Source organism: Peromyscus leucopus, chromosome 22 (assembly GCF_004664715.2).
Source record: "Peromyscus leucopus breed LL Stock chromosome 22, UCI_PerLeu_2.1, whole genome shotgun sequence".
Classification (NCBI taxonomy): Eukaryota; Metazoa; Chordata; class Mammalia; order Rodentia; family Cricetidae; genus Peromyscus; species Peromyscus leucopus.
The window spans coordinates 8,163,511-8,225,688 of record NC_051081.1 but is presented as its reverse complement, the minus strand read 5'-3'; the positions used below and the strand labels follow the sequence as shown (position 1 = coordinate 8,225,688).

Genomic DNA, 62,178 nt, shown 5'->3' with positions numbered 1-62,178 from the left:
TTATGTTAATAAATAAAGTTGCCCTGGGGTCAGAGCTATTAGAGCCATAGCAAGAGCGTGGTGGTTAGAAGAGCTAGGTAGATTTCTGTGTGTTCAGGGATACAGCCAGTATTGGAGACATATGCCTTTAAGACCTGGAGGGCAGTACTTACAGGCAGTGACGAGGCAGTCATGTGGTTGGACTTACAACCAATGAGAAGGCAGAACAGACTATTTAAAGACAGACAAACAGGAAGAAGCTCTCTCTCTCTCTCTCTCTCTCTCTCTCTCTCTCTCTCTCTCTCTCTCTCTCTCTCTCTCTCTCGGAAGCTAGGAGCACTGCAGGAGGTAAGATTTTATCTCTGAGCTCTGACCTCTCTGCTTTCTCTTTTACATTGGCTCTGTGTTTCTTATTTTAATAAGACGATTGGTTACATCTACAGTCATGTGCCACCATGCCTGGCAAGACAATTTTCCTTTGATGAACTGTCACTTTTGAAAAAGTTTTTAACCATTAGCAAGCATTATTTACGAAAAGTAGCAATGACCTAGCTTGCTTTATGTGGCTGTGATAAACACTGGGGCCCAAGGGAGGAGGAAGAAACTTGGAGGAGGAACAGGTTTACACTTCAAGGTCACATTTCATCAGTGTGGGAATCGTAGGCACCTAGAGAGGCAAGAACTGAAGCCCAGGCCATGGAGGAATGCTGCTTACTGGCTTGTTCCTCATAGCTCCTTCAGCCATCTTTATTTTACAACCCTAGACCACCTTCCCAGAGGCAGCACTACCCACCATGGGCTGGGCTCCCACATAATGATAAAAATGTCACACAGTCATCCTTACAAGACAATCTGATACAGGAATCTCCTCAGTTGAGTTCTCTTTTCTCAGATGAGTCTAGTTGGTGTCAAATTGATAAAATCAGAACCCGTACAAATGGGTTTGTTGTCGTGACATGTATATGTATATCTGAGTTTACTCTGACACATTCCCTTTTCTGTGCCTGCCTGCTGTCTGTCTGTCTATCTATCTATCTATCTATCAATCGATCGATATGGGGTCCCTCTGTATAGCGCTGGATTTCCTGGACTAACTATGTAGACCAGGTTGGCCTCAAACTCACAGTGATCTTCCTGCTTCTAACTACTCTGTACTGAGATGAAAAGCCTGGCTTTCATTACCTCATTCTTAAAAGTATATTTTGGAAGCTGTGTCAGCAGATAAGAGCCCTGGCTCCTCCCCTAGTGGACCCAGGTTCAATAGCCAGCATCTGCATGGTGGCTCACAATCACCAGTAGCTCCAGTTCCAGGCAATCCAATACCCTCTTCTGCTCTCCAAGAGCACCAGACATAATGTAAGCTAAACACCACAAATCAAAATAACATTCAAAAGGTTTTAAAAGCAAAACTCTGGACCCCATACTACTAATTCCTCTAGAAAATAAGCATTAAGCTGAAAATTAAGCGAGGTACAGCTATCAGCCTTCTCCAATTCCCTTCTCATCCCACTGCAAATGTCTCCTAAGGTCCAAAGTCTCCTTATCCCTGGAGATAGAGACCAGTGACACATCTGAATAAACAACTACAAGAGTACGAAGAAAGTGCACTAATTTAATTCTGTAAGATTTGTTAAAGCAATATTCATTTTGCATTTCTGTATGTGTGTGCATGCCTGAGTGTACATATGTGTACCACACGAATGCAGGAGCCTTAGGAGGTGAGAAGAGGTGCCAGGTCCCCTGGAACTGGAATTACAGGTGGTTGTTAGCCACTGAGCCATCTCTCCAGCCCCTTGTTTTGGTTTTAAATTAGAGCAAATGTTGAGAAAAAGTGAGAAAGAACTCCTGACAGCGGAAGTTGATCCAAGGGAGAAACACCAGTGGTGTTACATGTAAACGGTCATGTCTTTTTTATGCCAAATCAGGTAGTAATTTCTCCGTTTATTTTAAGTCTGAGTCATTGATGTTTATAATATGCCCATCTACCAAATGATGTGTTCAAGTTGGGAGGGCAAAAAAGTGGCTTTTTGTCAATATTGGATTTTCCTACTAGTCTCAGTAGTAGGTTTCACCATTGTATAAATAAACTGATTCTTTTTTGTGAACAACAACAACAAAAAAAAACTTTTGGATCCTGTGTGTGTGTGTGTGTGTGTGTGTGTGTGTGTGTGCATCTGTGTATGTGGATGACCTTGCATTGGCAGAGGTCAGAATAAGACATCTGGCAGTCTGCTCTCACCCCTTTTCTCCCTTGACACAGGGTCTCTCACTGAACCTGCACTTAGGTTCGCGCAGGTGCAGCTATCGGCCTTCTCCATTGCACTTCCCATCCCACTGCAAACCACTGGGGTAACAACAGGCTCACGAGTCGTTGCCTCCCGCAGCTTTGTGTGTGGGTGCTGGAGATTTGAACTCATGGCCTCATGCATATGTGACAAGCACTCTTACTCACTGAGCCTTCTCTCGATCACTAAAACCATTTACGTGTTGATATTAAATTATCCATTGTGTGTATGTTAGTTTTTCTTGTAACATTATTTTTCTGTATATTCTCTTAGAATTTGACTTCTCTTCAGACTACTTGTACATGAGTATATGTTAGCTTTTCCATTGCTCTCAGGACGGTTATGAGTACCATATTCTAACAGTAGATCTGACCATATTTACAGATGTCCTTAGTTTTCTTTTCTGTGTCACAGCCATTATTACATGCTTCACTTTTTTGTTGTTGTTGTTGTTTGTTTGTTTCAAGCTAGGGAGTGATTTTTTTTTTACGTTTTATTTATGTGTGTGTGTGCATGTGCATGGGAACAGAGTCAGCTTATGCCAAATTAATAACAACAGCTGAATCCCACTTGATAGGCTGAGAACTTGGTAGCTGCTTGGTCCTATAGGCTGGGTCTCAGCAGTCAGAGCAGACCACCAGAGCCACAGTAACTGACTCTCACAGGGCTTGATGCCTCGGTAGTACCGGTGTGGTATCAAGAACCCAGAATGTTCCTAAAGAGCCGCTCATCTTTGGTCCACAGTGGAAGCTTGGAAACACTGGTTCTGATATAGTAAAGAATCAAGAAGAATAATCATGTAAACCAGTTCTTCAGTAAGAGGGGAATGCTGAGAGAGCCAAACGTGAGTAATCTTCCTTCTGCCATACCCTTTTTTTAAACTCACTGCCACCAGAAGGTGCCATCCACAGTTGAAGAGGGTCTTCCCACATAAACTAAGCAATCAGGAGCATTCTTTAGTTGAGGCTCCCTACTCAGGTGATTCTAATTGTGGCAAGTAGACATGTATCATGGTTAGTGTTCCTCTAATTTGTTTCAACTTCTACTGTTTAATTGGCTCACAATGTAGTAGTTTTCTATATGGCTTTTCCAGATTTTCTTGTTTTGTGTAACACTTCACCCCCTCCAACCTTCCTACCATGTTCTATGCCTCCCTTCCTTAAGGAATTCCCAATTTAGCATGGCATTCAAGGTCAGCGTGATCTACAGAGAGAGTTCCAGAACATCCAAGGCTACATAGAGAAACCCTGTCTTGAAAACAAAAACAAACCAAAAGGCATTTCCTGTACTAAGAAGTGCACACCCTCATTGGTTGGTTGGTTAGGGTTTTTGTTTTGAGACAGGGTCTCTATGTATAAGCTTTTCATATTCATATTGCTACATATTTTACTTTGTAATTTCTACTTCATTCATTATATCAAGAGACAGGCAGGCATTAGTCTCCTGCTAACGTCCATGAGCACTGTATGTGTAACACACTGCAGCACTATATCTGTTCATACATAGTGAGTGATTCTTTCCCATCAGGAAGAGCATTCTTCATAGTTTCTGACAGGGTTAATGTTACTTTAGAGAGATTTATATAGGTTGATATGTACACTTAGGTGTGTCCCCATGTTAGGTGAATTGAAATCTTTTTATTATTTATTTGTTTGTTTGCTTGCTTGCTTGATTGAGACAGAGTTTCTCTGTGTAGCCCTGGCTTCCTGAAACTCACTTTGTAGATCAGGTTGGTCTTGAACTCACACTGATCCATATGCTCCTCCCTCCTGAGTGCTAGGACTAAAGGCATGTACCATTACACCCAGTTTATTGCCTGTATTAAAAAAATGAACTGTTTCATGGCATGTGATAGATGGGATAGGACTCAACATATGGGACTTGAAAGAACAGACCACACCAGCTTGTCTTGGGGGACTTCATTTCACCCCACAGCACTGCAGTTTTATTACCCCTCAGGATGCAAGGCTGCTCCCAAGGGCAGAGTTATTTGGACTATGATGCCTGTACTTGACCTGGGAGTGGGGCTCCAACAGCACCTCCACCCATGAGCACAGCCCTATACGGACAGTTTGGTCACTCAGTGCATCCAACACACACACACACACACACACACACACACACACACACACACATACACACATACACACACATACATACACACACACACACACACACACACACACACACACACACACACACAAATAAAAGTAATGATAAAAATGTATACCAAAGCCTGTGAAGTTAAATGATTAACAATGGGCAAAAAATCTTTTAAACAGTCAATTATTAAAGTATTGTGTACCTGGAGATGCAAATATAAAATAGTACCTGCAGGGGTTCTGTGGTGAAAACCACAGCACACGGATGAAAGAAGGCCAAGATCTTAACAAATGAATCAACATACTAGGTTCACCAAAGTGAACTCTTGGTTCTTCTTCAAGAGGGCATTCCACCCACTAAACAATATAAAGTCTTGACATATACATCATGGATGAATCTCAAATACAATACACTGAGGAAAAGACCTAGGCTCTAAGGTTGTGTCCTATAGAAACCATCTTATATAATTAGGCAAAAGTGTAATTTAGGAGCCAAAGAGATTGCCGAACAGTTAAGGGTATACTGTTCTTACCAGTCTTACAGAGGACTGGACTTCAGTTCCCAACAACCTGTGTTGGGAAATTCATAACTGCATGTAACTCCAGCTCCAGGGTATCCAGCACTTCTGGCCTCTACAGGTACCTTCAGACACATACCCACAAACAGACACATAATTTTAAAATATAATAAAAATCTATCTAAAGTGTCCTCCTATATAGTCCTTGATAACCATGAACTCACTATGTACCAAGGGTGGGACTTGAACTTGAAATCGTCCTGCCTCTTCCATCAGAGTGCCAAGATTATAGCCATAATCTACCATTCCCAGCTACATTTGAAAATTGAAATGTACCAAGTGTTGTGGGTTATTCACCAGAGAAGACTGCTTGGACATGGGTTTAAGACAATAGAAAGTCTTATTAGTTGACCAGTGACTACACTGGGTGCTCAACCTTCCTCAGGGTGAGCACAGAAACCATATTCTGGGTTGACATCGGTTAACAAGAACAGTTAGCCAGACGCAGCACTATTGGAGCTAAATAGCAAGGCCTTTGTTTTTATTTTGTCAGGCAGTGCTGTCTACATGCTGGGTTACAGCCTGAATGACACGTCCATCATTGCAGGCAGAGTTTTTTGTTGGGACAGCAATCAGCTCTGTTCCACCAGCCACTTCCCAAATAACCACTCAGAGACTTATTATTAATTATAAATGTTTAACTGATAGCTCCAACTTATTACTAACTTGCTCTTATAACTTAAATTAACCCATTTCTTTTCATCTACGTGCTGCCCAGAGGCTTGTGGCTTTTTACCTCTCCTGCATGTCCTGCTTCCTTTTCATCTGGCTGGCAACTCCCCTTGCCCTTCTTCCTAGAATTCTTTCTGCCCTGAAAATCCTGCCTAGCTATTGGCCAATCAGCTTTTTTGTTTGTTTGTTTATTTGTTTTTTGTAACAGGGTTTAACTGTATAGTTTTGGCGCCTGTCCTGGATCTCACTCTGTAGACCAGGCTGGATTAGAACTCACAGAGATCTGCCTGGCTCTGCCTCCCGAGTGTTGGCATTAAAGGTGTGCGCCACTACCACCCAGTTCAATCAGCTTTTTATTAACAATGAGAGCAACATATTTTCACAGTGTACAGGATTATTCCACAGGACATCATGGAGTCAATTATGCTAAAGTCTGGGGCCCTGTTACACCAAGAAGCTATCTCCAATTGAGAGTCATTTGCTAGGGAAAAATTAGTTTTTCCCAATGGAGTTGCATTGAGTATGAAAACCACACTTAAGAGTAGGCCCTAGGCCTAGTGGTAGATGGTCAACACAGAATGAACCCAATGGTATTTTTTGAGATTTGCTGTCTCATATTGCTTTGGACATTTTTCATCTTTTCTGGTCTTTTGTTTCTATTTTATGTTTTCCTATTTTACATTTTTATGGGTATTGTTTAAGTCTGTGGGAGTCTGTATGTGTATATGTGGTGATATTTTATTTGTGTACTCCAATAAATCTTATCTGAGGATCAGAGGAAAAAGCCAGCCACTATATTAAACATAGAAGTCAAGCAATGGTAGCACATGCCTTTAATCCTAGCATTCAGGAGGCAGAAATTCATCTGGATCTCTGTGAGTTCAAGGCCACACTAGGAACAGAGCCAGGTGCACAAGCCTTTAAATTCCAACACTAGTCAACCATAAAGGTCTGTGAAAGACCCTAACCCTTCAGGCTTACAGCCCACCCCCAAGCCCCAGGAGAATAAGGAACTAAAAAAGAAAACTAGTTCCAAGGGCAACCTGACTCAGTCTTTACTCAATCACCCCTGCAACAATGTAACAATGTAAAAAGATTTCTGTTAGGAGATGTGCTCAACTGTGACTGGGATAGTTGCAAGTGTTCCAGGAAGGACCACTGTGACCTTTGTGTAAACTCCACTCCTGCCCTGATACCCCCCTTGAGGTTTCGGGAAGAATGTACATGCGGACGTGACTATACCCACTCTGTGACCAGACCATGATCTTGTAAAATGAAATTGTATGGGAATTGTAATCTTATGGCTTCTGTGGGTTTTTCCTTTAAAAGTGCCCATGTGATTGCAATAGGCGTGACTCTTGCTCTCTGGAGCTGAGTTTGCCTGACTGTACAGCCGCATTAATAAACACCTCTTGCTGTTCCATCAACTGGATCAGAGTCTGGGTTCTTGGGGCGCCCCCTCGAGAAGGTAGTACCCTGGGTCTGGGGTCTATCATTTGGAGGTTCCACCGAGATTTTTGGGGTGCCCCCGGACCCCCACTCTGCCAGTTGGAGGTAAAAACAAGCTCGATCTATGTTTTATGTTATTGTGTCCTTGTCCTTTGTCTGGTTGATTTGGCATCTGTATTCTGTGCCTGCGCAGGAGGTGCACACAGGACCTGTATCTGGGACCTGTGAGGGGAGCAGATGTGCTCAGACATCCCCGGGTCCTCCCTCTGGAGGTTTCCTCTGGGGTGGTCTGGAGGAAGGAGGCAGATGTAGTGTCTCTCCTTCCTGGAATGAGGCTGCAGGCTGTTCGTGGCCACTCCCATCTGAATCTGTACTTTCAGTTTTGTGGCTGGATCAACCACCGCGCAGACTGTGTCTGTCCATTTTATGTTCTATCTGTCTTTGTCTGTCTCTACCTCTTAATTCCCTCTCTATGGGGCAACAACTAACTACCCCCCTAAGTCTGACTTTATATGACTGGAGGGATGTCCTCACCCAGGCTCACAATGCCTCTCTGGAAATCAAGAAAAAAAAAAATGGATCACCTTCTGTTCCTCGGAATGGCTGACCTGTGGGGTCGGCTGGCCGGGGGAGGGACTTTTAATGCTGACATCATTTCACAGGTGAAGGCTCTAATCTTTGACCAAGGACCACATGGGCACCCAGATCAAGTGCCTTACATTTCAGTCTGGGAGAGTTTAGCCAGAGACCCACCTGCCTGGATAAAGCTTTGCCTGCCCCAGCAACGCTGGGACCCAGACCCCCACCTCTTCCTTCTCAAACTCCCCTTACTCCCCTTGTCCCTTCAGCCCCGGCTGCCCTCCAACCGTTTCCTGCTTCCTCCCTTTACCCTCTTAAGGAAATCCAGCGTGAAGAATCTAAAAAAAGGAGAAACCCCTGGTCCTTCCAGAGGACCAGGGAGACTAATGATGAAATCACCCCCCCCCCCCCTTATGCCGATCCACCCGCTGGCACAGGGAAAAATATCCCAGCCGAGACCACTCTCCCTGCCTCTCCCTGCCGGGATCCCTCCCTTCCCCCAAGCAGCCGCCTGGGATGCTTGATAGGGCAGGGGAGGGAAGAGACACTGGGGTGTCACAGGTTTTTCCCCTCCACTCGGGGGCCGCCACTCACCGAACTCCCCCATTGCTTCCTTGCTCTCTCTCTCTGACCAGAGCGCAGGCAGCAGGCAACAAAAAGCTCTGCAATGGGTCCTGCAGGCATCAGCTGCACAGCTGCTGTTTTGGGGACCCAGGGCACCACTGAGAAGGCTAGACAGCCTGTGAGCAATGGGGCAGAGCTGGCAGGAGCCAGCTGGAGCTCAGAGTGTGGGGGCTGGTGGAGAACTAACTGCCCTTCCAGGGTCACAGCTGAGGAGTGGCCTACAGGTCTGTGGGCCCAGCCAGGGCATGGAGTCACTTTCAGTTTGCTGCTCTCTCGTGTACTTAAAAGTCTGAGATTAACAGCAATCTTTTGTCCCCATGGTGCATGCCTTCCAGTCCTTTCATCTCCCATGCTGTTGAGTGAGGCTCCCAAGACCTTCCCTGGGGCTAAAACCTGATCAGGGTCATATAGGGAATGTCACTCCCTATATGAGGCTAACCAACAGTTTCTTGTCTATGGTACAGTGCTGATGCAAATTTAGATTTATTCTTGTTATGATATATGCATGTATTTCTGTTCTTGTTTAAAATATTGTAACTTTTACAATATATTCTAGATTATTGAGGGGAATCACAAAAAAGACTTTGATATGAAAGGTTGTAAAAGTCCAGTAAACTGTTTGTTATGGTTTCTTGTACCTGCAAATAATGAATTTAAAAGTTAATTCTGGTTGGTTTTCATCTTAAAAATGGCTAATGATTCTGCAAACTGCTTATGTGTATATATGGACAGGTATGTGACTTGGAAATGTAAGCAAGCTTAACTGTATGTATGTATGTAGGTAACGTGGATCCAACTGTGTGTATGTGTACAAGTAATTACTGTTTTTTAAAAAATATATATGTAACACCTAAGTACTTATGTCTATACCAAGTATTCAACAGCAAGTTTCTAGAAAATTTAAATAGATAACAACATATGTTTAATAAATAAGATATTTGATAAATATTAAAGCTACACATCAATGCTTTTATACACAGGAATATACCTTGCTCTGGCAGCTAAACTTTGCAATTTAAGATTTACCCATATAAAATGATAATGATTTTAAAGACATAAAAGGATCATAGAAAACAGCTAAGGTTTGCAAATATATGGCAGGACTAGAGTTCCAAAGAGTCTGGTTGCAGTGGTGGACCTTAACAGTTTTAAAAATTGCCAGTGTCAGGTGATGATCACCGGAAACACCAGCCACAATAAAATAGAACAGACAGGCTATGTATGTGCTGCCAAAGGTAGCGTCAAAGAAATCATCCAAGCCTCTAAGTAAAAGAACCAGAAAGATTATAAATAAATCCCAGGTATTAAACTTTGGGATTGTTTGTACTCTGGAGCTTGGTTTTACTTTATACAGATTATGATGATGCCATGTTTTCTCCCCCTTAAAGTAAAAAAAAAAAGGGGAGGGACTTTATTGTTATTAGAGAAGACATTTAAGAGATCTTAATCCTTTAAGAATAGTTTTTATAGTTAAAAACCAATGACTTAAAAAATGTTTCTCCTCACCCGAGGTATTCAGGCTTAAGAATGTTGTCTAGCCTCCTTGTATTTGCTAAGTTTGTTAAACTTAAGTTATTTGGATAAGCTGATACATATATATGTCTTATATTGATATTTTGATTTGGTTTCTTTACTGAACCTGTATTTGATGCTAGAAGAGCTTCAACTTAAAAGCATTGTTTTTAATAGTCAGTCATTAGTGATCAAGTTTCTTTTTAATTATAGTCAGGGTGAATAAATACTGATGTAATATTACAGAGATAAGTTTACTCATTTACTCAGTCCCTTGCATATGTTTTCAGGGTTGAGCTTGAAACAAGTAATTAGAAACAAAAATTTTCTATTCAGACACCTGGACGGCCCTCATACTTCAGAGATCTTCAGAATATGGCATTTAAATGTTGATCTAAAAGTTTATTATATCAGACAGGCTTCCAGATCCTAGCAGTGACCCAAGGTCTCCAAAGAAGATTATGTACGAGGCACCACAATGTCTCTGCCTGGATTATGACAATGCTGACCACAGGGCAAGATGCCCCAATGCAACGCCTGCTGCCAGGACCCAGCCCAGACTGTGGACAAGCAGTAGGACACTGGAATTGATTGCACCCTTTTGCCTCGTCAAGGTCAGTCTTCTGTGTCCCTATTCTACAAGAAAAATACTCTGCCTTATGGGCCTGATGGCGGAAGAAGATTTATGCTGTTCTGACTGGTGCCTCCAACGCTATGGAGACCTGGGTAGGGATTGGTCCCTGTAATTTATGGGATTGGAAGCTTCTTGGTCTACACTCAGATATAGTTTATCCTTCTCAGATCTCTGACAGTACTGATGGCTAGGCTAGCTCTAACTTTGTCAGCATGGCAGCATCACACAACCAGATCCTTCTGCAATGTCATAGCTAGCTTGATAGCTCACTTTAAAAAATTGTTCTAAGATATAAAAGTTTAAATAAATCATAAAGGTTCAGATATGAGTCTAAAATGAGATATGTTTCAGATTACTCTCCTGTTCTATGGTTCAGAGCTTAACATTTAGGAGTCCTGATGAGCTGGTAGAGCAATGACTACTTACTATTCAGTCACAAGTTCAACATTTTGGATTTGTTTTAGATGTCAACTAAATATGTCTAAATGTAAACCTAAAAGTGCTTCTCACCAGGCCAAAAATCTCTGTCCAATTTATACCTGGCTTTCTGGGCAGAAGAAAAATGCCCAAATCTGTAGTTCTTGTTGGGACTCAAAGGTATGAGTCCACTTCTGCTGTTTTACAGATACCCATTATCTGCTTTGTCTACAATATAAATTTCAGTACAGATTGGTAATACTAATGTATCTAAAACTTTTATGTCATTTGTAAATAGGCCTCAAAGGATCAAAAGAGTCATAAAAACCTAGACCCACTTCACAGAGGTCAAAATGATCCCAGATGAGTATTCCTAAAGATGGTAATTTTCCTCTCTCCTGGTCTTGGGACTACTGATTTTCCCATTACTAAGGGTATGGTCCTAAGGGTTGCAAATAAGTTCATAAATTTTAACTTCTGTTCCTAGTTTAAATTTGTCTCAACAGATTTCTACTTGGCTGGCAGACACCTCCAAGTTTCAGTTGCTGAGTCCCCTGCTCCAGACGACTGTGGGCTCCGGACTTGCTAAAGGCTAACGTGAACCAGCCCAGCTAACGTGATTCTTCTCTGTCCCTATGGGGTCAGGCAGCTACATGCTACTGACAAATGCCCCCTTGCCCAATCCTTGACTAGCTTTTCAGCCTTTGGGGGGTGGGCGTGACAATTGCGCCCCAATTCCAGCTCGGAAGCAGTTCCAGAAGTGAATACATCATCCCATATTCCCTGTTCAGAAAAGGCTGAAATGCTGGGTCAAAAGAAAACTCCCTGACATAGAGACAAGACGGCTAACTGTGCATGGTCATTACAGGCCATGAGTTACTAAAACAGGCCATGAGTTACTAAATTCCAGAAAATGTAATACCATAATTTTAAGATTAAAATTTGCCAAAAGAAAATGGGGGAATGAAAGACCCTAACCCTTCAGGCTTACACCCCCCAAGCCCCAGGAGAATAAGGAGCTAAAAAAGAAAACTAGTTCCAAGAGCCACCTGACTCAGCCACTACTCAATCACCCCTGCAACAATGTAACAATGTAAAAAGATTTCTGTTAGGAGATGTGCTCAACTGTGACTGGGATAGTTGCAAGTGTTCCAGGAAGGACCACTGTGACCTTTGTGTAAACTCCACTCCTGCCCTGATACCCCCCTTGAGGTTTCAGGAAGAATGTACATGCGGACATAACTGTACCCACTCTGTGATCAGACCATGATCTTGTGAAATGAAATTGTATGGGAATTGTAATCTTATGGCTTTTGTGGGTTTTTCCTTTAAAAGTACCCATGTGATTGCAATAGGCGTGACTCTTGCTCTCTGGAGCTGCATTTGCCTGACTGTACAGCCACATTAATAAACACCTCTTGCTGTTGCATCAACTGGATCAGAGTCTGGGTTCTTGAGACGCCCCCTCAAGAAGGTAGTGCCCTGGGTCTGGGGTCTATCAGTCTGGAGGTCTGTATAGGCAGACAGGAAGTGACAGAGCTTTTCAGAAAGAGGAAGTGATGTAGTTGGGTGGAGAGAGGAAGTGAGATATCAGGCACAGAAAGCATTTAGGTGTGGGTATAAAGGAATTGGTCTCCCTCTGGGGGTTAAGGTGTCGGTGAGGTGAGGTTGGCTGTGGTTTGTCCTATTCCTCTGATCTCTCAGTTTTAACCTCAATATCCAACTCCAGTTTTTTTTTTTTTAATAAGACCGTTTAGCAATTTGTCATATGTGGCAAGCCACAAGAATATGTTATAAGGAGTCCAGCTGTATATTAAAGCTATACCTTGACCAGGCCAAGGGTCAGTCAAGTGGGAAGCCATCTAGCATGGACTATTTGGTGTTACATGTGAAGGGGCCCAACACAGCTTGACCACACAGCAGCCATGACAGGCTTAGGGGCCTAGACACAGTGTCTGTGACAGGCTTACTGGCAGGCAACACCCAGATACAGGAAAAGCCTTAAGCTGATACCACCCAGGGATCTGCCCAGGTGTGAGGAAGTACCTGACATCCCAAACATTCTAACCATTAGATAAGGTGGTCAGATGTCCTTGAGTCTAGCACACACCTATTTTTTTTTTGTTTTACAGATTGTTAGTTATTTAGCCACGTTGTGTTCTTACCCTGCAAGGAAGTGTCACGAAACACGACAGAATCTGCTTATAAGAGTTTTATTAGAGAAAAAGGGATAGAGAGTGTGCAGGCCTGTGGGAGAGACATGTGCGTGGAGAAGAAGAAGAGAGAACCGGGAACATGGTGCTCTGCTTTAAAACCGGCTGGGGGCATGGCCAGGTCAAGTCACTACTCCACACGTGTGCGTAGATCACATGGTCATGTTGCGCGCTTATGTGGCCATGAAACATCACGGATCCTGGTTACGCAAGACGCCTTGACCCAGAAATGGCTATCTTGACCTGGAACTGGCTAGGCAGAGGTGTCCAGGTCCGCCAGGTATCCTGGTTACGAGAGACGCCCTGACCCAAAAATACCTATCCTGACCTGGAATTGGCTAGGCGGAAGTGTCCGCCTGGTATATGCGACCGTGGGGGCATGTTGTGAACCCTTCACAGATACCCTTAGAGAATTGTCAGTCAATCAGGGTCCTGGACCCTGAAAATCCCCTCACCCCAACCTTTGCTATGATTAAAAACTCTGCCCCACATGAGCTCAGGGCTCTCTGCTCTCACCAATGCACCTGCATTGGACAGAGGGATCGAGCCCCGAGCCCCGGAGCTTGAATAAAGCTTTTACATATGGGATTCGGTCTCTGTGATGGTCTTTTGGGGGTCTCCATGCGTGACTCAGCTGTGCCTTCTTATGAATTTCTTGTGCTCACAATTTCCATAGAATGTGTATGTGAACTTCCTGTTCAGGCCAGTACTTGGATAAGGTCACATAGGCAAAGCCAAGCTGACAGTAGATGCATAGCTTTCTTGTACAAATGAAGCTCAAAACATCCTAGTTGCTCTCCAGAGCAATTGACTGAGAACAAAAGAGGTTTTTTTTTTTTTAAGTGCATCCCAACTCTTTTTTTTTTAATTTATTTATTATGTATACAGAAGAGAGCACCAGATCTCATTACAGATGGTTGTGAGCCACCATGTGGTTGCTGGGAATTGAACTCAGGACCTTTGGAAGAACAGTTGGTGCTCTTAACCTCTGAGCCATCTCTCCAGTCCCAAAAGAGGTTTTTACATATCAAGGTGGAAAGTAAGGTGGTGCAACATTCCTGAGGAGGCAGAGAACCACATGGCAGGGGGAAGAAGAAACAGGCATTTTCTGTAGAGGCAGACAGAATGGCATGACCAGGCAGAAGGGAAGAACTCAGAGGCTTTGTAGATGGTAAGGCAGAACTCTTTAGAATTCATCAGAGCCAGGAGTAGAGAGCAAGTAGAGATGGAAGGGCAAAGAAACAGAGGATGAAGATGAGGCTAAAAGTATAAGAGCTTAGTTGTTAGCAGGACAATGAGAGGCAGTAAAAGAGGACAAAGAGGAACTGAGTGTCAGGACAAAACTAAGCTATGTAGACAGGATTTCATCCCAGGGAAGTAAAGTAGACAGACAAAGAGCTTGATGTATCTAGATTTATTCCTACCCTGAATGCCTGATGGAACTATAGCTATAAAGATAGAATTTTTGTCTTAGAGGAATAAAGTTAACAGACATGAGAGCGTAGTGTACGTAGATTTTTTTTTTTTTTTTTTGCCTCAGATATCCCATGCTGGATGTAGCATCTTCCCTGGATTCTGGGCAATCCCTAGTGTTACATGTATGCATTTCTCATACCAGTTCATTTGTTTGTTTATTTTATTCTCATTTATCTGGCTGTTTGTTTTCTAGAGAGAGAGGAGGAGTGGTGTTGGATAGCAGAGGGAAACCTAGGAGGAGATGAGAGAAGGGCAATCATGACAATATACATTGTGTGAAAAATTTTTCAATAAAAAAACAAAATCAGTAAAAAATAAGAAAATTTAAATTTAAAATTAGGGTGGAACAAAAGGTTACTAAATTCACATATTTTATTAAGTAGATTAGACAAGGATATAGTGGAAAAGTGTTTACTAAAATGGAGGAATGTGCAAGTGAAGAAAAACGACTTTTTCTGTGTGATATTTTTAATGAGGACATATATATCTCCTGTCAAAATACTACTTAAACATGTTATGATAGAAGACTGGAGGTTTGTAGTGAGCTTGAGGCCAGCCTAGGCTAGTAGTGGCTTCCTAGCTACAGCCTGATTCAAAGAAGCAGATAGAGGAGTTGGACAGATGGCTCAATGGTTAAGAACACACAGACTCAGTGGGTGAGATTGTCAGATTAAAATAAATATCTCTTGTCAAATATCTCTTGTGATGAAACTTGTTTCTTAAACCTAACTTTTCTTCTTTTGGCTTTTCAAGAAAGGGTTTCTCTATGTAGCCCTAGCTATCCTGGAACTAGCTCTATAGACCAGGCTAGCCTGAACTCACTGCCTGCCTCTGCCCCTCAAGTGCTGGGATTAAAGATATGCACCACCACCACCACCACCACCCCACCTGGCCCCTTGATATTTCTTAATTTTTGAATTGAACCAAGCAATGTCCCTACATGTTTTCTAACACCAGGAGTTCTCTTATACATTCTTTGTTTATTTTATTTTGAGTCAATGTAGATGAATGGTCTTGTTAAATAAGAAACACAGTGCCAATACAGAGATGAAAGCCCAAGATGTCAGAGCTAAAAATCTTACCCTTCACTGCTGCTGTTGTCCTCTTCAGCAAGAGACCTGCTTCCTGTGTGTTTGTGTTTGTAAACCCAACCACATGACCTCCTTGTCACTGCCCATCTACACAGACCTCCAGGTGTTCTATGGTTGGTATTGAGATTAAAGGTGTGTGTCTCCATGCTAGCTATATCCTTGAACACACAGAGATCTGCCTAGCTCTGCCTTCCAAGTCCTGGGTTTAAAGGCATGCACCACCACTGCCCAGCTTCTGCTATAGCTTGCTATTAGCTTTGACCCCCCAGGCAACTTTATTTATTAACATACAAATAAAATCACATTTCAGTACAAATAAAATATCACCATAAGTCAAGGTTTCTTTTTGTAGTCTTGGTTGTCCTGAAACTAGTAGAACAGGCTGGCCTCAAGCTGTCAGAGATCTCCCTCCTCTCCCTTCCAAGTGCTGTCATTAAAGGTGTGGGCCACCCACCACCCACCCTCAATACATTCTTATAAGTGTTAACAAAGTGATGATGGAGACTTTACAAATTCTATGTTTCAGGCCACTCTATAGTGAGATTTCTACTCTACAGTGAGTGTCTATAAATGAACCTGGGATGACTGAAAGCTTTGTAAGATTCCCTATGTCTTAGTCACTGTTCTATTACTGTGAAGATACACCATGACCACAGCAACTCTTATAAAGGAAAGCATTTAATTGGAGCTTGCTTAGCGTTCACAAGTTTAGTCCATTGTTACCATTAAAGGGAGCATGGCAGCATGCAGGTAGACATTGTGCTCGAGAAGGAGCTGATTGTTCTACATCCAGATCAGTAGGCAACAGGGAGAAGAGAGACACATTGGTTCTGTCTTGAGCATTTGAAACTCCAAGGCCCACCCCACAGTGACACATTTACTCCAACAAGGCCACATCTCCTAATCCCTGTCAAGTAACACCACTCCCTAAACCAAACATTCAAATATATGAGCCTATGGGGGCACATTCCTATTTGAACCATCACAATCTACTCCCTATCCACCAATAGGCTTGTAGCCATATCAGAATGCAAAAATGCATTCAGTCCAACTTCAAAAGTCTCCATAGTCTGTAACAGTCTCAACACTGTTTCAAAGTCCAAAGTTCAAAGTCTCTTCTGAGATTCAAGGGAATCTCTTAACTGTAATTCCCTGTAAAATAAAATAAAAAAGCAGACCACATACTTCCAATATACAATGGCACGGAATATACATTACCATTCCAAAATGGAAGAAAGGGAGCATAGTAGGTTAATACCAGACCAAAGCAAGGTTGGAAACCAGCAGGGCAAAGTTCAAACTGTTCAAATTCTACATCTCCTTATCTGATGTCAAAAGTGCTCCTCAGATACCCACTCCTTTCAGCTTTGTGGACCAAAACACACTCCCTTCTCTTGGACTGGTTCCACACTCTTTTGGCAACTCTCCTTTGTAGGTTTCCCACAACTCTGGCATCTCCAACATCTTGGGGGTCTCCAAGGCAGTCCAGGCTTTATCTTCACAGCTTCACACAAAGGCTTTCCTGGGCCTCCAGGCAGGGACACATGCTTGGCCTCAGCATCTTTCTTAGCCATAGAGGGTGTTCTTTTTCTGTGGTCACAGTGACTGTACCTGAATCTATTGCTGTTTCAACCAGTAACTGAGGTTCCACAGTTACTGACCCACTTCTCTGGCAGTGACCCAGCAGGACTTCTCCTTTCCGCTGGATCTACCTCTTGTTGCTGCCAACAAACACAGTTTTTAACTAAATCTCTATCATTCTGTTTACCAGTAAAGTCTCAGGAGTCAGAGGCTGGGATGAAAACCTATTGGCTCAGAGAGGCTGAGGAGCAACTAGCTGACCTTCTCTCTTCTCAAGCATCTCAAAAAAGAGAGCATCTCTTCCATTCCTCCAAACCAAAAAGGACCACCACCCTCAAAGTCCTTCTGTACTACTTCCTGGGTGTCTCTCTATCCATTTTCTGGACTTCCTCTGACTCTATGATTACTTTCTGTCAACTAGTTGCTGGCTCTACCTCCTGACCCAAGGTTGATTTTATTTAATTAATGCAAACACAAATTCCAGGTTCACAGTGTTATCATATATACAATAAGAAGGAGGTTCCAGAATCCTTTTTTTATATCCTTGACTCTAAAGCCAGAATTGAGTTGCCAAAGCTGCCAAGTTCATCTGCTTGCTGGGGCTGGAACATGGCCTCTTGTTAAAATACATTTTCACCAGCTCTCTGTTTCTAATGGTTTTCTTCATTGTATACGCTTGGCTGTCCTGGAACTTGCTCTATAGACTCAGCTGGCCTCCAACTCAGAAATTTGCCTGCCTCAGCCTCCCTGGTACTTGGATTAAAGGCATGTTCTACCACACCCTGCCCTGAACTTTTCTTTGATTCCTTTTCACAAGTTGGAAGCTTAGCTAGGCGGGGTCTTGTCCTGAGGTCATCCTTTATTACATTTAGGATCAGGCTTTTCTGTAAATTTTTATCTCTTTGAGCACTGGACTTAGCTCCATTACACTTCCTGGTACTTCTTTTCTCCTCAACTGTACATTTTGTACTTTTCCGTTTTCAGATTACTCCTTTTCATTATAGAGCTACATAACAGTAACCAATAATAATCACACAACAGTCAATACTAGGGTGCCTTGAAATCTCTTCTACTAATGTTATCAATCCAAACTATTTTAATTTAGCTTCAGGCATGTTTTTTTTTTTTTATAACAAGGGCAGAAAGCAGTTACATTCTTCACCAAAATATTACAAGCATGATCTCTAGGCCACTTATTAATATACTTCTCCTATGAAACCTCAAGCTGGACCATCATAATCTACATCACTCTCAGTGCCACTATCTTCCACGCTCCTATTAGTATGCTGCAGTAAGCATTCTGCCAACAAGCAACATGGTCAGGCCTGTCACAGCAATACCCCAACCTGGTACCAACTACAGTCTTCATCAGTGTTCTATTGCTGTGTAGACACATCATGAGCATGTCAACTCTTATAAAGGAAAGTATTTAATTGAAGCTGGCTTAAGTTCAGAGATTTAGTCCATTGTCATTGTGGGAACCAGGCACACATGGTGCTGGAGAAGAAGCTTGATACTTCTACATCTGAATCCGTAGACATTGAGAAAAGAGAAACACATTGGGCCTGGCTTGAGCATTTGAAACCCCAAAGCCCACTCTTAGTGACACACTTCCTCCAACAAAGTCATACCCACACCTCCTAATTCTTGTCATATAACACCATTTCCTCATGACCAAGCACTCAAATATATGAGCCTATAGGGGCCATTCCTATTCAAACCAGCACAGACACTATGACAAAGGCAACTCTTATAAGACAAAGCATTTAATTGGAGCCTTGCTTACAGTTTCAGAGAATTAGTCTATTATCATCATGGCTGGCAGCATGGAGCAAGGGGGAAAGAGAGGATCTGCCATGGGCTGCTGTGGATATCGTTCTGTATAAATAAAACACTGATTGGCCAGTGGTCAGGCAGGAAGTATAGGCGGGACAAGCAGAGAGGAGAATTCTGAGAAGCAGAAGGCTGAGGAGGGGAGACACTGCCAGCCGCCGCCATGACAAGCAGCATGTGAAGATGCCAGTAAGCCATGAGCCACGTGTCAAGGTATAGATTTATAGAAATGGATTAATATAAGATATAAGAACAGTTAGCAAGAAGCCTGCCATGGCCATACAGTTTGTAAGCAATATAAGTCTCTGTGTTTACTTGGTTGGGTCTGAGCGGCTGTGGGACTGGCAGGTTAGAGAGATTTGTCCTGACTGTGGGCCAGGCAGGACCAGAAAAACTCTAGCTACACTGGGCTTTTGAAACCTCAAAGCCAACCCCAGTGACACAATCCCTTCAAGAAGCTTACACAACTACTTCAAAAAGCCATCCCTCTTAATCCTTCCAATCTTTGCAAACAGTTCTACTCCCTGGTGACTAAGCATTAAAATATGAGCCTATGAGGGACATTTTAATTCAAACCACCACACTATATATGAAGGATTTCTCCCCAAAGAGATTACTACATTTTTAGGGCCCCCTAAGAACTAAAGGCAACCTATATTGCATGTGTAAGGTTTTTCTCCAGTGTGATCTATTTTACATATTCTCCATAATGAAAAGAATGCAGAAGATTTTATTACATTACTTGTAGCTTTTCTCCAAAAGGCTTTTATCTAGTGTGTTTGCTTATATGTATTTGAAGAGAATTTCTAGTACTAAAAGCCACAACAATTCAAAAGAATAGCTTCTCTCCATTATGAGTGGTTGGGACATTTTCCCCCACTGTCAGCATAATCGATTTCACTCTCATGTGGTATGATTTCTGTGAGAACTAACAAAGAGAAGACTTTCTCATGTTACTTAGGAACATCCTTATTTGTTCTTTTATGTGTTAGTATATGTCTTTGCAAACGATATGGAAACAAAAATTCTTTCCCACATTGCTTACATAAATAAGGTTTGTCACAGGAGTGAAGTTGATTAGGAGTTGTAAAGCCTTTCCCACATATCTTACATTCATGGGGTCTGTTCCTGGTGTGGATGCGTTCATGCTTTTTAACCTGATCAGAAGACCAAAAGGCTTTCCCACACTGCTTACATTGGTAGGGTTTCTCACTGCTGTGGATTCGTTTCTCATGTTTTTTAAGATAATTAGGATAATGAAAAGCCTTTCCACATTGCTTACACTTATAGGGTCTTACGCTGCTGTGGATTTGTTCATGTTTTTTAAGATAATTAGAATAATAAAAACCTTTCCCACATTGCTTACACCGATATGGTCTGTCATTGCTATGGATTCGTTCATGTCCTCGAAGTAAATAAAAATGATGAAAGGCCTTTTTGCAATGTTTACATTCATAAGGTTTTTCTTCAGTGTGCATTATGTTATGTTTTCGAAGAGAGCTCTTAAAACTGAAAGCTTTCCCACATTGCAAACACACATAGGGCTTCTCTCCACAGTGATTCCTTTCATGGCTCTGAAGGGAGGAAGAAGAAGCTAAATTCTTTCCACACTGCTTACATTTGTAGGGTTTTTCTCCAGCATGCACTCTATTATGCAATCGAAAGGAACCATAATCATTAAAAGTTTTCCCACATTGCTTGCATACATAGGGTCTCTCTCCAGTGTGAATTCTTTCATGTCTTTTATGGTTACCAAAATGAGCAAAGGTTTTTCCACAGTGCTTACACAAATAGGGCTTCTCACCAGTGTGGATTCTTTCATGTGATTGTAAGGAACTGGAATAAGTAAAGCCTTTCCCACACTGCTTACAAACATAGGGATTCACACCACTGTGAATTACTTTATGTTTCTGATATTGACTCCAAAATGTGAAGGCTTTGCCACACTGCTTACATACATAAGTTTTTTCCCGAGTGTGAGTTAGTTCATGTGCTTTAAGGTAACGAGAAACAGTGAAGGCTTTCCCACATTGCTTACACACATAGGGTTTCGTACCGCTGTGAGTTCTCTTATGTCTTAGAAGAGTAGCAGAACGAGTAAACGTTTTCCCACAATGATTACACAGAAATGCTTTCTCACAAGAATGATTTACATTATGTTTTGAAAGGGAACCTAACCGAGCAAAGCCTTTCCCACACAGTTCACACACATAGGGCTTCTTAGCACCGTGACTCTTTTCATGTGTTTGTAAAGAACTGGGATAGGTGAAGCCTTTCCCACATTGCTTGCAAATATGAGGCTTTTTAGCATGGTCATGTTCTTTGTTCTTTTGACCAGATTGGAGACAAGGAAGGTCTTCTTTGTAGTTCTTATTTTTAGAAGGTTCCTCTCCAGTGTGAGCACTTTTATGAGTCTGAAGGGACAGAGGAGAACGGGAACTGCCCCCAAACTCCTTATGTTTATACACCTTCCGTCCATTTTCCTGGTCTTCATGAGGTTTGTGTCCTACCTGATGATTTAGGGGTGCACCTAGAGATGACTGGCCAATTCTCCCTTCTCCACACACATGCTTCTCACATGTGGAAAGTCCTGGGCAAGATTTCAGTTTCACAGAAGGCTCTGGAATACAGCTGAAGATTTCTGTACTCTGAAGACTTTCTTTATATTCACAGAATATCTCTACCAGTTGGCTTCTGCAAAACAAGTGAAGAGTACATGACTAAGACTTGGTTTTTTAATGACTGAACAAAAGGAATGTTGGTTTCATGCTGAGTAAAAGTTTGTAACATGTTTGGACTGCAATGCTTTCCAAGACCACTTGAAGACAGTTAAAAGAGAAACAATGGTATTCATGTATAGTAGGGTACGTCTCCTTGAGAATATTAAATATTCACATATCATCTCAACACAAATTTCAATCCACAATCTTATGTGCATTTTGGATGTAAAATGGTATCAACCAAAATAATACTCTGTTTTTAAATATTTGCATGTCCATGAAATAAGCTGACATTAGTCAATCCCAACTTGTCCCCATGGCTTATGGATAAATCAATACAACATTGATTTTTAAATGTGTTCATTTTCCCAGCACTTGAGAGGCAAAGGCAGGCAAATCTCTGAGTTTGAAGCCAGTGTGGTCTATAAGCGAGTTCCAGAACAGCCAGGGCCACAGAAGAAACCCAGTCTTGGGGGAAAACTGTATTCATTTACTGTGTTTGTGGGTGTGCATGAGTGCTATGGTACATGGGAAGATCTCAGAGCAGCTTTCAGGAGTGCTGTTTCCTTCCATGTTAGTGAAACAGGGTTTGTCTTAGAAGTGCATAGACTATAGATAAATGCCATTTATGTAGGTTCTGGGAATTGAATTCAGGCCATTAGGATTGCATGGTCAGCCCTATTCCCAGCTAGGCAATCTTTTGGTCCCCTACCCCCCACCCCATATAACATTTGAAATGATGAGGTGTGCTATGGTTAGTTTTCTGTCAACTTGACACAATGTAGAATCATCTTGGAAGAGAAATCTCAGTTGAGAAAATGTCTCCTTAAGATAATCTTTAGGCAAATCTGTGGGGGAATTTTTGTGATCAATCATCAGTGTGGGAGAGATTAGCCAACTAGGAGTGGTATCGCCTCACCCCCGCCCCTAGCACCAGGTAGTCCTTATTATATATGAAAATAGTAATGGACCAGAACAGAACATACTGCCTGAGGCCAACCCAGGGCCCAGCTGCTGATCCTGTGAAACCCAACAACTTGGAGGTGTAGGTGAGAATGCCCTACTAAACAACCTGCTCAGCTGAGATCCATTTGGGAGAGGTTTCAGAATCTTACAGTCTGCAGTCTGAGGAAACAAGATCAGCTGAGTTGACGAATGAGCAAAATGTGACCTGAGAACACAAAAGAAGGTGCCACCCAGACACTGAACTGGATCACCAGAATCATAAGCCCACCCTACACTGACTGGGAATAGGTAAGCTCACATCTCCAGACCAGCAGACCAGGTCTCTAGCCCCTAGGCCCCAGCCATCAGAGTCCCAGGGACCAGACAGCTACCTTTCCCTGCTCCCCCACCAAAAAAAAAAAAAAAAAAAAAAAAACCCCTATGAACCCAACAACGACTGGAGCCATAAGCCCACCCTGCATCAATTGGAAACAACTACTCCCTGAGACAGAACCCACTAACACTGATTGAACTAAGCTGCTCCCAGAGAAACAGAGCCCAACAGCATCGATTCGACCAAGAACTCCTAGTGGTCAAAGACTAACAATTAGAACCAGAGTGGCACTCTCAGACATAGACACCACCTACACTGAGCAGAGGAAGAGATGAATAGACACCAGTGCAAAAATACAGGCAACAACATAAAGATCATATATGGCAACATCAGAACCTATTGATTCTACACCTACAAGACCTGAACATAGCAAGGCAAAAGAAGCAGAAGAAATCAATCCTAAAAATGACTTTAAGAAGATGATAGAGGTCCTTAAAGAGGAAATGAAAACTTCTTTAAAGAGGAAATTAAAAATTCCCTTAAAGAAATGGAAGAAAAAACAAACAAAAAATTGGAAGAAAGCCAAGAAAAAGTAATTAAACAGATGAAGGAAACAGTTCAAGATTTGAAAATTGAAATGGAGACAATAAAGAAAACACAAACTGAGGGAATGCTGGAAATAGAAATTCTGACTAAATGAACAGGAACTATAGATGCAAGCATAAACAACCAAATGCAAGAGATGGAACACAGAATCTCTGATGTTGAAGACACAATAGAGAAAATAGATTTGTCAGTAAAAAAAAAAAAAAACAAAAAAACCCACTAAAGCCAAAAAAGTCATAACACAAAATGTCCAAGAAATTTGGAACACCATGAAAAGACCAAACCTAAGAATAATAGGGATAGAAGAAGGAGAAGAATACCAACTCAAAGGTACAGAAAATATATTCAACAAAATCATAGAAGAAAACTTTCCTAACATAAAGAAAGAAATACCTATGAAGATACAAGAAGCTTACAGAACACCGAATAGGCTGGATCCAAAAAAAAGTTCCCTTGTCACATAATAATCAAAAAACTAAACATACAGAACAAAGAAAAAATATTAAGAGCCACAAAGGAAAAAGACTAAGTAACACATAAAGGCAGACCCATCAGAATAACACCAGACTTCTCAATAGAGACTATGAAAGCTAGAAGGTCCTGGTCAAATGGTATGCAGACACTAAGAGACCACCGATGCCAACACAGACTATTATACTCAGCAAAACTCTCAATCACCATAGATGGATTAAACAAAATATTCCATGATAAAACCAGATTTAAACAATACCTATCCACAAATTCAACCCTACAGACAGCACTAGAAGGAAAAATCCAACCTAAAGGAGTTAAACACAGGGATGAAAACTCAGGCAATAGATAATCCCACACCAACAAATATCAAAGAAGGGAAAAACAATACTACCACAAAAAAAAAAAGCCAAACAAACAGGAATTAACAATTACTGGTCATTAATATCCATCAATATCAACGGTCTCAACTCATCTATAAAAAGACAGGATAACAGAATGGATAAGAAAACAGGATCCATCCTTCTGCATACAAGAAACACACTTAAACTTCAAAGACAGACACTACCTCAGAGCAAAGGGAAAAGGCTTTCAAATCAAATGGACCTAAGAAACAAGCTGGTGTAGCTATCCTAATATCTAATAAAATAGACTTCAAACTAAAATCAATCAAAAGAGATCAGGATGGACATTACATATTTATCACAGGAAAAATCCACCAAGATGAAGTCTTGATTCTGAACATTTATGCCCCAAATACAAAGACACCCATATTTGTAAAAGAAACATTACTAAAGCTTAAATTGCACAACAAACCACACACACTAGTAGTGGGAGATTTCAACACACCACTCTCACCAAAAGACAGATCTACCAGATTGAAACTTAACACAGAAATAAAGGACTTAACAGATGTTATGACTCAAATGGACTTATTAGATATCTACAGAACATTCCATCCTAACACAAAAGAATATACCTTCTTCTCAGCACTCCTTCTAAAAAATTGACCACATGCTTGGTCACAAAGCAAATCTCAACAGATACAAAAACATTGGAATAACGCCCTGTATCTTATTGGACCATCATGCCTTAAAGTTAGATTTCAACAACAACAAAAACTATAGAAAGCCTACAATCTCATGGAAACTTAATAATGCCCACCTGAAGCCCCAATGGGTTAAGAAAGAAATAAAGAAAGAAATTAAAGATTTCCTAGAATTCAACAAAAATGAAAGTACAACATACCCAAACTTATGGGACACTATGAAAGCAGTGCTGAGAGGAAAATTCATAGCACTAAATGCCCACATGATGAAGTTGGAGAAATCTCATACCAATGACTTAACAGCACAACTGAAAGTTCTAGAACAAAAAGAAACAAACTCACTCAGGGGGAATAGATGCCAGGAAATAATCAAATTGAGGGCTGAAATCAATTAAATAGAACCCAAGAGAACAATACAAAGAATCAATGAAACAAAGAGTTGGTTCTTTGAAAAAAAATCAACAAGATAGACAAACCCCTAGCCAAATTAACCAAAAGGCAAAGAGAGAGCAACTAAATTAACAAAATCAGAAATGAAAAGGGAGACATAACAACAGACAACAAGGAAATCCAGAGAATCATCAGGTCATATTTCAAAAGCTTGTACTCCACAAATTTGGAAAATCTGGAAGAAATAGACCATTTTCTGGATATATAACCACATGCCAAAGTTAAATCAAGATTGGATAAACTATTTAAATAGACCAATAACCCCTAAATAAATAGAAACAGTCATTAAAAGTCTTCCAACTAAAAAAAGGCCAGGACCAGATGGTTGCAGTGCAGAATTCTACCAGATTTTCAAAGAAGAACTAATTCCAATCCTCTTCAAATTGTTCCACACAATAGAAACAGAAGTAACATTACCAAACTCTTTTTATGAGGCTACAGTTACCCTGATACCCAAACCAAACAAAGATGCAACAAAGAAAGAGACCAATCTCCCTCATGAACATTGATGCAAAAATACTCAACAAAATATTGGCAAACTGAATCCAAGAACACATCAAAAAAATTATCCACCATGACCAAGCAGGTTTCATCCCAGGGATGCAAGGATGGTTCAACATATGAAAATCTGTCAATGTAATACACGACATAAACAAACTGAAAGAAAAAATGCTGAGGACAATTTTAAGAGCCATGCCACATTGCCTGCTTGAGTTAAGTTTCTGTTGTCCAGTATTTAGCCACTAACCAGAAACTTTTGACATGCCTGGACAAGTCCTGAGTTATTAGGAAATAACTTAACATTTCCTTATCTTTCTGCTATATTGACCATTAGTAACAATGTTTTGTGGTTAGGTTACTTGGTTGGGTTGCTTGGCAACTCAACAGTCCCCTGATCTTTTCCCAAAGAAAGTTTCCTGGTCTGCTTACTATAAAACCCACCTGGGAAAAATAAAATTTTGCAGCTTTATCAGAATACCATCTTGCTGTCAATTCTTTGTGTCTCTTGTCCCTTTCATTCGCCATTCCCCCTTCTAGGGTCTCTGCTGAAGATCCCGCTGGCCGGGACAAAAAAAAAAATCCACATGATCATCTCATTAGATGCTGAAAAAAGCTTTTGACAAAATCCAACACATCTTCATGATAAAGGTCTTAGGGAGATCAGGAATACACGGAATATTCCTAAACATAAAAAAGGCAATTTACGGCACGCCAACAGCCACCATCAAATTAAATGGAGAGAAATTCAAAACAATTTCTGAAATCAGGAACAAGACAAGGCTGTCCACTTTCTCTACATTGATTCAATATAGTACTTGAAGTTCTAGCTAGAGCAATAAGACAACAAAAGGAGATCAAGGGATACAAATTGGAAAGGAAGAAGTCAAACTTTCACTATTTGCAGATGATATGAGAGTATACATAAGTGACCCCAAAAATTCTACCAGGGAACTCCTACAGCTGATAAACTCCTTCAGTAATGTGGCAGGATACAAGATCAACTAAAAAAAAAAAATCCGTAGCCCTCCTATACACAAATGATAAAAGGGATGAGAAAGAAGTCAGAGAAACATCATCCTTTACACAAATAATATAAAATACCTTGGGGTAACAATAACTAAACAAGTGAAGGACCTGTTTGATAAGAACTTTAAGTCTCTAAAGAAAGAAATTGAAGAAGATATCAGAAAATGGAAGGATCTCCCATGCTCATGGATAAGTAGGATTAACATAGTAAAAATGGCAATCTTACCAAAAGCAATCTACAGATTCAGTGCAATCCCCATCAAAATCCCAACACAATTCTTCACAGACTTGGAAAGAACAACACTCAACTTCATAAGGAAAAACAAAAAACTCAGGATAGCTAAAAGAATCCTGTATAATAAAGCAACCTCTGGAGGCATCAGCATCGCTGACCTCAACCTCTACAATAGAGCTATAGTAATAAAAACAGCTTGGTACTGGTATAAAAACCGACATTCAGACAAATGGAAATCAAAATATCTTAACACTTCTTCTTCTGAAAAACACCAAATGGTGGATGACACCAGTGCAGCGGGAGGGCCCAGAGGATCCAGGGCCCAGGATTAGGGGGCAAGGGTGGCTTTGGCAGAGGTCTTATTGGCCTGGTCAAGGCTGCGGTGCTTGTGGAGGTAAAGCCAAAGACAAGGAGTGGATCTCCATCACCAAGCTCAGCCACCTGGTTAAGATCAAGTCCCAGGGGGATATCTACCCGTTCTCCAGGCCCATTAAGGAATCTAAGACTATTGATTTTTTTTTCTGGGTGCATCCCTAAAGGATGAGGTTCCAAAGAGCATGCCAGTGCAGAAGCAGACTCTGCCTGGCCAGCAGACCAAGTTCAAGGGTTTTGATGCCATTAAGGTAGCCACTGCCATCATCTTGGCCAAGCTGTCCATTGTCCCTGTGTGGCGAGGCTACTGGAGAAAAAGATTGACGAGCTCTATAGTGTTCTGTACAAAGTGGCAGGCATCTGTGGCTCTCTATTGGTGCATCTCATCCCTGACCACAGAGCCATTGGCAGTCTCTGCTCCTAAGGTCAAGAAGCTACTGATGGTGGCCGATATTGATGACTGCTCCACATCAGCCAGGGGCTGTACTGCCACCCTGGGCAACTTTGCCAAGGCCACCTTTGATGCCACATCTAAGACCTACAGCTACCTGACCCCTGACCTCTGGAAAAATACCATGTTCACCAAGTCTCCTTATCAGGAATTCACTGACCATCTTGTGAAAACCCACACCAGAGTCTCTGTTCAGAGAACTCAGGCTTCAGCTGTGACCACCATATAAGGGTTTTTATACAAGAAAAAATAAAGTGAATTAAGCCAAAGAAAGAGAGCGGGGGAGAAGAAGATAAAGAAGAAGAAGGAAGGAAGGAAGGAAGGAAGGAAGGAAGGAAGGAAGGAAGAAAAAAGGAAGGAGAAAGAAAGAAAAGAAAAGAAAAGAAAAGAAAAGAAAAGAAATGTGGTAACTGTTTCTTGTCTTTTCTTGCTTTTTTTCATTGTGGGGAGTATGCTTTGTTTCATTTTGTTTTGTTTTGTTTTTTGATTATTCAAGGTTTCCCTGTGTAGCCATGGCTAGTCTGGAAATAGCCCTCTAGATCAGGCCAACCTTGAACTCAGATATCCACATGCCTCTGCCTCCCAAGTATTGGGATTAAAGCCATGTGCCACCACTGCCCAACTTTCTTGTATTTTAATTGTGATATTAACATTAACATGGCATCTTGTGGACAAACAAACAGGGAAGTTTATATGTTAACAGTGATGTGTTTGTGTTTTTAGTTGACAATGGGTCGATTTTGCTGGTTAGCATTATGTCAGCTTTACAAAACCTAGAGTCATATGAGGGAACTTCAATTGAGAAATGCCCCACCATTTTGTCTTGAGAGGAAGCCTGTGGAGATTTTATTGATTGATGACTGATGTGGAAAGGTCAAGCCCCCGCTTATCAGTGCTGTTCATGAGGAGGTGGTCAAAAGGTGTATAAGAAGGCAAACTGAGCAAGCCATGGGGAGCAAGACAATAAGCAGCAATCCTCCATGGCCTCTGCCCAGAGCTTCCTGCTTGAGTTCATGGCCTGACTTCCCTTGATCATGGACTGCAAACTGCAAGCTGAAATTAACCCTTTTCAGTCCAAGTTGCTTTGGCTCATGGACTTTATCCCAGCAATACAAAGCCAAACTAAGACACTCCGTATGGCTTAAAGTTTGTATATATGAACTACAGTAACACATCACATGTGACATCTTCATATTCTAGTTGTCCTCAAGATTGCTGTATTTGACGTCTTCTAGTGCTGATGTTTAAGACAGAAATTTTAGGAGAAATTTCTCTGAGATGAAATTGGTTTGATGCTGGATATTAAATACCTCTTTTACTTCTTTGTAAAATGTCCTCACACAAGAGCACTATAGAATGTAGCTTTGGGAAACAAATTACCTTAATTTTCTCCAGAGATTTTTATACTCATTTGCAACCTTCTTGTTTTCCAACTTGTTTCCTAAAATGTAGAACCAGAGAAATAGTTAAGAATTATTAATAACAGAAAAAATAGATAACAGCTAAAGTGAAGGTATAAGTGATCTGACACATTCACCCCCATTCCACTTCCTGTATTCCAATTTATACATCAACACTGATAAGCTAGAAACATTATCCTGTGATGGGCTAGAAAAGGCAATGCTCAAGTGTACCTATAGCAGCCAGGTTCCTCAAGGTTTCCTGCATCACATCTTTGTACAGCTTCTTCTGGGATGGATCCAGCAGAGCCCACTCCTCCTTGGTGAACTTCACAGCCACATCCTCAAAGCTCAGTAACTCCTAAAAATACACACATATATTTCCCAGAAAGTGAGCCTCATGGTACTGGAGATGTACATAGATTTAATGAGAAGTTGACATGACACTATGTTCCACAAGTTGTCTTGGTCATCACACTCTACTGCTCATACAGACTAAGATTCCCCCAAACACAAATGCTAAAAGTAAACTGGAGCTTTCTGGAAAGGAAACATCAAGATAGATTGAGCTCTTGGGCACACCACTGTGCTAATTTCTCTTTCTGCACTGCATCTTTCTAACAACTTTCATCACAAATTCTGATGGTTTAATACCCTCCAGGGAGTCAATATCAGCAGTCCTTAGAATGTGTGTGCTTAGAAATGCTGGACAAAACAGTTCTCCTGGTATCTGGGAACTGAGATCTCCAATGATTCCTTCCCCCTATAGCTGCAAAGAACAGGGTAGATTTCTCAGGAAGTTGATGACAAATATACCCCAAGTTAAAATATCAGTATCTGTTTCCCCTAAGAATCTTAGCAGAGGGATGCTATCTGGTTAGAACCCAACGTATTCTCTAGATGATGATTCTGTATCATCTGGTTTGGTAGACAATATTTGTACACCTTTCTAAAACCTTGATTTAATGTGTATTGTGCGGAGAATGTGAGGATGCCATAGTGCTCTAAGTGAAAATCAGCAACAACTTGTGGGAGTTGGTCCTTTCTTTCTAACTTAGCAAGGGTTCTAGAGATTGACTTCAGACCATGAGGGTTACATAGCAAGTGCCTTTACCTGCTGAGCCATCTCAGCAGTTCCTAACAAATTGTTAGGAGCCTGAATATATGTTCTGTGATTTCACTAAAGGCCAGTATTGTGGGGCTCCGGCCTCCCATTTCTTGAGTAGCTGTTGCCCTGCTTGCTGACCTTGACCAGATGTCCTCCATGTGCTAGTTCCCTGCCTGTTTCCTTCCTCCTGAATGCTTACTGGAGGTTCTTTTTCTGTGTATCCTGCATTTGATGTAAACAGCTAGGATGCAAGTATGTAAAACATCTGTAGTGAACTTCTGCCCTCCGGGATTCTCCCATTGTGCTGTAAGCCTGTATTTAAGGTTTCCTCCCTCCTTCAGTGCATTCGGCATTCTCCTAAAACAAATGACCTACTGTTCTTGTCTCTTTTTTTGACCCTCAGCCCCTTGCTCGGACACGGTGAATGAGTAGTGGTAGCACGGGCGTTACTGCTATAAGTGGAGGTTCCACTGAGATCTGAGGAAGAAGGGACAAGCTGATGGACACCCGAAAGTAAGGCTGGCCAGCAACTTAAAGGAAAGGTGAGGTCGGGTGAATTGTTGTGGGTGCAGCTAGTTCACAGTCGCTCCTGGAGGAGCAGTTAATTGGACTTCTGAAGCAGCAGGGCACCACCATTAAGAGCAGGACAGCTAAAGATTTCATTCAGATCCTCCAGAATGTCCTTGGTTTCTGGTCTCTGGGGGATGTAATATACCACATTAAAGAGAAAGAAAGAAAATAAAAAAGGAAATCTTCCCAATAGAGAAGAAGGAAGGAAAGGAAACTTCCCTCAAGAAAAAAGCCTCTTCCCAGTAGTAATAGAGGAAGAAAAGGCTCTTTCCAATATGAAAATTTCAGGATAGCTAAAACTCTGAGCTCTTTCTGCCTGCCAGCACAGAGTGGCAGCATCTGAATTACAAGGAATCAGCAGGTGGGCCTCACTGCTGCTGGCTGAACAAGAGGTTAAAATTTTTGTTGTCTGTTTGCTTAACTTTGGTTTAAATATTTTTTTTTTTTTATTTTTCCCTCAGAGTGGGAATAACTCACTATTAAAGATCCCTTCATGGGAAATGTTTTCTGTTTTTCCATCATGGTGGGAATAACTCATTATTAGCAGTCCCTTCATGGGAGAAAGAGGAAGTTCAAATGGGAGTGTGTAGTGTGAGTGTCTGGGGCACATGCCCAGCACGGTGGACAAAGGCATGTGGGGGGGCTGCTAGATGGCCCTGAGCAGCGGGCAGGCAGGTATGCACCAGCAGGAAGTGTAGCCACAAGGCCTAGGAGGGGAACAGACTTGCTGGCAATGCAAGCAAGCAGAGGCCCGGGGAGGGATGGGCGCTAAAGTTTAAATGGGCCCAACTTCTGGTGAAAAATGGTTTCGGTCAATGCCGTTTGAATTTCTAGGGATATTAATCATTCATTGTATAAGGGATGTTCTGTTCTTTTGATTGTCTTAATAAACGTTTGAATAAATGTTTGATTTTCATGGTAGATAAACTAAAGGAACAGGATTCATAATTTTGAACTATATGTTAGGTATACTCTTGTCTGTTGATCATTACTGAAAATTTGGCTCTGCTCTTTAAGTTGCTTTCTAGAAATTCTTGGTTTAATTCTGAAGTGGATTGGGTTGTTAGCTTATTAAATAATGTTGCTAAGATAAAAACCCATAAAAATAATCTCTTACTGATAAAGAGATTACAAAATTATTTTTTCCAGTAAAATAAAATAAAGATAAATTGTTTGATCCACATTGTTCATAATTGGTGATTTACATTAATGTGTTACTTGAGATCTATAAAAAAGGATCCTCTTTTGAAGATTTTATAAAAATACTCTAGAAGAGTATTACCTAAAGTTACCTCGTAAAATTCTATAGAGGGTGTACTTAATGCTTTTATAATTAACGGCCCCTTACTAAAGAAAAATTGGAGGCTGTGAATGCATTAGTTAAGGAACAATTAGATGCTGGACATATCATTCCTTCCACTTCATCTTGGAACACACCTATATTTCTTATTAAAAAGAAGTCAGGAAAATGGAGATCATTACAGGATCTTAGAGCTGTAAATAAAACCATGCTTCTCATGGGAACAACACAGCCTAGTTTGCCTGCCTTTGAGGCAATTCCTAAACATTGGCACTTAATTGAGGTTGACTTGAGGGATTGTTTCTTCACCATTCCTTTGCAGCTTTAGGACAGTACTCGCTTTGCTTTTAGGGTTTCACTGGAAAATCTCAAAGAACCTTATCAGAGATATCAGTGGGCGGTCTTGCCCAAAGGAATGGCCAATAGCCCTACTATATGCCAAATTTATGTGTCTTTGGCCATAGCTCCAGTTTGAAAAGCTTTTCCAGGTGTTTATATAATTCACTATATGGATGATATTTTCTTGGCTGCTAAAGATAAAAAAATTGTTTTTGATGCCTTTTCTAAATTACAAGAGGTTCTAAGCCTGGCTAATTTACAAATCGCCTCAGAAAGGTACAGGTATCTTTTCCCTATCGTTATTTAGGTCATGAATTATTACGCACAGGCATACGTCCACAAAAGATTACTCTGCGTATGGATCACCTACACACACTTAATAATTTCCAAACCTTTCTGGGAGATATTCAATGGCTTCTGCCCACTTTAAAGAATCCAACAGGTCAACTTTGTCCTTTGTATGATGTCTTAAAGGACAACCCTGACCCTTTATCTCCCCGCGAATTAACAGCTGAAGGGTGTATAGCCCTACAACATGTGCAAGAGGCCCTGGAGCAGGCTCACATGCAGTATATAGATCCTTCTTCTCCCTTATTATATTTGATATTTTGTTTTTCTCATTCACCTTCTGGAGTGTTTTGGAAAACAGGTCCTATTCTATGGGTACATTCCCCAGCTTCTCCAGTGAAAACCATTACTCCTTATCCTCAGGCTGTTGCTCAGATTATATTTAAGGGAATCAAGATCAGTGTTCAAACTTTTGGTAAGGAGCCAGATATTGTGGTGACCCCATACACCCAGTCTCAAATAGCATGGTTGCCAGCTAATGATAATGATTGGGCCATATTGACATGCTCCATGCAGGATCAGTTTGATACTCACTACACCTACAATGATGTGTGTCAGTTCTTTAAATTGCATCCTGTTATATTTCCCAAGATAGTACAGATGACTCCTATTCCTCAGGCCCATGTGGTATTTACTGATGGCACTTCACATGGTTTTGCTGTGGTGGTTTCTGGCAACATAGTGAAGAGAATGAAAGTCCAGGGCCTTTCTGCCCAGATGGCAGAGATACAGGCACTGTTGCTTGCTTTACAGATGTTTTCTGATGAACTTTCTGATGAGTAAATATTTATACTGATAGCCAATATGTAGCACGTGCCATTATGCCTTTGGAGACAACAGCCTACATACCATCCAACTCTCCCATTCATGAATATTTATTGCAAGTGCAAGGACTCATATGGTCCCACTCACATAACCTTTATGTAGGCCATATTAGAGCTCATACTCAATTACCTAAGTGAAGGTAATCAGAGAGCTGATGCCATTACTTGAATGGCTGTCACATTAATTTGTTCTGCCTTTGAAAAGACTACTGAGTTGCATCAACGTTATCATCTTAATGCTGGATCTCTCCATCATCATACAGACATAACCCAGGAACAAGCCATTCAGATAGTTAAATCATGTCCTATTTGTGTTGAATTTTTACCTGTTCCTCACTTGAGAGTTAATCCCGGAGGACTTTTACCTAATCATGTGTAGCAAATGGACATGACACATGTGCCTTCCTTTGGTTGGAGGGCGGGACCACACCTCCTCACTGCTGGCATTTGCATGTCCTTGATCCTGGTCCCCCAGGCTCAGGAAACATTGAGGAAGAAGGGGCAGAAGGACTGCAAAAGCCAGAGTGTGGAGTAAAACTGTCTACTGGACACTACAGGACTACAGCATAAAACAACAGCACTTCTGTTTGCACAGGATCAAGGCAGTCAACGTTCCAGCCTGGATGGAGAGGGGCTGGAATACCCGTCCCCATTAACTGAGGAGCTACTCACAGTTAATGGCATCTAGGAGAGGGAGAGTCAGTTTGTTTTAAAGTCCTGGTCGAAATTCAACTATGCTCCATGCACGGCCTTAGAGCTATGCATATAAGCAAAACTTGGACTCAGTAGAACATTAAAAAGAGAGAGAAAATTAAGTGGGGAATGGAGATGTTAGGAGAAAGAGGGTGGACATGTAATGTGCTCAAATATACTGCCCATATGTACTTGTCGGAGCTCAAAGAAACCCAAGACAAGAGGCTAACTGCACTGCCTACTGGCACACCAAAATGTCTGCTGGCCACCAGGCTCACTGAGCACCTGTTGCTCTTCTCTGTTCTTCTCATTCTGGCCCCTACCTTAAACTTTTGCAGCCCTGGGGCTTCCCTTCCCTTCCCTTCCCCCAGCTTCTCTTTCTTCTATAACCCTGCAATTTTGGCTACCTGCTCTCTTGGGTCTTCTGGCTCTCAGTTCTTCTCTTGGTCTCTTGAAGGTTCTCTCCTTTTGGTCCTCTTGTCCCTCTCTCTTGGTCCTCCTCTCTCACTCCACCCTGACCCTCTCTCCTCTCATGGCTCATTTCAGTCTGGATTCTTCCAGGTGCCTCTGGCTGTACTCTCCCTCACATTTACAATAAAAACCTTGTCCTCAACCATACCTAGGGGCAGTCATGTCCTCATTTCTCTCAATATGAAATTCTGAAAGCATAAATAAAAATGGTATCTTTAAAAGTAAATTAAAGCTGGGTGGTATTGGTACAAGCCTTTGATCTTAACACTCAGGAGGCATAGGCACTTGGATCTGTGTGAGTTGGAGGCCACCCTGATCTACAGAGTGTGTTCTAGGACAGCCAAGAGAAACCCTGTCCTGGAAAAAAAAAAAACCAAATAATAATAATAAAATTAAATTAAATTAGATCAAACAGTTATTGTATGCTTCTAGCAATCTGTGTCCTTGCATGTAAGTTTTCTACATTGTTCCTATTAAAACTCATGTCCTTGGGGCTGGAGAGATGGCTCAGTGGTTAAGAGGACTGGCTGCTCTTCTAGAGGATCCAGGTTCAATTCCTAGCACCCACATGGCAGTTCACAACTGTCTGCAACTCCAGTTCCCAGGGATCTGACACCCTCACAGACATATATGTAGGCAAAACACCAATGCACATGGAATAAGAATAAGAATAAGAATAAATAAATCATAAAATATTGTCTATGCGTGCTCATACATTATAGTTTATATTGTGAACACAGTACCAAATTTGCTTGTACAATGAGTGGGTCCCAACTGGAGAGATGGCTCAACAGTACTTTCTGCCCTTGTAGAGGACCTCAGTTCGAATCTCAGCACCTACATTGTGTAGCTGTCTACTGCCTGCAACTCAGTTCCTCCAGGAACTCCAGGAACTCCAACACCTCTGGCCTTGCATACATATTATAAGACTAAAAAATATAATTCAAAGTAGCTAGACAGAGAATAGTGAGTCCTCACATAAATTAAAACTTGGAAATTAGCCCAAAGTCCTTCTACTTTATAATGTAATTAAAATTTTAAAACAAAACTTCCTGATCCTGGCTGTACTTATACATTAACCTTGGCCACCAGTCATTATGATAGGCTAATTGGAGAAACAGCATTGACAAGGGGCATACTTTTCCTTTTTGAAGAGTTTAATTTTATTTCTAATGTGTGTGCATGTTTTAGGTATGAGTACATAAGTGTACTCAGAAGAGTGACCTGGATTTACAGGTAGCTGTGAGTTACCTGATGTGGAAGTAGGGAAATGAACCTGGGTCCTCTGCAGAGCAGTATGAACTCTTAAAAGCTTAGTTATCACTCTACACCTAGAAAAGAAAATTTTAAAATCGTAATGTGGCCATCTTAGGAAAAACAAAAGAGGAGGTCTGATTTCCTTGGGTTTGTGTTGGGGATTGATATGGTCTTCACATTATAAAATTCAACAGAGCTGACTGGTAGTAGCACTTACCTTTAATCCCAGCACTCAGGAGGCAGAAACAGGAGGACTTCTGAGTTCAAGGCCAAACTGGTCTATAGATCAAGTTCTAGGTCAGCCAGGGCTACAGAGAAAGGCTGTCTCAAAAAACATAAAAAAAAAGAAAAAGAAAAGAAAAAGAAAAAAATGGAAACAAAAATCACACATACTTGGATGTGGTGGCATCTTTTTGTTTGTTTTTAGTTTTTTCATGATAGGGTTTCTTTGTGTAACAGAGCTCTGGCTGTCCTGGAACTCTCTTTGTAGGCTAGGTTAGCCTGAACTCACAGAGATCCACCTGCCTCTGCCTCCCAAGTGCAGGGATTAAAGGCATGTGACACCACGGCCTGGCTGTATCAGCATCTTTTGATCCTTATTACATTGGTTCTTGTCATAATGTTGATGCTATGATGAGCAAAACAAATCTTCATTATTTAAAAAAATAAACTAGCTCTTCTATGGCATGTTCCTCCAAATTGATATGTTTGTTCCAAGAAGGTAAACAAAAGGTCATATATACAGAAAGCATAGAAATTTGGGGGTAGGTGGATGAAGAAACTGCCCAGAGGTTAAGAGCACTTGTTGCTCTTATAAAAAAAAACCCTGAGTTCAATTCCAGTACCCACATGGCAGTTCCCAACCATCTGTACCTCCACTTACAGGGTATCCAACACTCTCTTCCGACATCCCTGGGCACCAGAAACACATGTGGTCCATATTGATATGGATTTTAAACGCATAAAATAAAAAATAAATGAATCTTAAGAGAAAAAAAAAAGACAAAAGAATTTAAATAAGGTATAGAAACTTGGAAGACTGTTGAGCCCCCTCACCAGCAGTATAAAAGAGAGTAAGCAGCCGCTAGGGTAGAGCCTCTGTCCAGCCCAACTGCTGGAAGAGAACTTGGCACTGGGGCCGCATGGAAGCTGAGTAGAAGAGATCAAGGGTGGGGCTGGAGAGATGGCTCAGAGGTTAAGAGCACTGACTATTCTTCCAGAGGTCCTGAGTTCAATTCCCAGCACCCACATGGTGGCTCACAACCACCTGTAATGAGATCTGGCACCCTCTTCTGTGTACATAATAAATAAATAAATCTTAAAAAAGAAAGAGAGAGAGACAGAGAGAGACAGAGAGAGAGAGAGAGAAAGAGAGAGAGAGAGAGACCAAGTGATGGTGGCAGGGCGAGGAGTCTTCACCCACGCTGGGATGGGCTTTCCGCTGAGTGTTCTTCATGGCCAAACACTCAGCCCACTTCAGACTCACCATCTGACAGCCTGCCCTCCCAGGGCAGGTGCATTCGGCATCTCTGCACCTGCCCTGTGGCACTTCTGGTCCCTACAGACTTCCCCTTAGCCCCGCCTCAGCTCTCTCTCTGCCTGTCACTTCAGGACAGGTTGTGATCTCTGCAGCCTCTTCAACCATTTCTTAGCCATTCTGTAACCTGGGCTGTCTATCACTGTGTGATCTGCTGGATAGTGTTGGTGATTCAAACCGGGACAAAGGGCAGGCGTGGTAGTGCACATCTTTCATCCTGGTTCTTAGGAGGCAGAGGCAGGCAGCTCTGTGAGTTCAGTGCCAGCCTCCTCTTTCTATATAGGTTCAGGACAGCCAGTGCCAAATAGCGAAATGCTGTCTTCAAACAAACAAATCACAACAATAAATTTAGGATAAAAAGCCAAACATGGTGGCACACAAATTTTAGTATCAGCACTCAGATCTATGTGAGTTCCAAGTCCATGTGGTCTACATAATAGAGTTCCAAGCCAGGCAGGACTACATAATAAGGCTGTCTCAAAACACAAACAAATAAGTTAAAAAATTGGAGGGTTTTGTTTTGTTTTGTTTGTTTGTGTTTTTTAAGTCTGATAGTCACTGTCCAGATAAAAAGGAAAGTCAGGCTTACTTGGCAAATTACCACCAATGAAACCGACAATTCTGGTGACTATGAGTAGTTAATAAATTCTGACACTGTAACCTGCCTGGCAGAACTGAAGACATTTTCTAAAGACTGAGACAATGGACCCCAAAGAAATGGGAATTTCCTTAGGAATCCCATGCTGAAAGAAGAAAAAGGTGCCAACCAGAAGAGGAAGCTTTTTTCTCAGAAAGGGATTTCACACCCTTCTAACACCTTGTCAGACCCCCTGCTGGGAAGAGACTGAATCCCAACAATGACGGTGGTTGGAGGGCGGGACCACACCTCCTCACTGCTGGCATTTGCATGTCCTTGATCCTATTTAAACATTCTCACTTCAGGACCCTGAAGGGGCCACCCTGCATCTCTCTGTCCCTCTTTCCAACGTCCGGTCCCAGGAAATCCATTTTCCCAAAGTCTGGCAGTTATACAAAAGCCAACATTCCCTCAGGAACTTCAGAAAATAGTTCTTACCTGCTAAAACATGAAATTCTCATTATCTCTGGCAACAGGGACCTATGGCTTTCCCAATTTTATATATATATGCCTTTGATGATTTTTAGGATATCGAGGTCCATGCTAGCCTCTAAGCTACTTCAGTCGCTACTTACAAGATATACACTTCAAACCCTAGCTCAGAGGCTCCCCTCCTCCTGGATACCTCTTTCTTTAAAACCTTGGAACATTATCTCCTTTAGGCTCCTTTAGGCTCTCCGCTTTCCTGAGAGACAGCCTGGGCAGTTTGTTCACCCAGAGCGGCAATTCTGGCTTCTTGACTGCGACCATTTCATCCACATACACTGACGTGTCTTTTTCTGCTTTTCACTAACAACTTGGCTCTTTTTACTGGCTTATTGAGAACAGGTGGCTGGGTGTGACTTGGGGCACAGGTTGGGAACGCCAAGTTCACATAAATGTGTCTTGTTTACGTAACGGGCTTAAGGCTCGCAGGGTCACTGTTAAGATAGACGATGTTATGGTTTGGCAGGGAAGAAATGCATTGGGTGAGTTATAGAATCAGGGCACATGCAGCCATATTGAAGACCTGAAGGGAGAATCAACCTTCGGTTCTGGAGGGAAGGAGGGGAGTTAATTGCTCAGTGAGGTTTGGAGTGAGGGCGGTAAGATTCCGTGTGACGTAAGCTAGCCTAAGCATTGGCAGTGTGAAAACGGAATGCGGAAGGAACTGATGAAGACTAAAGCCATGACTACGCCATCCCGTATCCAGACATTAGGGAACAGAAGGAAAATAAGTCCATAGAGACTTGTTTCCCCCACCTTAACGGCAGCTGCTCTTAGTGGTGGGTAAAAGCCTCGGGTCAAAAGGAATTGAATTAAGCCATGCTGGGCAATAAGCCTCTAGCCATGAACAATTGCGCAGCCCCAGCTTGACCATTCCGCTTCACCTGTGGAAACAATATACCCAGTATCGAAAACAGCCCTTCCTGCTTCCAGTCAAACCACAAAAAAATAGCCAAAACGTCTGGACCCACACATACACACACACACACACACACACACACACACACACACACACACACGGAAACACACGCGCACGCGCGCGAGCACATCCATCCATACATCCATCCATACATGCATACATACACAAACACACACGCACATATGTATGTATGTCCCCCAGCTCCGTAAGTACACTCAACCTTCATAAGGAAAAAGTTGGGATCCCCGATGGTTTTAATAAAGTGGTCTCAGCCAGTAGAGATCGAATCTGTTGCTTTTCTTTTTTTACACTGAGTCACAGGTGCTCTGGGTAGCTGTGCCCAGAGACACTGGACTGACTGCATGGGGTGTGGCAAGATTTTAGGAAGAGAGGACCGTGACCTCAACGGTCACCACCCAGGCAGATTCACTCCCCTACACATGAGTCCCACTCATTATTAAGGGGCCTCACGACCCTCAGTCGACACCTCCCAGAATGCAGAGACTCGAGCTGGGGATGCCCATCTGTCTAGAGACTCCGCGGGAATGGACAAGACCACCTCTCTGCCTGCAGGCCCAGCTCCACCCACTGTGATCCCCCGCAGCGCGGCCCAGCGGAGCCAGACCAGATGTAGGTGGGAGGTCTCTCGTACCCATTTCAGCATTCCCTTACCCCGCCCGCCCCCCCAATCTGGGACGCCCGGTGGCACTCACCATTTCTGGCCTCCTGTTGTCCTGCTGTCCTCCCGCGGCTCCTGAAGTCAGCGAAGGCGACCTGTCAGGCCTGGGATCTAGGATCGACTTCCAAAGAACACACACTTGCCTAATGTCCAGGGAAAGATGGAAATGGAAGTGATGGTGACAGATTCCCTCACCTATGAAGCAAACTCCTCGTTGGGCAGTACATGCATTCAAATAAGACCGTGATAGGCTAGCAAGCCTTAGGCCCGCCTCCTGGAGCCCGAGGGTGGGGGGTGGGGGTGGGGAGACGGGAGAAGCAACTTCTGCTGCGCAAGGTAGGACTCGAGGTCTCTCCAGATCCCAGAATCCTGCTGTCACCCATGCCTGAGCCCCATGGAGGGCTAGTACGGGGTGTGAAGGCAATTGCAGACCTTGGGGTTGGTGGAAAACGCCTTTCAGAGCTATAGTCAGCGGCTGTATCTGCCTCCCTGTGGCTGTTGTGGTCTCCCTCAAAGACCAAGTACCTTCCAGGAAGATGTCAGGGCTAGATATGCATCTTTGTGGTAGAGCCTTTGCTGAGCATATGTGAAGGCCTGCGCCCAGCCCTCGACCCCACTACACCTGCATTAGAAATAAGACAGGGATAAAACTAAAAACAGAGTACTTGAAACAAATAGTTATTTGTAACTATGTTTACGTGTGCCCGTCTGTGTGGGGGTTTGCTCGTGAGAGCAGTGTCCCCAGAGGCTATTGGATGGAATCCTGCCTGTCATCCATGCTGCTGTAAAAATGCTCCTTGTGGTGGTGAAAACAACTGTTAGGGTTAAAATGGATGTTAGGATGTTGGGTTGAGGAGCTGGGAAGATAGCCTGGTGACTAAGAGCACCTGCTGCTCTTGGGCAGGAGCAGACTGCTGTTCCCAGCACCCGCCCCTGGCAGCTCACAACTCAATCTATCTCTAACTAAAGCAGTGGTTCTCAGCCTTCCTAATGCTGCGACCCTCTAACACAGCCCTTCATGTTGTGGTGACCCCCAACCATAAAGTTATTTTTATCACTACTCCGTAACTGTGGTTCTGCTGTTATGAATCGTAATGTAGATATTTTTGGAGATAGAGGTTTGTCAAAGGGTCACAACCCACATATTGAGAACCATTGCTCTAAAGTATCTACTACTCTCTCTGACCTCTGGGGGTTCCTTCACACACATGTCCATACTCACACATATACATAAATAAATGTAAAAAAATTAAAAATTTTGTTACAACTATACACAATTAGATATGTAAAAATACTTTTCTAAATGTTAGGTTGAATATGTTGAGGTTAGGGACACTGAAGAAAGAAATAGGAAGCCTTACTTCTGGACATGAGGTTGCCAAGCTGATCTCAGGAGGAAAGCCAAGCTGATCTTGACGGTCTCAGACTGGCATGTGTGAAGCTCACCCCACCTGGGAGTCACACACAGGCACTGCTGTCCTTTCACATGTCCTTGCACTGTTCTAGTTAATTTTATGTCAAGCTGACACAGGCTAGAGTCATCGGAGAGGAGGGAACCAAAACTGAGGAAATACCTCGATAAGACTGGCTGCAGACAAGCCTGTAGGGCATTTTCTCGATTAGTGATCAGTGGGTCAGGGCCCACTCCACTGTGGGGCCCTGGGTTAGTGGTCCTGGATTCTATAAGAAAGCAGGCTGAGCAAGCCATGGGGAGCCAGCCAGTGAGCAAATCCCCTCTATGGTCTCTGCATCAGCTCCTGCCTCCAGGGTCCTGCCCTGTTTGAGTTCCTGTCCTGGCTTCCTCTGATGATGAACAACAATATGAAGTGTAAGCCAGGTAAACCCTTTCCTCTCTGTTGCAGCATTGGTGTGTGGGTTCACGAATATCCGTGGAAAGAAGACTCAGAGGCACCTTAAGATTGAATCTAGTCTTTCGCAGCTGCAGGGAGATCCAGCCTCTAAGGACTGAAGCACTTTTCCCTTCATCCAGGGCATTTTTATTTTTCTCAATATTTACACTTTAACCAGTTGATTTCCATATGTTCAAAACAACCTGAAAGAAGCTCCCAAAATACAATGTCAAGTGCAAATTTCTTGATTCATCGGGTGCCACAGTTTTCAGGGTTTTCCCAAACCAAGTTTCACATAGGCTTTGTGTCCTTGGAAAACTCTCAGACAGGATTCCCATAGGATGGCGAGAGAAACAAAGGATAACTGAGAAACAAAAGATGAATTAAGGCTAGGTGCTAGCACTCTGGAGCCAGGCCAGCTGCATGCAGCCTAGCGGGAATTCTCCCCTCACCTCTCCAATCTGCTCATTGGTGTTGGTGTTCCATCACAGCCATACTCTCCCACTAAGTCATGCACCCAATGCATCTAACTGCAACAGACTAAATCTTAGTTATGAACGGCTTCGAAAAGCTTCCACCTTTCCAGGAAAGAGAACACCCCAGGCAAGCCAACAGACAAGGGAGTAATCAACCTAAACTACAGGAGCATCTTGGTATCTGTGTCTCTTGATGGTTGAATGCCCATTTGTGACTAAATAAACTTGAAACTGCCATTAAGCATTTCCACTCTCAGAAACTAATGCATTTATCCACAAATGCACTGATAAAAGGTCTGAGTCCTCAAAAGACCTGCTGCCATTGCCATTGTAATATCATTATAGCCCCGTTTGTGAAGGTCACAGGAGAAAATATCCTAAAAGAAAGACCTATTCCAGTGTGACTTGGAACCAAAAAAAAAAAAAAAAAAAAAAAAAAAAAAAAAAAATGCTACCTACCTTGTACACATGCATCAAAACTTCTTAACGATCCACAGGACTGGAGAGATGGTTAAGTGGGTCCTCACGTGGACCTGGTGGCTTGCCATCTGTGACTCCAGTTCAAAGGTTTCCAACACCATCCCGTATGCATGTGGTGCATCAATACATTCATGCACACACACATACTAATACATACACACACACACACGCATTTATATTGATTCTAGATCTGCATGGAATCCACAAAGCAGAACTATGCTGCTCCCTCCCTGCCCTGGACTGTATGCTTTTCTTACGTTTGCTACAGGAACTTCTATGCAAACTGTCCAGGGACTGACAGATAGATACTCCTGAAACATCCTGATGAAATAGTTGATTAAGTTCATGCAAGATTGCTTGAGACAACATCTCATTATAGCTAATGCCAATGTGGTACTCACTCTGTAGCCAGGCTGACCTTGATTGACCTCATGGTGATCCCCTGACCTCAGCCTCCCCCTTGGGATGATAGGTATAAGTTACCAAACCTGGTTAATAATGGGATCTTTTTTTTTGTTCTGCCTTTTTTTTCTTGAGACATGGTTTCTTTGTGTAAGAGCCCTGGCTGTCCTGGAACTCATTCTGCAGACCAGGCTGGCCTTGATCTAACAGATCTGCCTGCCTCTGCCTTCTCAGTGCTGGGGTTAAAGGCCTGTACAACCACTCACAACTATGATGGGATCTTTTAAGGCTGCATTGAACTTTGCTAACAATTCTTCCTACTATTCCCTTAGAAGCTGAAACCAACAGTTCCTTACTTGAAATGAGTAATACCTACCCTGTAGTTTTTTTTTAAGGGGTTGGGGGTGTTGCTGGGTATACTGACTGGCACATGCCTTTAATCCCAGCATTGAGGCCAGCTAGGAGTACATATTGAGGAGCTATTTCACAATATAGAAAGTAAGTAAGAAAGGAGAAAGTTTTCTTTTTTCTTTTTTTGGTTTTGCGAGACAGGGTGTCTTTGCGTAGCTTTGCGCCTTTCCTGGAGCTCACTTGGTAGCCCAGGCTGGCCTCGAACTCACAGAGATCCACCTGGCTTTGCCTCCCAAGTGCTGGGATTAAAGGCATTGCACCACTACTACCTGGCTTGGAAAAAGTTTTCTTGAGGCCTATTTGTTAACCTGAATTCTGTCACAAGGACTCACTTACTTACACACATAGGGATTCACACCACTGTGATCTACTTTGTTTTTGAAATTGATTCCAAAACGTGAAGGCGTTCCCACACTTTGTACATGTGTAAGTTGCTGGGTTTTTTCCCTAGTGTGAATTCATTTCTGCATTTGAAGGTAACTAAGAAAGGAAAAGGGGAGACACATAAAGCTGAGGCTGGGAAGACCCAAAGCAGTAGGATCCAAAAAGAGAAAGGTATTGCAGGCCTCCTCCCCATTTTTGGCATACAAACCATACATAGCACTTTAAATCATATACACAATTTTGCATAATTACACACACATGTATATATGTTTTTCAAGACAGGATTTCTCTGTGTAGCCCAGGCTGTCCTGAAACTCACTTTGAAAATCAGGTTGGTCTTGAACTCACACTGATCCACATGCTTCTGCCTCCTGAGTGCTGGGACTAAAGGCATGTGCCACTATGCCTGGCTTTATTGCTTATATCAAAAAAATAAACTGTTTCATGGCATGTGATAGGACTCAACACATGTGACCTGTAAGAAGAGACCACACCAGCTTGTCTTGGGGGACTTCATTTCACCCCACAGCACTGCAGTTTCCTCAGCCCTCAGGATGCAAGGCTGCTCCCAAGGGCAGAGCTATTTGGACTGTGATGCCTGTACTTGAACTGGGAATGCGGGCTCCAACAGCACCTCCACCCATGAGCACAGCCCTATACGGACAGTTTGGTAACTCAGTGCATCCAACACACACAGACACACACACATACACACAGACACACACACACACACACACACACACACACACACACACACACATGCACACACAAATAAAAGTAATGATAAAAATGTATACCAAAGCCTGTGAAGTTAAATGATTAACAATGGGCAAAAAATCTTTTAAACAGTCAATTATTAAAGTATTGTGTACCTGGAGATGCAAATATAAAATAGTACCTGCAGGGGTTCTGTGGTGGAAACCACAGCACACAGATAAAAGAGGGCCAAGATCTTAACAAATGAATCAACATACTAGGTTCACCAAAGTGAACTCTTGGTTCTTCTTCAAGAGGGCATACCACCCACTAAACAATATAAAGTCTTGACATATACATTATGGATGAATCTTAAATACAATACACTGAGGAAAAGACCTAGGCTCTAAGGTTGTGTCCTATAGAAACCACCTTATATAATTAGGCAAAAGTGTAATTTAGGAGCTAGAGAGATTGCCGAACAGTTAAGGGTATATTGTTCTTACCAGTCTAACAGAGGACTGGACTTCAGTTCCCAACAACCTGTGTTGGGAAATTCATAACTGCATGTAACTCCAGCTCCAGGGTATCCAGCACTTCTGGCCTTTACAGGTACCTTCAGACACATACCCACAAGCAGACACATAATTTTAAAACATAATAAAATCTAAAGTGTCCTCCTACATAGTCCTTGATAACCATGAACTCACTCTGTATCAAGGATTGGCCTTGAACTTGAAATCCTCCTGCCTCTTCCCTCAGAGTGCCAAGATTATAGCCATGAACTATCACTCCCAGATACATTTGAAAACCTAAATTACCAAGAAGCTATGTCTAATTGACAGCCACTTGCTAGGGAAAAATTAGTTTTCCCCAACAGAGTTGCACTGGGTGGACAAACCATGTAGACCAATGCCCTGCAATAGATGGCCAAACAGAACAAACTCAATGATCATTCTAGAGATTTGTCTTGTATTGCTTAGGATAATTTTTTATCTTACTGGTCTTTTGCATCTATTATATGCTTTCAAATCTTAGGTTTTGATGCATATTGCTTGAGTCTGTATGTGTCTGTTTGTGCATATGTTTCTTGTTACTTTTTGTTTGTTTTGCTTTATTCTAGTTTGTTTTATTCGGCTGCTTGTTTTCTACACAGAAAGAGAAGGAAGGTGAGATGTTGGATAAGGAGATGATCTAGGAAGAGAAAGGGAAGGGGAAAACATGATCAGAATATAATGCATGAAAAATTTATTTTATTTTCTTTTTTTTGAAAAATTTATTTTCAATAAAAAATAAAATCAGTAAAAAATTTAAAAATCTAAATGTAATATTAGGTTGGAGCAAAAGGTGACTACATTTACATATTTTCGTGAGTAGACTAGACAAGGATAAAGAGAAAAGGTGTTTGCTTAAAATGGAGTAATGCGCAAGTGAAGAATAACTGTTTTTCTGTGTATTATTTTATATTCCCTGTCAAAATACTACTTAACCATGTTATGATAGAAGACAGGAAGTCTGTAGTGAGCTTGAGGCCAGCCGAGGCTACATAATAAGTATCAAGGTAGCTAACAGTGGCTTCTAAGCTAGAGCCTGCTTCAAAGAAGCAGGAGGTGGAGCTGGAGAGATGGCGCAGTGGTAAAGAGCACAGGCTGAAGCTTAGAAGACCTGGGCTTAATTTCTGGCACTGCAACATGGAGGCTCAAAACCATCTGTAACTCCAGCCCGGGGGTCCAGAGCCGTCTTCTGGCCTCATCAGGCCTCAGGCACACATGTGCAGCACAGACACAGATGCGGGCAAAATACCCACTCATGAAATAAATCTTTAAAAGTTAGCAAATATATACACACACTAACACACCCAGAAAGGAAGGAAGGGAACCTAGACTCAGTGGGTGAGATTGTCTGATTAAAATCAAATATCTCTTAATGAAATTTGTTTCCCAAACCTTGCTATTTCTTAATTTTTGAGTTGAACCAAAAAATGTTCCCACATACTCTCCACTGTCAGGAGCTCTTTCAATACATTCTTTAAAGTGCTACCAACGTGAAAATGGAGACGCCACAAATTAGGCTACCCTTGGTGAAGTCCTTTCATGTTTATAAAAGAACTTGGGATGACAAAGATTTCTAAGATTCCTTATAAATGAAGGGTTTATCTCCAAAATGACTACTATAATGTCTTTTGCATTGTGTGCATAAGGTTTCTCTCCAGTGTGAGCTATTTCATATCTTCTCCACAATGACAAGAATACAGAAGACTTTATCATGTTACTTGCAGCTTTTCTCCAAAAGGCTTTTGTCCTGTGTCTGCTTTCATGTATTTGAAGGGATCTTCTAGTACTAACAGCTATATTGATTCAGAAGAATAACTTCTCTCTATTAAGACTTCTTTGACATTCCCCCACATTACTAGCATAAGCTGTTTCAGTCTTTTGTGGTTTGATTTCTGTGAGACCTAACAAAGAGGAGGCATTTTCATGTTACTTACAAACACCCTTATTAGTTCTACTATGAATTAGTGTCAAATGAGATATCTTCAAATAGCCTCTCCCAAATGTCTACATTCGTAGGGTCTGTTGCTGCTGTGGATTCCTTCACATACTTGAGCCTCAAATAAATGACTATAGGCTTTCCCACATTGCTTACATTCATAGGATTTTGCTACAGTAAGAGTTATTTTCTGTTTTCAAAGAGAATTGTCAGAGCTGAAAGTTTTCCCACATTGCAAACACACGTAGGATTTCTCTCCATAGGGATTCATTTCATCGCTCCAAAATGGAGGAAGAACAAGCAAAAGCCTTCACACACTGCTCACACTTGTAGGTTTTTCTCTACAGTATGCATTCTATTCTGGAATTGAAAGAAACATTGAAAGTTTCCCCAAATGGCTTCTATACATAGGTTCTCTATGAAGTGTGAATTTTTTCATGTCTTTTATGGTTACCAAAATGAGCAAAAGTTTTCCCACAGTGTTTACACTCATAGGGCTTCTCACCAGTGTGAATTCTTTCATGTGTTTTTAGAGTACCGGAACAAGTGAAGTTTTTGCCACATTGCTTACAAACATAGGGATTCACACCACTGTGAGTTACTTTATGTTTTTGAAATTGATTCCAGAATGAGAAGGCATTCCCACACTGCTTACATACATAACGTTTTTCCCCAGTGTGATTTTGTTCATGTATATGAAGGTAACGAGAAGCAGTGAAGGCTTTCCCACATTGCTTACATACGTAGGGTTTCTCTCCAGTGTGACTCCTTCTATGAATTTGAAAGTAAACAGAATGAAGAAAAGTTTTCCCACACTGTTCACACTCATAGGGTTTCTCACCACTGTGAATTCTTGCATGTCTTCGAAGGCAAGCAGAACGAGAAAACGTTTTCCCACAATGATTGCACAGAAAAGCCTTCTCACAATTCGGATTCATCTTATGTCTTGAAAGGTTACCTAACCGAGCAAAGCCTTTTCCACATAGTTCACACACATAGGGCTTCTTAGCACTGTGAATTTTTTCGTGACTTCGTAAAAGACTGGGATGGGTGAAGTCTTTCCCACATTGCTTGCAAATGTAAGATTTTTTTGCATGGTCATGTTCTTCATTCCTTTGACCAGATTGGCGACCAAGAACGCCCTCTTTGTAGTCCTTATTTTTAGGTTTCTTTCTAGTATGAGCACTTTTATGCATCTGAAGGGTCAGAGAACTGGAGCTGCCCCCAAACTCCTTATGTTTATACAACTTCTGTCCATTTTCCTGGTCTTTATGAGGTTTGGGTCCTGCTTGATGGTTCAGGGGTGCACCTAGAGATGAATGGCCAATGCTCCCTTCTCCACACACATGCTTCTCACATGTGGAAAGTCCTGGACAAGATTTCAGGTTCATAGAATGCTTTGGAATACAGCTGAAGATTTTTGCATACTGATGACTTCCTTTATACTCACAGACTTTCTCTACCAATTGGCTGTTGCAAAACAAGTGAACAGTACATGATTAATACTTTGTCTATTAATGAATGAACAAAAGAAATGTTGGTTTCATGCTGGGAAAAGTTTATAAAATGTTTGGACTGCATGCTCTCCAAGATGATTGAGGAGAGCTACAACAGAAACAATGATATTCATGTATGGTGGGGCATGTCTCTTTGAGAAGATTAAATATTCACAAGCATTTCAATCCAAATTTAAATTCAAATCTTATGCACATTTTTGGATGTTTGGATGTTCAACGGCATCAATTAAAATCATGATTTTGTTTTTTTCAAAACAGGGTTTCACTGTGTAGCCCTGACTTCCCTGGTACTAACTCTGTAGACAAGGCTTGCCTCAAACTCATAGAGAACCACCTGTTTCTGCCTTGAGAGTGCTGGGATTAATGGCGTGCACCACCACAACCTAGACAATCTTCTATTTTTAAATGCATGTATATCCATGACATAAAGTGACAGTACAAATTAGCAAATTCTATCTTCTTTTCATTCCCAACTTGTCCCCATGGCTTGTAGATAAATCAACTGCATTAAGTTTCAAAAATGTGTCCATTTACTGTGTTTGTAAGTGTGCATGTGTGCTATGGTCTGTGAGAGGAGCTCAGGGTAGCTTTCAGGAGTACTGTTTCCTTCCATGTCAATGAAGCAGGGTATCTCTTAGAAGTACAGGGATTATAGATATGTGTTGTTTTGTGTGGGTTCTGGGATTAAATTCAGGCCATTATGATTGTATTGCCAGCCCTTAATAACAACTAGGCAATCTTTTGGTTCCCCTGTATAACATTAGAAATGATGAGGTGTGTTCTGGTTAGTTTTCTGTCAACTTGGCACAATGTAGAATCATCTTGGAAGAGAAATCTCAGCTAAGAAAATTTCTACATTAGATCATATTTAGGCAAATCTGTGGGGGCAATTTTGTAATCAATCATCAATGTGGGACAGATTAGCCAACTGGAGGTTGTATTGCCCCCAGGCACCAGGTGGTGCTGATTATATAAGAAAATATATAATTTCCTTATTTTTTGTCTGAGCAAGCCCTGGAGAGTAAAGTAAGCAGTTTCCTCCATGGGTCTCTGTCTCAGTCCCTGTCTCTGGGCCCCTGCACTGCCTTGAGTTCCTGCTTTGGCTTCCCTTAATTGTGGACTATGACCAGGCCATATAAGCTGAATAACCCTTCCCTCTGTCTACATAGGAGAAGGTGGAGCCTCAGTTACAGTGGACACCACAGCATGTTGGCAATATCAGTAGGATGGAAGCACCCAGAACAGTAGCCAATGTGGTATGGTACTGGCCTGAGAGTAGAAGATAATCTGTGTGCTGCTGGTGGCAGAGCTGGGGAAGTGGATCCAAGACCTTGGGAGCCCAGGAGATGGTGTGTCGATTTCAGAGATGGGACACTGAATTACTGATACTGAAGGAGGTTGGTTTTGCTTTGCTTTGATTGTGACTATGTACTTACTGCTGCTTGCCTTTTAGAGTAAGAAATGATGTAACTTTTTTTTAATATTGCAGAGGCCCACATGTTGGAGATTTTCAACATTTTAAAGACACATTTGGTTTTGAAGGAGAACTTACACTTACAAATGTTGAAATTTTGTAAGACACTTTCTTATGTTTTAAATTATATTTAGATATCAACATGACATCTTGGGGACAAAGAAATAGGAAAGATTGTGGTTTAATAGTGATATGTTTGTGTGTCAAGTTGACAAGGGGTCAATTGTTCTGGTTAGTATTTTGTAAGCTTAATGAAATGTAGAGAAATATGAGTTAACTTCAACTGAGAAAATGCCCCCTACCAGATTAACTTATAGGGAAGCCTATGAAGATTTTCTTAATGGATCTGGAAGCATCCAGCCTACAGAGCCATTCTGAGATTGGTGGTCATGTGATATATAAGAAAGCAAACTGAGCAAGCCAAGGGGAGCAAGACAGTAAATAGAATACCTCTACAACCTCTGTCTTCTATTCATACTTATAGGCCCCTGTTGGAGTTCATATCCTGACTTCTCTTGATCATGGACTGCTAACTATAAGGTGTAATTAATCCTTTCATCCCCATGTTCCTTTGGCTTATGGTCATCAGCACAGCAATACAAAGCCAAACAAAGACATTCTGTATGGCTTAAAGTTTGTATATATGAACTATGAAAACATATGACATTCTAGTTGTTTTCAATATTACAATATTCAGCATCTTCTAGTGTTGGTGTTTACGACACAAATTTTGGAAGAAATTTTCTTGAGATGAAATTAGTCTGACCATGGATATCAAATGCATCTTTTACTTCTTAGTAAAATGTTCTATTGTATCACCACTTGGGAATATCGTTATCTTTTAGGAAACAAATTACCTTAGTTTTCTCCAGAGATTTTCGTACTCATTTAAAACCTTCTGTTTGCCTGACTTCTTTCCTAAAATGCAGACCCAGAGAAATTATCAATTATTAATTGTAGAGAAAATATTGGATGCCAGTTAGATTGAGGTTTAAGTGATCATATCTGATATATGCACCCCATTTCCGTTCCCATATTCCATTTCATACATCAACACTGATAAGCTAGAAACACTGTCCTGTGATGGGCTAGCAAAGGCAATGCTCAAGTGTACCTATAGCAGCCAGGTTCCTCAAGGTTTCCTGCATCACATCTTTGTACAGCTTCTTCTGGGATGGATCCAGCAGAGCCCACTCCTCCTTGGTGAACTTCACAACCACATCCTCAAAGCTCACTGACTCCTAAAAGCACACACATATATTTCCAGGAAAGTGAGCCTCATGGTACTGGAGATGTACACAGAATTAATGAGAAGTTGACATGACACTATGTTCCACAAGTTGTCTTCGTCATTGTAGGGAAAAGGGACTGACTAAAGAAACCCACCCTGACCCTGGAGCCCAGAGCTAGGGAAAGATGGCTCAGATTAGGGCAGAAAGAAACACAGTTTGGCTCAGTCAGATCAGAGCCATCTCTGCCCCTGGCCAACTGACTTGTGAAACCAACCAATCACAGAGCAGGATAGTAAAACCCTGGGCCTAGGGTTGACTTCACCCCCAAGACTTCCTGTGTAAAGCACCCTGCATAGTCAGTTAGAAAAAAAGGCAGTTCTCTCCACCCTGGTAGAGGCAGCTACTCTCCTGGACTCCTCCTTCCCAAATAAATCTCCTCCTCAATGGCGTAGAGAAGATCCTTGCTGAAATGTCCCCCAGTGGACAAAACAAGAGAGAGAGAGAGAGAGAGAGAGAGAGAGAGAGAGAGAGAGAGAGAGAGAGAGAGAGCTGAAAGAGCAGGGCAAGGAGGAGCTGAACAGCAGAAGATCTTTGCTCAGACGTCCCTCAGTGGACAGAGAGAACTATAAGTAACACTTTTCTCTGGAGCTGGAGGAGATTGCTCTTTTCTGCAGGGGTTTCCCCTTTCACAGAGTGAACCAAAAGAAGCAGCATCTTAGGCCGGAGAAGCAGAGCTCTGCTAGGAAGCTTCCTTAAGTGGGAGCTGAGCAAAGCCCAGCTATAGTGGCTCTCCAGGAGAGGAGCAGGATTGCTATATCCTGCAGGGAGACCATCCCCCAACACACCAGGTATACCTTGACTTTCCCAAAGAGACAGAATACCCTTCCCCGATGAAGCAGTTCCAGGCCTGACTCTTCTGAGAAGTCAGAAAAATTTCCCTTCCAGGGTTGGGCTGTTTCTTTGCAGTCCCAGCTGTCAGCGCTGTGCTAAACAGCTCTAGGGGTTTGTGACACCTTCAGGGCAGAGCTGTTGTTCTGAGCAGCTGGAGGTGTCTGGGATACCTCGCCCTCCAGGGCTGAACTGTCTCCTTGCAGTTTCAGCCATCACAGCTGTGCTACACAGCTCAAGGTGCTGCCTGACTCCCCAGTTAGTCAGGACCCCAAACCCACAGAGATGCAAAACTCATGTTCTGCAACCAATTTACCTACATTTTTGGTGCTGGAACCTGGGGTACCAAACCCAGAGTTTTTGCAATCAGTTTAGTAACATTTTTGGTGCAATTTACTAACATTTTTGGTGCCAAAACCCAGGACACCAAACTCACAGAGTTGCAAAACATGCAGTTTACCTACAGTCATCACACTCTACTCCTCATACAGATGAAGATTCCCCCAAACACAAATGCTAAAAGTAAACTGGAGCTTTCTGGAAAGGAAACATCAAGATAGATTGAGCTTTTGGGCACACCACTGTGCTAATTTCTCTTTCTACACTGCATCTTTCTAACAACTTTCATCACAAATTCTGATGGTTTAATACCCTCCAGGGAGTCAATATCAGCAGTCCTTAGAATGTGTGTGTTTAGAAATGCTGGACAAAATAGTTCTCCTGGTATCTGGGAACTGAGATCTCCAATGATTCCTTCCCCCTATAGCTGCAAAGAACAGGGTAGATTTCTCAGACAGTTGATGACAAATATACCCCAAGTTAAAATATCAGTATCTGTTTCCCCTAAGAATCTTAGCAATAGTTTCACATTGTCGTCAGAGGGATGCTATCTGGTTAGAACCCAGCATATTCTCTAGATGATGATTCTGTATCATCTGGTTTGGCAGACAGTATTTGTACACCTTTCTAAAACCTTGATTTAGTGTGTACTGTGTGTGGAGAGTGTGAGCATGCCACAGCGCTCTAGTAAAATCAGCAACAGCTTGTGGGAGTTGGTCCTTTCTTTCTAACTTAGCAAGGGTCCTAGAGATTGACTTCAGACCATGAGGGTTACATAGCAAGTGCCTTTACCTGCTGAGCCATCTCAGCAGGCCTCGACTTAATACTTCTTACAAACTGTTAGGAGCCTGAACATATGTTCTGTGACTGCACTAAAGGCCAGTATTACAAGGTTTATAACTGGATTCTTTGGTCCGGTCCTTAGTCAAACATCAAACAGGACTCATGACAAGCAATTCATTTTATTTATGTCCTATTTTGCTTTCCATTGCTATATCATCATGACCAAATGCAACTTGGGCAGGAAAGTGATCATATGTAAAATATGTACATATACATATATAGGTCACAGTCAATAATTGGGCAAGCCAAAGCAGGAGACTCAAGGAAAGAACGTGCAGGCAAGAACTGAGGCAGAGAGCAGAGATGAGCACTGTACAAGCCCAGGCCCACATAACCTGGCATGGCAACACCCACATTGGAGTAGGCCCTCCCACATTAATTAGCAATCAAGGAAATGCCCTGAAGGCATGCACACAGGCCAGTTTGGTGAACCAGTTTATCAGCTGACATTCTCTCTTCTCAAGTGTGTCATCACACTGGCCCATCACACCATTTTTATTTGAGAAAGTCACTGGATAATAAAACAATCAAAGATGGCGCATGATCTTAGACAAAGTTCTAATTCACCAACATGTCACCTCTATAATTTCTAAAACATGCTTTAAAGTAAAACACTTGACCAAAGCTATTAACTGCAACAAATGTCTATAATAAATGTCTAAAACCAGTCCCCTCCACAGGGCACTATGCTCCCTCCCAGAAGCCACAGGTTGTCAACTAAGGCAACAACAGATTTCATTCTGACTGGACTTAAGCCCCATTCCACATGAGGACAAACATGTTTGTTCCTGTAAATCTGACTGAAAGCTGGAAAGGTCACAGGCCTGAGGAGTAAATCTGTTTCACTGTATGATAACACTTTCAAAATGCCTATCTCTATGGTCACAAGTGCCACACTTATCCTCATGGGAGATGTTTCTGTGTGCAGTGAACATTGCCTAATGCAGGAACCCGCAACTTGTCAACGTGAAGTGAAGAACCGTGTGTGGAGCGCTGGGGCATGAGTGGGATATCTACACCAGGCCTCCATTCCCCCACCCTGGTCCCCCAGGCTCAGGGAACATTGAGGAAGAAGGGGCAGAAGGACAGCAAAAGCCAGAGTGTGGAGTAAAACTGTCTACTGGACACTACAGGACTACAGCATAAAACAACAGCACTTCTGTTTGTCTGCACAGGATCAAGGCAGTCAACATTCCATCATGGATGGGGGAGGGGCTGGAACAACTGACCCCCACACCATTAACTGAGGAGCTACTCACTGTTAATGGCTGCTAGGAAAGGAAGAGTCAGTTTGCTTTAAAGGTGTGGCTGTTCATAAATCAGCTATACTCTAGTGCATGGCCTTACAAGCATGCATATAAAAGGAGCAAGATACAGTAGACCAAAAAAATAAATAAATAAAATGTTTAGTGAGATATGGGGGGGATGGAGAAGTTTGGAAAAAGCATGAGGTTTTATGTGAATATGCTCAAACATATTTTCAACATGTATGCAATTCTAAAAGCAAAATAAAAAATAGTTCTTTTAAAAATAATTAAGCTAGACAGTGGTGGCACATTAGTCTCAGCACTCGGGAGGCAGAGGAATCTTTGTGAATTCAAGGCCAGCCTGGTCTACAAAGTGAGTTTCAGGACAGCAAGAGCAGTTATACAGAGAAACCTTGTCTCCAAAAACAAAAACAAAATAATAATAATAATAAAATAAATGAATAAAATCATAACCAAATGGTTGCTGCATGCTTTTAGAGATCAGGGTGGCATCTGTGTCCTTGCATCTTACTTTTCTACATTGTTCCTATTAAAACTCATGCCCTCAACCACATGAATTTCAGATTAGGACTCATTAAGATTACAAAGAAAAATCGATTAACAATCTAGCCTAAAAACTCACAAGTCATACTCATACAAGTCACAAAAGCTTTGAGAATTATCTTTATGGCACCTATCAAATAAATATTGTCTACATGTGCTCATACCTTTATATTGTAAACACAGTACCACATTTGCTTGTAAGATAAGTGGGTCCCAACTGGAGAGATGGTTCAACAGTACTTGCTGCTCTTGCAGGGGACCTCAATTCGAATCTCAGCACCTACATTATGTGACTATCTACTGCCTGTAACTCAGTACCTTCAGGGACTCCAACACCTCTGGCCTTGCATACATATTAAAAGACTAAAAAATATAATTCAAAATAGCTAGACAGAGAATAGTGAGTCCTCACATAAATTAAAACTTGGAAATTAGCCCAAAGTCTTTCTACTTTACAATGTACTTAAAATTTTGAAACAAGCCCTTATAAATTAAGCTTGGCCTCCAGTCCTTATGATGGGCTAACCGGAGAAACAGCATCAACAAGGGCATAAGGTGTTCTTTTCTTTTTTAAAAGACTTCAGTTTTATTTCTAATGTGTTGTGCATCTGTGTGTGGTGTGTGCACAGGCGCACTCGAGTGTAGTGTTCTCAGAGGCCAGAGAAGACTGTCCAGTCTCCCGGGACCCAGACTTTAAGCAATTGTGAGTCACCAGATATGTGTGCTACAAAAAGAACATGGGACCTCTGAAAGAGTAGCATGAGCTCTAAAACTCTCAGTTGTCTCTCCAGGCTTAAAAAACATGAATTTTTTAATTCAATGTGCCCATCTTGGGAGAACCTAAAAATGGGGGGTCTGATGTCCTCAGGTTCATGTTGTGGACTGGTGAGATCTTCACATTATAATAAAATTCAAACATAAGTCAAGAAGTACACATATTTGTGTATTCTTGATGGGGTGGCATCTTTTTTGATCATTATCACATTGGTCCTCAGTGTTGATGCTATGAGATGGTCAAAACAAACCCTTATCATTAAAAAAAAAAATAAACTAGCTCTTATACGGCATGTTCCTCCAAACTGAGATGTTTCCCCTAAGCAGGTAAACAAAAAGTCACATATATCCAGAAAGAATAGGAACTTAGAAGACTGTTGAGCACCTCCACCAGCAGTAAAAAAAGAGAGTAAGCAGCCGCTAGGGTAGAGCCTCTGTCCAGCCAAACTGCTGGAAGAGACCTTGGCACTGGGGCCGCATGGAAGCTGAGTAGAGGAGATCAAGGGTGGCAAGGCCAGGAGTCTTCACCCACGCTGGGATGGGCTTTCTACTGATGCAGCTGCTGTGGAGCTGTCTCTGCTCTTTGTAAACCCCCTCCATAATCCTGTTAGTAGCCTCAAAATAAACATGCATTGGTTCACCAACTGGACTCTGGTTCAATAATATTTGGACTATTCTGGGCTCTTTTTTGGGGTGAGTAGATATGCAAGTCTCCCCAGGAAAATTCTGTCACACAACAGCTCTAAGTACAATCTGGGGTGGTTCTGCAAGGCTGCACTACCGCTACAATCCACTGCAATAGATTTAGCACATGGACTCCGTGCTTTCAATTTCCCAGAAGGAAGAAACCACAACAGTAACAAGACAAAGACATTAAATGCTATGTGCTTTTGTTGCTTTCCAAGTCAAAAGAAAAGGTGTTTTTTGTTTGTTTGTTTGCTTGCTTGTTTGTTTGTAAAGCTCAAGGACAAATTTATTAGAGCTTAAATGAAAAACTGCAAGGCAAGCAAGCTGTAAAATGTCAGTAGCTGCATGGAAGAAAGAAGGAAGAAAGGTCCTGTCACTATTCCAAATTGTGAAGGAGGTCCTCCACATGGTGGACAATCAGCTACATAGTGGAGATGAGGTTTTAGAGAATCAGAAAGCCAAAATATTAGGGGGAAAGCCCAAAGCATTAAAGAAAGCTTCCTTAGCAGAGTCAGCAAGAAAAGGGAGAAAATTACACTCCTCTGAACCATTCCGAAAAGTGGGTAGTCTTAAATGTTCCATGTCTGGGGTACATGAGCTACTGCAGTGTTTCTCAATCTGTGGACCTTTTGGGGGTCAAAGGACCCTTTCACGGGGTGGGGGGTGTAGCATATCAGATATTTACATTATGGTTCCTAACAGTAGCAAAATCACAGTTCCGAAGTAGCATCAAAAATAATTTTATAATTGGGAGTCACCAAAACATAAGGAACTGTATTAAAGGGTCACAGCATTAGGAAGGTTGAGAACCACTGAGCTACAGTCAAGGAGGATTCCTTTAACAAAGTTCCTAAGTGAAGAAAGAGAGAGAGAGAGAGAGAGAGAGAGAGAGAGAGAGAGAGAGAGAGAAGAAGAGAAGAGAAAAGAAGAGGAAAGGAGAAGAGAAGAGAAGAAAAGAAAAGAAAAGAAGAGAAAAGAAAAGAAAAGAAAAGAAAAGAAAAGAAAAGAAAAGAAAAGAAAAGGAAAGGAACAGGACTTAAATCTCTAATGTATCAGTTAAGTTGTTTGAGAATAAATAAGCTTCAGGAGAGCGCATGTGCTTCACGTGCAGAAACAATATGTCCGGGTATCAAAAACAACCCTCTCCCTCCCTGCCACAGTCCCGGTCAACCACAAAAAATAGCTGTAACTTCCTGGTGGCTATCTATGTGTATATGCATATCCCCCAGACCCTCGGGCACTCAAGCTTTGTACCGGAAAGGTTCCTCGTTGTTCCAATAAATTGGTCTCAGTCCATCGAGATCGTGTCTGCCTCATTTATTTATTTATTTATTTATTTATTTATTTATTTATTTATTTATTTATTTTTTTACACTGAGAGTCACAGGTGCTCTGGGTAGCTGGACCCTGAGACACTGCAAGGAGTGTGGCAAGATTTTAGGAAAAGAGTAGCAGTTAGAGACCCAGTGTCCTAACCTTCACCATCCACGCAGGTCCACCCCGCCACACACATCTCCTCCACATAAGCCGCAGTCGGAATCCCAAGGTTCCCCACGACCCTCTCTCTGCCTACAAGGTTCAGAAAGCAGAGACCACCCGGGCTGAGGGTGCCCAGCACTGAGCACTCAGCAAGGGACAGGACCGCGGCGGCGCCTGCTGACCCAGCTCCACCCAGCGGGACCCGGGCAGCGCTGCCCAGCAGAGCCCGGTGAGTCACAGACGCAGACTCCGCTGCCTTGGAAGTCCCGGTCCCACAGAGCATCTCTTCTCACATTCAAGATGAGGGCAGAACGTACCATTTCCAGCCACTGAGTGTCCTGGTGTCCCCCTGCCGCTCCTGCTGACAGCGAAGGCGACTTTGATTTCTAAGCCGGGGATCTAAGATCTGCTTATAAAGAACACATACATGCATGGGATCTAAGATCTACTTACAAAGAGCACATACATGCCTGAGGCGAGGAAACTAACAGACCTGCAGGCAGCTTTCTGCACCTAAGAAACACACTCCTCATTGGCCAGTTCACGCACTCAAATAATTTTCTGATAGGCCAGCGAGCCCTCGGCCAGCTCAGGTCCTGGAGCTCTAATGACAAGAGACAAGTTTTCCTAGGTGAAACAGCGAGGAAATTACACGCTCTGTGCCCTAGCTTTCTTTCTCCATCTGGGGGAAAGTGCATTTAAGCATAATTTGTCCAGGCCTCCACTTGCTAATAACAATTCCTATTTCTTCCGCCTCAGTGGGGTGACAGCAAGTGTGTAGAGAATTCCAGACTCAGTTGCCATGGAAACAATTCAAAAGGCTGCATTGAACAGACTGGTCCCGCTGAATAAGGAGGGAGGGCCTCATTAAAGGAAATCCCCTGCCCCCATCACCCCAAAGCCCACCAACCTGCTCAAGACTTCAGGGAACCTTCTTCCCACAGAATTCTAAAGAAACAGGCAATCTGGTTTGCTTTTCACTCTGCAATTTCCAGAGAGACAGAGACAGAGAGAGAAAGAGAGAGGGAGGGAGGGAGAGGGAGGGAGGGAGGGAGGGAGGGAGGGAGAGAGAGAGAGAGAGAGAGAGAGAGAGAGAGAGAGAGAGAGAGAGAGAGAGAGAGAGACAGAAAGAAATACAGAAACAAAGAAATAAAGAGAAAATCAGTTTGCTCAGAAAACCGGTTTCTGGGCCTGCTGAAGCCAGGACCTCCCCCTCCCTGCTCTCCACTGGAAAAATTGATTCTCAGCCCCTGCACAGTATGTTCAGGTTTGAAAGCCTCAGTTTCTCAGACCAATAAAAGTATGCTCTTAGCCAGGCTGCAAGCCCTTAATCCCAGCCTCAGGAGGCAGACACAGGCAGATTTCTGTGAGTTCAAGGCCAGCCTGGTTTACAGAGTGAGTTCTAGGACAGCCAGGGCTACATAGAGAAACTCTGTCTTGAGAGAGGGGAAACGTCTGCACTCTCTGTTTTGAGGTCAAACTGAGTTATTCTTTCATTTTCCTTTGCTGACTTATTTCTTATTACACTGTTATTTTCTCACCTTAGAATTTGGTATGAGGCTGGTGCCCAAGGCTTTCTCAATCCCATAGTCAACCAATAACATAAAAATACTCAAATAAGCAATTACAATTAGTCAAGTCACAGAGGAAGTGGAATTTATAGTGAAAAATTGACCCCAAATAATAGCAAAAATCCCTGTTAAGTATCAAACCTGGGACAAATGGCTAACTGAGGGGCCTGTTAATATCAAAGTAGTTGCTGTCTGCCAGGTTTTCCCAGCATCTCTCAGTAGCTATGACAGTCACCCTGGTTGGCAAACTCACGCCACCCTAAACAACAGCCCAAGGACTGGGCTGGGCCTTTCCTTCCCCCAGCTTCTCTGATTCCTGTTAGAATATTTAAAGACTCTCTCGGAACTATGGACTTCGATGGATGAGGTCTTGTTTTGGTTTTGACTAGTGGTGCTGTCTGTGTGCTGTTTCACAGCTGGATGGCACTTCTGTCATGGTGTCAGGTGTGCTAAGGTCTGGGGCCCTCTTACAAATGGCGCCCCCAAACCCTGGGGCTCAGTATCCCAGGGTACAGGAGAGTGAGCCTAGCTGGGCCTGGAAATCAGTGTTTGTGGGAGAGAGTAGGGAGGGGAAGGGCCTGGCTCCACCAGACACAGAAACTGCTTTTTGTTTTTGTAAACTGCGAAGTGAGAGATACGCCAGATTCCGGGGGTCTTTGAATCTCTGGGCTCCAAGCACACGATGCAGCTGGCTGCTTTCCAAGAACTCCATGGACAGCACATTTCTTGAGGCCTTGGGCCTGTCACATGGCCCGGGTTTAGGGTAGAGGTTTCCTTTAAACATTCTCACCTACACTCGGGAATACAGACACCTTTTCTCCACAGGACCCACACTGTTGAAGACTTTCCCTAAGCCTGGCCTTCACAAGAACTGTGCACTTCAAATCAACACACTATCCAAAAAACACCGCCACCCCAACAGCCACCACTTCAGTCACATCTGCACCCCAGTTTCCTGTGTCCCTACTTCCACTCATGTTCTACACACAGACACTTGCATGAAGACGAAAAGTTAAAAAGGCCAAAACCAAGGAGCAAAATTCCCCTCTTAAGAGCAACAGACCCTAAGGTTTCTCTGTGTAGCCCCTAGATGTCCTGGAACTCACTCTGCAGACCAGGCTGGCCTTGAACTCACAGAGATCTGCCTGCCTCTGCCTTCCAAGAGCTGGGATCAAAGGCGTGCACCACCACTGCCCAGCCAAGATCTCTGTTATAAGCAATTAGTACCTAGCTCCTAAGGCCTTCACCTCAGTTCACACGCTCAGGGAGACAAGTGTCATTGTAAACTCCCTCAGGAGAGTAGGCCTTTTTCTTTCATTCTAGTAAAGTGTGTAGAGGTATCATGAACCATGAGGCAAAGCCAGGTAACTTCTCCCAACCCCTCTAAAGGATCCATGTCCTCTCATGGGCAGAATTTTCCCTTCCTCTTTCTCTGAGCATTTGCCTGCAATGCCTTTGTTCACTGTTTTACTGTCTAGAGATCTTTTTCTAGAGATTGGGTTTGTTTTCTTTCCCAGTTTAAAAAAAAAAAAAAAGAAGGCAGGAAATATCCTGAGTGTGACAGGTAGCAGTAGGGGAAATTCTTGAAAACAACAACTGGGAGCAGACAGAATCTATGAGAG

The 62,178-nt window shown here is 42.3% G+C and overlaps 1 protein-coding gene and 1 pseudogene across 1 annotated transcript; both read right to left on the bottom strand.

Moving 5' to 3' along the window:
* Positions 1 to 19,702: 19,702 nt before the first annotated feature.
* Positions 19,703 to 41,687, bottom strand: LOC114680866 (zinc finger protein 878-like). The gene is made up of 4 exons (XM_028854036.2): positions 40,787 to 41,687; positions 29,819 to 29,945; positions 29,565 to 29,625; positions 19,703 to 21,719 (listed from the first exon to the last, which is right to left on the bottom strand). Exons 1-4 carry the CDS (start codon positions 40,787 to 40,789, stop codon positions 19,979 to 19,981), a joined length of 1,932 nt encoding a protein of 643 aa, XP_028709869.1. The 5' UTR covers positions 40,790 to 41,687; the 3' UTR covers positions 19,703 to 19,978.
* Positions 41,688 to 46,777: 5,090 nt separating this feature from the next.
* Positions 46,778 to 59,722, bottom strand: LOC114680868 (annotated as a pseudogene).
* Between the last annotated feature and the right edge of the window lie 2,456 nt (positions 59,723 to 62,178).

Bases quoted from the DNA above. Each gene is read 5' to 3' on its own strand.
- LOC114680866 (XM_028854036.2), bottom strand. The intron at 29,626-29,818 runs GTACACTTGAGC...TCTACATTTTAG, and splicing joins GAGGAACCTGGCTGCTATAG to GAAACAAGTTGGAAAACAAG. The intron at 21,720-29,564 runs GTAATTTGTTTC...CTTGTTTTGCAG, and splicing joins AATCTCTGGAGAAAATTAAG to AAGCCAACTGGTAGAGATAT.